The following is a 72,089-nucleotide window of genomic DNA, read 5'->3' as shown; positions in this document are numbered from 1 at the left end:
TGGAGCAGAAAGGACTGATATTTTTACATTATTGAAATTATTTTTTTTATCTGCATCCTTTGCTACAAATAATCAAGCGTTCACTAAAGGAATAATATGTTGTTGCCTTTGAGTCAATAAATATTAGAATCTGGTAATTTTGTGGTAGAAAATAGGATTTCTCAACATGTGATTTTCTGCTCACTTATCAGAGCGAATCAGATAAATTCTGATTTGTCTGATTGGTGCATCTCTAATTAAATTCTCCTTTTCCCTCTGGATTATTTTTACTGACCTGCGTTGTAGGAAGCTGAAAACCTCCAGCCCTGTTTGCAGTAACCATCCTCCCTGTCACTTCGTCTGACAAAGCTCATATGAAGCTCCTTACACAGGTCCTGCCCATGCCAAATCCTCGGCCGCTCACCCCTGAATCCAGAACTCAAGCCTCAAATGAATTCAAGCTGAAGAAGCGAGGTTATGTGCAGGTTAGACTGTATGCAGGAATTTGGGGAATAATTCCCTTTATATTGGATTTGGAAGGCAGTCTGGATTTGACCAACAAGGCCTCACAAGTTCAACACTGAGACTAAAATAATAGTGTTAGAATAATGATATGCAGCCATTTTTTCTGGGTTAGAAGCACATTTCTGTGTTAGCATATGAAGGTTGTGACCACAGTAACTCGGAAGCAGCTAATTTCTTCGGCTCCGTGTCAGTTTGACTCTTTCTGACTGTGTTTATATTTCAGGAGTTTTGCCTTTTTTTAAATAAAAATAGCAGATAGACGGCACCAAACTTTTTCACTAAGGTAACTGCTCCTTCCTAAATCCTCCTCTCTAAATCCTTTCTCTTCTTCATCTCAGCCCACAGGTTTGAACAGGATTTATATCTGAGGTCTTAAAGTTGATTTTGTGGTCGGTGAGCATTTTCTCTGTTGGTTTGGTCAGATGTTTTGGATCATCATCCTGACCCATTTTCAGTTTTCTGGCAGAGCCCAACAGTTTTTTATGTAAAACATCCTGATAGCCATATATGAGTATAATAGGGACAGGAGGCAGGCTTATTTATGAAAAAGTGGGAGTCTCGTCTCTGTTGCTAGGAGTTTAGATGTCTGTTTGCAATGTGAAGATATTTGTGTTGTATGAAAGAAAAAAATTATGAAAAAATATGAAACGTAGTCCCTGCAGTGAGTCCTGGTTTCTTTAAAGCCTAAAGTAGATGATGAAGTCTGTAGATCCTCCTTTGGTTTCAAAACAAGCCTGCATCTCCACCAAGCATCGTTTCATCTGTTCAAAACGTATTGGTTTGACTTTAGTATCGGACCTGTAGCTACAGAACGACCCAAAAGATCAGCACACAGCTACCGTACTTTAACGGCATGTTCTCTGGTCTTTCCCATTTTAATTAATGGTTGTGTCATATTTATATGTAAGGACAGTTCAGTGCACTGCTAACTACAAAGTTAGTTGCAGCTAACCTTAAAGCACCAATTATAAACATTACTTACGCTAATGCTAAAGTGCTATATAAACACTGTAGTTAGCAGAAGCTAACTATAGTGCTACATAAACACAGTTGTTAGCAGAAGCTAATGCTAAAGCGCTATATAAACACAGTCGTTAGCAGAAGCTAATGCTAAAGCGCTATATAAATACTGTAGTTAGCAGAAGCTAATGCTTAAGCGCTATATAAACACAGTCATTAGCAGAAGTTAATGCTAAAGCACTATATAAACACTGTAGTTAGCAGAAGCTAATGCTGAAGCGCTATATAAACACAGTCGTTAGCAGAAGCTAATGCTAAAGCGCTATATAAACACTGTAGTTAGCAGAAGCTAATGCTAAAGCGCTATATAAACTCAGTATTTAATGGACGCCGATCCTAAGGCATTGCACCACCACAATATTTAGTGAAAGCTGAAACGATAAAGCGATAACTTCAATTGAAATTATATCAGGCCCTGAAAGACTACAATCTTTGAACACCAATTTAACTTGGACATTATAATTTACATGTTCTATAAAGATTAAATATTGTATTAATGTGTACATCTGGTTCTGTTGCTGTTTAAGTAAGTTATTTGGAAAAATGCAGAGAATGTGAAGAGAGGAAACTGAACCTCTGTGTGTTTATCCACTTCAAAATAAGAGCATCAATATAAATATTTAACTACTTGAAGAATTAAAACAGTCAATAACCAAACGTTCGGCACAGATGTCAAGCATTATTTAAATGAAAATTTACAAATCAGTTAAGTAAATTAGCGCTCTATAAATTTCCAGAAATATTAATTTAGGTTAAGCTAAGTGCACCACGTAATTTTGAAGTTAGCAAAAGTGCTAAATGAAAAGTTAGCTCTGCTATTAGCAAAGTTGTAGACTATTAAAAGTTCACAGATCAACCTTTGAAAGTTATAATTTATGAAATGTTTAAGTTAGATTTTATTTCTCCCGTTGAATAAGCTCCTAAATTAAATGTTTTTAAGTCTTACGTTGATTCTACTGTAGTAAATAATTACCCTCTGATGGGTTGCTAGTCCCAATCCAGAAATACCATTTGGAGTGGAGTCTGATTTAAGCACACAGTGGATGATGAAAAACATTTTTCTGTAAATCTGTTCCATTTAATGGATGAAAAAAATAAGGATTTAAGTTTATTTAGTCTCACAAGCAGAAGTTTGGATTCTGTCTTTACTCACCATCTCAAAATGTTTTAAATAAAACGATGAGTGAATTGTTTCGTCCTGAACGATGAACTCCATGCAGTCGCCCCTGATGTGTGTGAGAGTCGCCTGGGTGACATCTGATTGGGAGTTTTTGTGCTGTGCTGCGCAGGGCCGATGCAGGAAGTGAAATGATCCGTTTAACATACATGGTCAGGTCCAGAAGCTCCCAGCGAATCTCAGGAGGGGCTTTATCAGCTAAGCTACACACACACAGAGCATACGAGCGCCACCTTCTTACCCGTTTCCCTCTCAAAGCCCGCGATAAGACCGACTTCAAAGCCGACCTGGCAGCTTTATCAGAGATGCCGGTTTGATTCCCTGAGCTTCGTCTCTTCCCATGGCCCCTCCCACCTCACTCTGACACACACTAAACTTCCTTCTCCTCTGAGGAAAGATACTTCATAACATCCTGAAGTGCGGAAGAAACTCCTTTCATTATTCTTCCTCATGCTACACGATTAGCAGAACCACATCAAGGTTGGATGGGGCCCAAAGTGGAATTAATTTCTGGGCCCAAAATCCACCACAGCTCTGCTGACTTCCTGTTTACACTGTTGGTGTCACTTAGTAGGAAAGTCGCCATTTCTACATGCACATTTCCTCCCTTTATGAGTTCATTTCATACCAATATACATGAAGTTATTTTTTTCATTATAGTTAACTGTTGTCATAAATGTGGAGATGAAAGTTACTAATAATACTTTTAATAGTGCAGGGCATTCTGGGTAAATACAACCAACATAAACACACTGGGCTAATGCTAGCAGGAGAAATGGTTCATGGAAAGGCAGAAGAGAAATCCTACAACCACTAAACTCTGATGCCACTCCGTTTTTGTTGGTGCAGCACCCCCACAGGCGAGGAGGGGAACAGGTTTTTTAGCACAGTGTAGCGTGAAAATATAACAAAAGTTGCAACTTTGGTCCGAGTCCACCAGAGGATAGGGAGGAAGTAAGTAGATTTTAGTTTTGCGTTACACTGCCATATTTAAAACGACGTTCAGTGGCGAATATGTGCAGGTTTGTGTCCGATGTTTTTTTTTTTTTTTTAAACATGGCGGGGATGGTTTTTTTTTTTTTTAAGACTGGGCTATGTGTTTACAAGGCCTAAATGCGCTTTGTGATGTTTTTGTGTAGAAGTTGCAAACTTCATTTTTACTTTGGGTTGGCTTTAACTATACCAAAAGAGAATAGTCTGACAATATTAAGAAGTTCAGGGTAGTAATAATGGTTTCTTTCCATAATTGTCCCAGAAAGTCCCATCTTCCAAACTGAAAGCAGGGATCCAGCAGCATGTTATCTGGGTTTTTCTGTACCTTAGCTGGGCTCTGTCCTCTTGTTATAATTACCTCCTCAAACTGAATCCCCTCTCTCTGTCAGCGTCCCCTGCTCCATGTATCCCTCTCATAAGTTATAATATCCTGTCTTTCCTGCGCTGGGAGGAGGAAATAGCTTCTGAATGCTGAAGCAGCTCGGCGGGGGGCTGCAGAGGGCGGCTTGTTGTTGTTGCGGGAAATTGAATTTTACTTCAAGGTCAGCGACACTAATGACGGTGTGGGAAGGTGTTGATCTTGGGCAGCTCTGGTTTGTCCAGCGGCTTCCTACGGTATCGATCCGGACCACAGATTCTAGTCCGGCATCGATTGTCGTGCTGAATAGTTGAAGAGAGCCGTGGAAATTACTGGTGTGGTCACCCAGGACTGCTGGCACTGTCTGAGAAACAAATACATAATTAAAGGTTTCAGATTCAGCACTCCATAAAAGTCGACAGATCATTTATGAATCCATCTGCTCCCTTCGTTATCCCTAAAAAACAAGGAGTCCCTCCGGTTTCCACGTCTCTAGCTGCGTTTCCATTACAAATGTGCTGAAATCTTTGTCTACATTCAGCTGGTGTTGAAACAAAGTTTTGCAATTGCAGTGCTTCAATTAAATAAGAAATTCAATTGTTTAAATGATAAGTCATTAAAAAACACTTCGCGCCATCATACTCCAACTACTTCCTCTCATCGTCTTCTTTGTCATTTCCACCAGTAGTAACATCCAGTTGTTGTGACTGCTGTGAAGATAAAGAAGTCACAGTTCTTCCAACTAAACCAATTTCGATGACGTAGCAGAAAACTAGTTTTTCTCAAAAAACTTGAGTGCTTTTGAAAATGACGTTTTTCCACTGAGTGAATTTATTTTAGGAATTTCAATTTGTGTAATTTTATGGCCAGTGGAAACCCAGCTAGTGACGAAGTGGCTCGCTGCGCTGCTGCCCTATGGTCTGAGCGAGTGTGTGTCACTTCCCACACAAATGGAAACATTTAGACACCGAAGTGTGTCCTGAGGTGAGAGCTGCAGAAGCTCTCACTCATAAAGTAGCGGGGAGGCAGCCTGTGGAGGAAATGAGCTCTGCAAACTGGAGGAGGGAGAGGAGCGCGACACACACGGAAAGACCTCACACACAGGCGAAACACACACACACACACGCATGGTGAGTCCGGTGGTTATGCTCTGCACCGCGACTATTGTCGTCTCGTTTCGCAGCGACGGCCCCAGCTGTGTTTGACTTCCTGATGCTGCGGCGGCTGGTTAAAGGAAGGGAGAACGGACACCGCTCGCTCTGTGCAGCGGCGGCTAACGGCTGACCTGACCCCATCGTGACCCCACAGCAGCGCTGAGGCACCTGCAGAAATAATGGAGCCTTTTCAGATCCCAGCGCCTGGCAAAAGGGTTTTTTCGTCACATTTTAACCACAAACTTCAGAGTGTTTTATTTTAATTAAATCATAAGTTGTTGAAAACAGGTGGATTTAGAGCTGGATGTGACTTTCTTGGATACAAATACAGATGTAAAAGTACAGACATGTGATCAGAATCAATATTTAATAATTTCACTGAACTCGATCCAGAACCACACAGCATCTGGTAGGCAGAGAAAATACTTTAGCTGCTCAACTTCTCACAGCTAGCTAGGCTAGCTTGGTGCAATCGACTAACTCACTCTTTGGTTGCCTAGCAACAGCCTGCTGGGCAACTTTGTAAATAGAGCCCAGAAGTGGCACAACGTTTTGTACCACCCAGAGAAAACATCTGTACTTTATTTATCCAAAGGGAAATTAAAGTTTGTCGTAACTCATATCATCCCAGTATCTGAGGGGAGGAAGGCTCTCTGGTAGCAGTCAGTCTCGCTGTGAGTCTGTAAAGCCTCTGACTGAGGATCGTTTATGTATGTTTCACTCAGTTGTTGACAAGCTCTGCTAATCCACCTCCTTTGCTTTTGCCATTCCGCTTTAAATTTTAAGTTTCTGTAATTGTTGATGCCACTTATATATGAAAAGCAGTTTGGATGTTGGTTTGTCTGAAGTGCTTTAAAAATAAAGGTGGCATAGTATATTTACTATCCTCACAGTGAAGCAAGGTGGTGGCAGCATCATTGAGGGTTTGCTTCTCCAGCATAAACTAAAATCCACATGCTGCTTTTATGTCAATTTTCTGAACTTTTCCATGTTTTTCTGTTAGTTTGTGGCTTTAATGTGAGAAATTTCAGAAGGTTTTCAGACGTTTTCAACCATGCCAGCCCGAAAGTGGCTTTAAAAATGTGATGACATGTCATGGAGGTGCAAAATAAAAAAACACAAATAAAAAAGGCTGCTCAGTTCGCTGTGAAGGAAGGAGGAAACTTCAGCATTACCACATAGGTCAGCCAGTTTAAAACAGTAATTAGCATTAGCATCCAATTCAGGCTTAAAGAATCTCTTTTTTGTTTATTTATCTGTTTTTATCCTCAGCTGTGTCAATATACAATCAGTGCATTAAGTGGTGAGCAAATAGGATCAATTCGTCCAGTTTTACGCAGATGAGCGCAGAAAACGAGGCGTGAAGCAGCCGCTCTCTGTGTTTGGAGTGGCTAATTAGGAGCTCATTACAAAGCTCCTCAGCATGGTGCTATTCTGATTGTTTATTTGAATTTCACTAAGGTGAAGGGGCTGAGCGTGATGCAGGCGGAGGGGAGGGAAAGGGGACTAATAGTTGTATTAAATGGATACCTAACAGGGAGAGACACACATGTGCAGCGCTGGTGAGTGCCAGCCTGCGGGCTGCCTACAAAACGACTCTTGTAAAAAGTAAAGGAAAGAAAAAAACTCCAGTGCAGCGCACATGCTTGGCTCTCCGTCCTCTTAAAGAGCGTCTTATTAAATGTGTAAGTGGCTGAGTGTTGGACCACCAAGTGAGCTGTGCTGTCACTGGCACACAGACAGGATATGATACACTGTCCCCAGAAACGATGCCTCAAAGCTGCATTGGTTCCCAGCAGCCACTGCGCAGCCTGGCAGCAGCTGCTTCTTTCTCTGATCCTGGAGGATCAGAGCATCAGCGTTTGGTCTTTACCTAAAAGAGGTTTCACCATCTGGAGGGTTTTCATCATCTACAAACAGACTAAAGGACAGAGATGTTGACCATAAGAACATCATTCATTATGTGTAAAAGGACTTAATGGACCAAATACACTGGTAAAGGTGTAAAAAGGTTCAGTTTGAGCAATGATGCATCTTCAACATGGTTAGGAAACAAACTTTCTTTGACAGCCACAAAGCAACAACAGTAGCTAGAACATAATTTATGCTAAAAAAACAAGTTATGACTTTAAGCTAAACTGGAATTAATGCTAAAATAAAGTTTGGCATAATTTCCATTGTGGCTTTTAGTTTAGTTTTTGTTTGTGTAGTTAGTTGACCCTTCTGGGCCACCGTAAGAAGCATCTTTGGTGCATCAGACTGCTGCTAATTCTGAACCTTTGAACAAACAGCAGCCATTAATAATGAGATGTTTGCATTTATACTTTGTTTTTAGGGGTTATAATCATTCATGTTTCTAAATATAAAACAGTTTAAATTATGTGAGATTTTAGCATTTTCATCACATTTAACATAATTCATCAAAAATAGTTTGTTAGCAAGACAAACTGAATTGGCTGAGTGCAACAATTGACAATGATGGCCAAGAAACATCAAGTCATAAAACTTTGTTTTATTGCCATTAGTCGTATTACACTCTTGACATTTAATATAAAATCTTTTCAGGCATCTTTTCAACAAATACACAATTTAATTTTATTAAATTTTGAGGCCACTTGCTGTTTTTTTGATATTTGTATAGTTTCGCTTACAATAATCAACAAAAACAAGAGGTTGTAGAGAGCAGACATTTAAACATAAGCACCCTCCTCCTGATGGATTCCAGTTTCCTCCAGTGTGTGTGTGTGTGTGTGTGTGTGTAGCCACAAACAAACTCCCTCATCTTCAGGATCTGAGGCCCATTGCCAGCTGCTCCTCTGGTGCCAGGCATCGCCTTATCGCCTCCCCAGCACACGCACACTCAGAGTTGCATTCTTACTTCCATGCACACTTTAAACAACCAGCCGGTGCGCCGCCACCGCCGCTCGCGCGCACGCGTTAACACGACGATCTGCCCTCCGCGTAAACAGAGATAAGAGCAGGAACGCTGCAGAGCGAGGCCCCAAGAGGCACACAGCTATTACTGGGAGACCAAAGTCGCGTGGCATTCGGTCGGGTTTGTGTTCAGAGCCAGCTGGACCGCAGCAACAACAGCTCCCAGCTCTGGGTTTGGCTGCTGGTTGCTTCACAATGGCAGCTCGAGGTGTTAACTTCCTGTCAGTGTCTCCGCCGCTGACGCTCTGACTCTGTGATCTGACACGAAAATCACAGCAAGGCTCCGAACAATGTGCCGAAGGGCCCTGACAATCCGACAAAGTCTCTGTCAGAGCCACTGCCTGGCGTTAGGAATTCACTCACACCTTCGGCGAGCGGCGAGGCCTGCTTCGGTATGGGGCATGTGTCTGCTGCCTGATCCCCGACAGAAATCCAGCCTGTTCAGGTGACACAGTACAAAGCGGTTTCTTACTCTGCCAAGCTGACACATCTAATTAGGGAGGTAAAGTTCCCGGGATCAGTCCTAGATCAAGACTCCTTAGCACCAGGAGCTGAACAGCCCGGATCCCTCAGGGAACAAGCATCTGCAGATTCCACAGATTTTCCAAATTCCCGGGCTTGAACAGCGAACAGGTGTCACTGAAACTCCCATCGTTTCTTCCAGATGAGTAGAAAATGGATGCCATGGCGTGGGACAGAACCTGGCAAAGGGTGAAAATGTTTGTTGCTCATTCTGTTATGTTGGAACCACATTTAGTGTGTATTTGTATTCAAACGCTTACCAAGTATTTTTAGTCTAGTTTCTTATGCAAAAAGCTTAGTACATTTGAAACGAGACTAACTCATACGTAGCCTTTCAGCAAGATGCAGCAACTTGTTTTAAGTCAATAATTTCTTAATAATTATAAAAAAGTTCTGGTTCCATTGGCAGATTTCACTTATAACAAAGGAATAATGTCTTATTAGCTCAATAATCTGCAAGAGGAACCAGTACTTTTTATGAATATTAGGGAAGTATTTACCTAAAACCAGCTCCTGTCTTTCTTAAAAGCTTCTTTTAAAAGCTACGAATGATAAAAATCATTTTGCAAGGTTTGGAGAGATTCTAGGTGAAACATTTCTATGTTTTTTTGGCAATGATGTGCCATCTGTGACCATCTGTTAGAATTGCCTTTGCTGCCTTTGTTTACATTTTCATTTTAACTGAAACTCCTATTTTTTTTAAGTCATGTCAATTTCTTAAAGGAGACGTATTGTGCAAAATGTACTTTTTGCACATCTTATAATGCACAAATGCTTAAAAACAAAACCAGCCAGTAGTTTTTTGGCAATAAGTTCATGGGTTTTGGAGTTTTGTTGTTGACTTTCCATCCAGAACCACTTGCTGCATTCTTGTTGGTTATACAGGAGGCTCCACTTCTGCTTTTCTAAGTTGTGCGGTTGTATAATTGCGCATCTGTTTGCAGCCATTTTCATGTAAGGCTGTAAACCTAGAGTTGGGGGCATGGCCAGCAGCAGCTGTCATTTAAAGTGACAGGAGGCGCTAAATCAGCTCAACATGCAGAACTGAAATCTCTTCATGTGAAGAAGGTTTTGTGCAAAAATGTTATGAACTTGTTTTGCAAAGACCTATTATAACCTGTTCAAGGAAGTGTAATAGGTCACCTTTAAAAAAGAACATCCAGCTCAAAACCTTCTTGTTTTAAACATGACTTGATAGCTAAAAATAGGCAGTTTTAGGAGCTTTTCTCCAGCTTCTCTCCAGTGTGCAAACCTGGAATGAATTCCTCAGCATTACGACCACATCAGTTGTTTCAGCTCTTTGAAACAAATGCAGTCTCTCGTTCTCTCTCTTCCTCTCTCTCTTTTTTTCTTTTTCCGCCGTTATCAGAATGTCAGCCCAGCCACCTTCTCCCTTTATGGGCATGTTTTTTGCTAATCTTGCTACTGGCCTGTTGCGTTTTTTAAGTCAAAACAGGTGTTGCACGTAGGACGTAATCTTCTATTAGCGCGAGCATTTGGACTCGCGGTCCTCCAGGGTCGTGTTTTCTTTATGGATGCCTTTCTCCGCCACGGGGCCCACACTTTGTTTCATCTGAGGGTGAGACTTAAAGAAGGAAAACAATGAAGCTATTTTTGTGGGGGTGACATTTTGCAGAGTGACTTGCTGCAGGGTGAAGGGTGATCTCGTTACACGTCCTGCTGAAGCCGTCCAAACTGAATCCCTGCTCAGTGACTCAACTCATCCACCCTGAGCGCGTTAGCCTTGAAATAAAACGGATACAAGGTAAAAATAAAGCTGGCGTATGAGCCGAAAACAGTTTCTTGTTTAGCTACTTCAGCTGGTACTGTGCAAAAGTTTTAAGCCACCTTTTATTTCTTTATTCCAAGCAGCTGGAGTTGGTTCTAATGCATGCAGTCTTGGTCATTAGTTCTCCACACTTTGTGAACTCGTTCCATTTTTTTGTTTTTGGACTTCAGCAAACAATCATCAGCAGAGGGATTTGGTCTAAAAGTCATTTAAATGAAAAAATAATGCTCCAGCAGCTCCTTTTTACATTTTATAATGCACAATTTAATCTTCAGCTAAATCCAAGATGCCACATGTGTAGTGAAAAAATTAAACCATCTGAGTTTTTCCAGATGCATTTCCACCAACGCTATGGAAATGTCACTACAGTGACATTAAACAGGCGGCATTATGCATTTTCTAGGCATATAGCGCCATTTTCAAGCACAGTAACTATTTTACCTTCATTTGTTGTAAAAATGCTATAAATATCAAACATGATGGTAACACTTTATTTGAAAGGCTGTGCATAAGAATGACACGGCACTGTCCTAAATATGACAAATGTCACGAACATGGAGGAGTCTTCAAGAATGTTTGACTGTTATCATGAAGTATTATTCAGTAAATAATGACATTTTGACTATAAAGTTGGATTAAAATGTCATTATTTACCATGTTTAATATGAATGTTGATGACAACAGTCATCAACATTCATGGAGACTCCTTCATGTTTATGACAGTGTCATGCCAGTCACCCCTTCACATAAAGTGTTACCAACATGGCTTAAAAGACGCCTGACTTTACAGTTAAAAGACCTTGAAATTGGGCCTCTGTCTCTTTAAGAAGCTCCTGTTCTGTCCAACACTCCACCTTCAGCACGTCATCACAACATTGCTCCTCTTTATGCCGCTTACAACCATTCTTAAGAGCTTTGGACTGAGGAAACCTCAGACTTGCGGTTCGGCCTGGTGTTTGCTAACTGCTGCTGCCACTAGTCTAGAGGAGCAGAGAGGGGGAGGCGCGGCTTGAGGGCTGCTTTATGAGGCGGAAGCTCGGCTTTGAAACTGAAGCGCTGAGGAGGATCTTTGGGTAAATCGGATGAACGAGTGCTTCGGTGTCCCTGAATGGTTGCCACGGAGATTCAAGCATCCCTCAAACCTGCTTGAATAAATCAAAGCAACATTCCAGGTATGTTTTTAACTGGGGAATAATAACATTATAACATGATGTAAAGCTCAAAAAAGTCGATAAGAAAAGAAAAACCCTCAAAAACAATTCGCCTCGGCAACTTTCCTGAATCCTCAGAAGTAAAACATAAAGGAGAGAGAATTTGGTCAGGACTTCTCTGCATGTTTGAGGACAGAGAGATTAAAGGCAGGACTGAAGAATGACCATCAGTCAAAGAAGAGCGCTGTCCTGTTCTCTGTCTTTCAGTCTCGGGTTGAGCAAACCTCCGTGCAGATCCAACATGTGGATCATCAAACACGCTAAAGGAGTGCTCCTCCGGGACGCCGGCCCATCCATTCATATCGCCCCACGCTGATTCCAACGCAGGAGAAAACCATATTTCAAAACCTGAGAAATGGATAAATAAAAGTAAAAGTCCGACTACTTTTGGCTCGATGTCCACAGCCGAGCTTTCCAAGTATGCATCTGGGGAGGGGATCTGGTGGGACGGAGTCGGAGTCGGCTTGGAAGCGGTAGAAACGGACGTCACGATGGATGGAAATTTATATGGTGTGGTTCAGGGAGCAGCGGCTGTAAATTGACAAGTAATGCTTGTGAGCAGCGCTGCCCGTCTGTTTCCCTTCCCCTAATCTTTTATCTTTTTCCACTCATCTTTTCTTCCTCTGCCGTTGCTTTGCGCCCCGATAGGTGGGAACGGATGGCTCTGCTCACACGGGAGGGAAACCGACTTGTATTCCCAGCGGCGAAAGAACGATAGCGTGAAGTACATCTGAAGGCAGTATCGTAACAAAAACAATGTTTTATTTGGATCTATTCGACCCTGGAGAGTGCTGGCGTTGCAGAGTGTGAAATGAAGGTGAACTCTTAACATGATTCAACCAAAATAAAAAGTAAAAATTACAAAAAGTACTCGTTGTTTTATCTAATTAATAAAGCCAAGCCTTAAATCAGTCAATCACGTTTATTTGTGTTGCACATTTCAGTAGTTTAAAGTGCTTTACATCATAAAAACACACAAATAAAAAATCTTAGAAACATCTTAATCAACAATTTGAGAAACCAGAAACAAACGTTACATTTTGTCAAGTTCCATCGTCAAAATCATCAATACACAGTTCTCATGTGATGTCACACTTCTGTGAACTTTGTAACTGACAGCCATCTTGGTAGGCAGTTGCTATGACAACAGTAAACAAACCAAAGCTTAGAATTATACCTCACCTTGTTCCGATGTAACTTCTAAACAATGTTCAGAGTACATCACAACTATTACTCAATCACAAGTTTTGAGTATTCTGCCCACCTAACACTAAGATAAATATCAGTGATATTAATTGTAGTACTTGATGCTGAACTAGTAAAATTAGATTAGCTAATGTAGCTTTTATGCGCTAGCTAAAGCGGCCATGTAGCCTACGTGTTTATTACTACATCTACTTGCCAGTCGGAAGAACCTTTTTATTCCTACGAAGAGTTCTTCCATCCTTTACAAATCCATTTAAATATTGATTGTTTGCGTCAGGCCGTGAAGCTCCTCCATGTTGTTCACTCTGTAATTAACTACATCGTAGTATGAGATCATCTGACATATTTTCCTTCTCCGGCTCAGCAGCCATTCTGTTCATGTATCTTTCCCTTGTACTTTGGTTAAATGTGTTCACATATTTTTTTTTGTTGGTCTCGAAGCCATGGGTCCGCTTTGCTTTGTGCTACGCTTGCCTACCAAGATGGCGCTGATCACTTCCGGTTCAGACCAGTGAGAACTATGTGTACACATCAAATATGTCGGTTAATGTTCCAGTTATTATGGCTCAAAATCAACTCTAAACCGGTGGAGATTTGAGCACTGATTCACAGGAACTCGGTGTCTCGGCTGTTTTGCAGTTTTCTGAAAATTTGCTCCAGATTTGTGGTGCATAGAAGCTGAATGCTGCTTCTCCGTGTTTGGTTCTGGACCAGAACCAGAAGACCTGAGGGGTCTGGAAGGTTGATGCAACAACAGCAGGTCTTATTTTAGCCTTACTGGTATGATGCTGAGTGTAAGTGTGGACATATCTGTGCCTCCGGCTGATTGAGTCATTCATTTGTATGAATCTCTCTAATGGCGGTAGTCTTCTTTAATAATGCAGAACCTTCTTTATCTGCCCCGCTGCCTTGTCGCATCGTGTTTGAAGTCATGGTTACATGAGCCACATTCACACACAGAGAAGGAGAAACCTGGACCAAAAGCTAAAGATTAAAAACAAACCCAGATAAACATTCAGAGCGCAAATCCATATCATGATTGGAAACAGTCAGATATTGTCAAAGTCGAGCAGAAGTTCTTTATAAAGGCCTTACAATAATAATAATAATACATTTTATATGAAGGCACAACTCAAGGATAATGTATAAAAATACACAAATCCATTAAAAAAACAATAAATTAAATGAAATCACAACAGATAAAATAAATGGGGGAATGAATTGCTGCTTCTGTAAAAATGGAAAAATGAATGAATCTTCTTCAGCGCAGACTGAGTGTCGGCATGGCGTAGAATGAGATTAACCCTCTAAATCCTGTGTTGTCAAATTACAATTTATCTATTTCAAGCAAAAAAAAAGACAAATGTTGATTTGTTACTACTGCCAAAATCCATGAAGACAAAAACAGGAAGTGACTGGAGTGGTTTGCCTATAACAGTTCAGAAAACTCCAATCATCTCTGTTCAGAAATATTATCCCGGACTAACCCCCAATTATGCTATGTCTATGGAAACTGACGCTTCAACGTTGATTAGCATTTAGGTATTTTTTCTAATAATCTGCCAGTGAAACTTGTAGTTTTTTTTTATCAATATTAAGGAATTGTTGACTTAGATCAAGCTCATAAATATTGCTAGAAAGTTACTATTGCCAGTTAGTTTTGTCAAGTGTACTAAGACATTTGCACCAGAAATACTTGGCCAGATTTGTTATTTTTGCAGTGTTGGTGTGATCTCAACTTAATTTCTTATTTAATGGAAACACCTCAATCGTGAAATTGTTTTTCTTTTGTTTTACATTAGCAGAATATCAACAAAGATTTGTGCACGTTTGTAATGGAAACGTGGCTTGTTGTGTCTGGTTGTCCTGACCCGGTGTGATGGGAGAAAACAACCTGCTGGTCTGACGTGTCAGAGAAAACGATCAGCGGAGTCCCACCAGAGGATGAATCGCCAGGACATCTGCTCTCCTCCCACCGGCGCCGCCGCCGCTCTCCGATTGAGATCAGACAGATGCCGCGGCGCTGTGGCAGCTCTGTTTTGCTATGGGAAACATGCTGTCACATCTGGGTGCTTCACAGCCAAGGAGATGTGAGGGAGGAGATGATGCGAGCCAAAAGCGGGCGAAAGGATCACTGTGGCGCGCTTTCAACAGATGCTGGCATGCGCATGTCACAGACCCCCGAACATCAGGTGATGCCCCTTCAGGGTGACAGCGTGATAAGAGGGGAGAATTACACCGCAGCCACCTCCGCACCCCCCCTCATTAACCTCCAGTCTGATTGCCCCCAGGACTCCCTCGTGCTAATTAGAGGGGGAAATATGTCTACGATGCATGCCCTCATGCTCACACGCGCGCACGACTTTTCCGCGGCTGACAGAAACGCTATCTGAAGGTGTGAGAATGAAAGGCCTGTCTGTTATTGTGTTGCCCCAGCAGGTTGATTCCCGTTCACACAGACAGCCTTCATCGCGCTTTTTGATTTCACCGCGTTGAATCAAGAGGTGAGCTTTTTGTCTCAGCGTGACGCAGACTGCGAACACGTCTCTCTTCCACTTGTCAGCCACTTAATTTGATGAGTTTCGCTATTGTGCAAAATAGTAACAGTAGAAATATATCAAATTAGGAAATTTAATTAGCGATTTTATTAATGCAAGCTTGCATTAATAAAAACTCGTACACACACAGAGCCTGCTATACAAAATCTTACCAAGTACTTTTGGTTTAATTTCTAGTGCAAATAAGATCAAAATAACTTACAAGTATCTTTTCAACAAGAAACAGAAGCTTGTTTAAGTCAATAATTCCTTAATATTGATTAAAAAGTAATAGTTCCATTTACAAACTATTTCACTTCTAATATAGGATACATGTCATAAGTTAAACAATCTGCCGGTGGAACTAGTAAAATTAATATTAATGAATTATTGACTTAAACAAGATTTTAAATCTTGCTGAACAGTTACTTCTAAGTTCGTTTTGTCTTTTTTCAGATGAACTAAAATACTTGCACTAGAAACTAGACTAACTGAGCTCTGGTGTCTCTAATGGCAGTCTCTTTGTCTGCACACTGAGGGCACATTTTCCTCTTTAGTTTTACACGATGTCAGGGACAGATGCAGACGTGTCCAGGGACTGGTACAGCAAAGAGGCATTTGTACCTGGACTGGACCTGGGGGCGTCCAGGAGCCAGAGGAGAGGCGAGGGGAGCTAAAGGTGGGAGAGTATTTAAGAGCACTTGAGTGCCGGCATAGATGTAGTCGCCTCTCCCAGCGGGTCGGGCCGGGCCCCTCGGCACCGTGGCATGAGTTTTCACTTTAGCAGGCAGCACTCAGCGCTGCGTCTTCTGTCCACCCACTTTTTTCTGCTCCTCTCAGTCACTGTGTGCTTCACTGAACCCATCATTCGCTCTCATTCACTCTGGACACACACACACAAGGTTTGACCCATTTGCCCCTTCACCATGAGTGGTAAATAATTCCATTGTGAGAGCCATTAACAGGTAGCTAAAGGGTTAAGAGGGAAACGAGACAGGCAGTCAGACGGGCGATTAGACAATAAGAAGATAAATCACTAATCTTACCTAAGAGCAAGTCAAACTGTATTATTTTTTTATGATTATATTTGTATCCTAATTCTTGTGTTGCCTTGCAAAAATATTTACAGTATATCCCTGATATTCTCCTGAAATCCTTAAAGGGGCAGTATCATTCTAAATCTACTTTTTAAACATTTCACATCATGTTAAAATGTTTTCCATCATCTAAGACACCTGGCTTGTTGCTCTGATTCTGTCATGCATGTTTGAGAATTCCTTTTATCGCCATGGCAACCATTCAGCTGTTCAAAATGCCTGGGTGGACCTAGCTCCGCCTTTGAGGACGAAGCTCCTCCCACACTGAGATCCTTCAGACTAGCCAGCAGCAATTAGCAAACACCTGGTGGAGCTTTAAATCTGCTCAGCTCATTAGAGGAGCTGCTTCTCAGTGAAACGCTGGTAGAAACGTTAAAGGGTTAATGGAGCAGCCATGTTGTGATGACTCCCTGAAGAGCAGGAGCTCTTAAAGAGACAGAGGCCCAATTTCAAGACGTTAAATCAGGAAGTAAAATTTCTTTTAAGACATATTGATATATGTAGCATTTCAGCTGAAGGTAACATAGTTACACTGCAAAAACTCATATTGATGAAAACGTATTGGTTCCATTTTCAATTAAATTCACTTATAACAGGAAATCTTTTCTATAAGTGAAATAATCTGCCATTGGAAGTTTTTATCAATATGAAGGAATTAGTTATGTTAAACAAGCTCCTATATTTTGCTGAAAAATTACTTGTATGTTAGTTTTGTCTTATTTCAAGTGTACTAAGACATTTGCTTTAGAACTAGAGTAAAAATACTTGGTAAGATGTTTTTTTTTGCAGTGCACTTTATTTTGCCGCTTTACAATGCTCCTCTAAATAACTTTCAGCTGCTAAATACTAATAATGTAAAGGAAGAAAACCTGTAAAGCTGTAAAGGTTTGAGTCTGTCCAAAATCTGACCGAAGCTCGTAGATGCAGCAATTAGCAGTCAGAAAACAAATGGTCCCAATATTCCATTGTATGTTTGTAAAAAACATGAAAAATTTTAATTATTTTCATTCTGCTTCATAATTACTACTCCTTTCTTTGTTTTATTGCAATGAAATCCATTAATTTTTCTTTTAGTAAAGAAAAATATGTGAAAGTTAAGAAGCATGAACCCTTTTGTTGCGTTTTGTCCATATTTTAAGGCTGTAAATGAGGAACAGATCTGGTTCCCATCACTGTTTAGGGAATCTGGGATGCAATTTGGCAAAGTTTGGAGAGCCAAAACTCCTCATCTGTCTCCTCTGCACCGTACATGGTCCAACCGCCGTCCTGCAGGCGACTCAGCCTGCTAACAATCTGTGTCACCAAGCCAGAAACCTCACAAGAGAGACTAATTCTGATTAAAATGCATCACAGTCGTGTGTAGGATGTGTTTCCTAGCAGAGTGGCCCGTCTGCAGACAAACTGGTCCTCTGAGCCTTCAGCTGGGCCACTGTAAGAGGGATGCTTGTATTTTTCCACAGTCATGTCAGAGGATTACACAATCCCTCTGCTGTTTCAGTGACACGCGCACACACACACACACACACACACACACACACACACAGAGAGAGTCAGAAACACATCAAAGCGGCTCGGCATAGTGGCCTGCACTGAGCTGAGGGCACACTTACTCAGCAGGCTGCTGGCACCAACTCTGAGCTGGTCTGCAGAGTTTGCAGTGACAAGTACAGCCTGTGTGTGTGTGTGTGTGTGTGCGTGCGTGTGCGTGTGTGTGTTTACGAGTCAGAGGCAGTGTTTACTCGGTTCATGTAAGTTGAGAGAGTTCTGACAGGGTACATTTTGGAAATACATAAAAAAATTCAACAGTTTCAGCAAAAACATATCAGATTTATGGCAGCTTTTTTTGGTTTATTTTTAATATGTAATTACAAAGACGTGACTCTCTAACATGTAATTCTCACATATCCAAACAATGAAGCTTAATAGTCATTCAGTCATTATGGGTACAACAAACTTCCAAGTCAAGTTTGATGTAATAAACATATCCAACTTGTAACACCGGATAAAAATATTTGTTTATTTTCACACTGAAAAACACAAAACCTTACCAAGTAGTTTTGGTTTCTAGTGATAATTTCTTATTATGCTTGAAATAAAACTAACTTCGAAGTTACATTTCAACAAGAAACTCGAGCTGGGTTCAAGTAAATAATTCCTTAAAATTCATGAAGTATTCCACTTATCACAAAACCTTTTCCATGTTATAATACTAAAAACTATCTACCTAACACAAGCTGCCATATTTTACTGATTTGTTACTTATACGTTTGTTTTCTTATTTCTAATGTAGTAAGATGTTTGCACTGGAAACTTGACCAGAATTACTTGGTGAGATTTTGTTTTTGCAGTGCGTTTGAGGGGTGTGAATACTTCAGTAGTTTAACCATTCATGCCCAAACAGCCGACTTGAATGCAGAAGCTGATATAGTGTTTGCGATCTATTGCGCATCAATTATTAAAGCACCTGGGTTTTCTGGCTGAAGGGAAGATATAGGGTGTATAAATTATCCCTTATCTATATATGGAGTTTAGTGCTAACATGGTTTCTAATTATGCCCCGATCTGACCACAGGCCGACCTCTTCTCCCTGGTTTTCTGAGCTCTACTCAAACAGGTGAGGAGCTGCAGAACCGGTTTGCACATTAAGGCGCAGCAGCAGCTGCAGGATCTGCAACCCAAACACCTCCAGGTTGATCAATACTCTGAAGAAAAGCATTAACAGCCCATCACATTCTCTCCATCCTTCTCATTAAACACTAATCATTTTTTCAATGCTACCCCCATCACCCACCCCCCCTCCACTCTGCGGCGGAGAGGAAAGTTTATTTCCCAGCAGCCCAGAGATTTCCCAGCAGCCCCTGCTCCAGCCTTCGCTCCGAGCCGCAGCCAGACGCCGGTTAGAGGCTGTTACACTCGTTCACCGATTCCCTCCATCCCTACGGGTCACAGGCAGAGCCCAACATCGGATGGATGGATGGATGACGGATGGATGGATGAATGACGGACGGATGGATGAATGACGGACGGACTTCACTCTGCTGTTTAGAGGCCAGTTCTTTTCCCAGCAGCCCCTGCGCTCCAGCCTTTGCTCCGAGCCAGACGCTGGTTAGTCCACTGCACTCGTTCAACACCTCCCTCCCTCCCTCCGTCCGTCCGTCCGTCCCAGCAGGACGCAGACAGAACCCGGCCTCAGCCGATCCATACTTATCGTATCTGGGTTCCTCTTACAGCCTTGTAATTCTCATGGAGAGACATATTAGCGCGACACATTAGGCCGGCGCGGCGCGGCGAGGTGAGAGGCTGCGCTGACACCAAATCGACTTAGCCGAGGCCCGGCGGGACGCCACAGGGCACCGCCGCTCGCTGACGGCCAGAACCCCCGGCCGGGCCGGATCGGGTTTCAGCGACGGCTGTTGGGCTTGTAGTCCTACACGGGGCGGAGCGGGAGATGGAAGACGCTTCTGCTCATTGCATTTACTGACAGGAACCCAGCAGACCACAAGGCCGAGGGATCAATAGCATCGCTGCGCACCGCAGTGCCAGACCGGGCCGACCCAAACAAGGGCAGATTGCATTACACAGAGCTTTAAATCAGGATGCGACTGCACTGCTAGCATCACAACACAAACATGTTCGCTTTGCTCTCGAATTACAAGAACTATCTGGTGCTTTCTTCATAGAGGCACTTGGACAGTGGCACAAACAGGAAGTCACGACCCGACCCAACATCTGACAGAACCAAACACTGGTGGTACGCATCGTCCACTTTGTTCCAGATGTTTCCTGGTTAAAAGTTTAGAGCTTTCTGCTGTTTCTGTGGCGGCAGTGGATTCAGTCAACAGGCAGGAAGAACCGAAGACCTGCGGCAAATGGTTCAGGGGCGGAACCGGGCAGAACCGGACCGGAGGGATGGATGGGTGGGTGGATGGGTGGGTGGACGGATGGATGTCTGCCACAGGTCAACGTTTTCCTTATCTTTTGGCTTTCAGCCAATCAGGAATAAGAAAAAATAATCCCGCTCCTGGATTGGCTGCTCTGCTGAATCCAGCCAATCGTGTGTCAGTAGCGTGTCACTTCCTGTACCTGTTTCCCAGCTGCATCTCCAGCCAAATATTTCACCTTTACTCAGTGAGAAAGTCCAGTAACAAGCAGGTTTTCAGTGGATATTTGGTGTTGGATCTGCTGCAGTTGTTCACGTTTATGGCCACCAGATCTTTCCACCGCGGGATGATCAGACGATGGTCGTTTGTTTCTGGACCCGAGCCTCTGATCAGACAGCACGCCGGTCCAGACATTGTTTGTCCCGCCCGGCCAGTCGGGGATCTGCCGTGGGGACGGCGTTTATAAAAGGAAGCGGCGCGGGGAGCAGACGGCGCTCTCGTCACGTTGCGGTCCAGAACCCAGTTAACACCCCCGTCTCGGTTCCCAACAATAACAGAAACGACAACTTTTTCTGTCGCTATTTTGGCCTCCGCAGGTTTATGGATGGGGAAACAGATCAACTTCACATCAGTTCAAAAGGCTAATAGATTAAAAATACGAAAACGAAGGATTTCATATCTTCACTTCTTAGTTTTATAAACGTACGATGCTGCTCCAGTTGTAGTTTTTCCCCATTAATTACTGTTTTTAATCATTTCAGTTAATGGAAATGTTTTCTCAGTTTCAGTTTTTGTAAATTTTTTAGTTTTATTTAAATAATATAACCTTGCTCTGATTGTGTTTGCACAGCTCTTTATAAATCTAAACATATCTGCTGCATGCAGCACATAAGAGGAGCGACTTTACTGACGTGATGAGTAACGATAATGATGAATGGATTTTTCTCTCTGGAAGGAGAGGCGTAGACTTTAGTGGACCGTGAGGAACAATGAAAATCCAAAGAGAAGCTGAGTGAAACAGATTCAGTGTGTGGAGGGCCAGATGTTCTGGGTTTGGATCAAACATCTGCTGGCCCTGCAGGACCTCGGCGACCCCGAATGACCCCGTCTGCTCACCTTTTTCTCCAGACGTAGCTCCTCTCTTCCTCCGCAGGTCTCTGATCTTTGGGAAAACGTGAAACGCGATCCCACGTTCAGAACATGTCGAACTTTTCCAGGTTGGTTTTAGGCTCGTCTTGTCTGCATGGAGAGGCAGCAGATGTTTATTTTTCTGAAAGTTATCACCACTGTGGAAAACGTGACAGGATTCAGACCCGGCGACCCGGAACCGTGACCCATGATGGCCCAGGAGACCCGGCGTGCATACAGCAGGCTATTACAGCTAACTAAAGCTAACACAGCAACGACAACTGAAACCGAGAAAACATTTTCCTTCACTGAAATAAATAAAAACGCAGAATTAATCGGGAAAAACAAAAACTAACTGGAAACATATTGTACCCTTAGAAAACTAACTAACACACTAAAATTATAGATATAATATCCTTCACTTTTGTTTTTATTAATCTGTTTGTTGAAAAGTTTATCTTCTGTTCAGTATTCATGACCCAATCCAAGCATAGTCACAAAACTTTCATTTTCTTGAATCCTGCACCTAAAAATTAATCAAAAAAATCTATTACAACTAATAAAGACTAGAACTGAACAATGTATAACTAATAATGACTAATCAAAACTTGGAAAACCACTGTAAAAACTAATTCAAACTTATTGAATGAGACAAATAAAATGAAGCGAAATGCAGCAGCAGCGACCGGCCCGGTGATGGATGTGGAAACCTTTAGTGATTTTACTGCATCCACCTGCAGCTCTTCTGGAGAAGCCATTTGTAAAATGTTTATGAAAACAGATGAAGTTCTAGAGTTGTTCTGTGGTTTTCTGCAGCGCAAACCTTCGGTGTGTTGATTCACGCATCCTTACGTCACATGGGCAGCGGTACAAAGTGGCTCGTTATGAAGACGCTCCGGGTTCTGGTGCTGTGGGAAAACCGCCGGGATGAATCACAGACCTCTGGTTTACAGAGTTTAAATAACTTTCATCTCATAATTGGCCAAATTTCTGGAATCAAGTTTCCAAGGTTTCACTCCAAGTTTGACAGTAAAAATAAAAAAACTAAAATCATGGCCTGATTTTATGACATATATTTCTGCAGATAAAAGGATTTATACTGTATAGAACCGATGGATGGATGGATGGATGGATGGATGATGGATGGATGGATGGATGGATGGATGTAAAGTTTTGATTTAAAACTCGTTTCTCAGACGTTTTCATCCCGTTTTGTTCCAGTCTGAAGCTTAAACTGGTTCTGAGTTGGAACCAGTTTGGCAGTGAAACATTGTAGGGAAAGGACTGGAGGAAAGGTAGCAGATAGCAGCACACACACTCTCTCACACACACACACACACCCAGACTTGAGTTAATGGTCCTGCGTCTTCCTGGCAGCCTGTCAATAATGGCTCTGATCACATTAAATAAAGAGTCCATTAGCTTATTCTTTCTCTTCCTGCGCTGCTAATGCGGCGCGTTGCAGCTTACACACACCTCTGCTGCTGCGGCACCAACGCAGCACAGCTTTCCAAACGCTTCCCTCCGCTTCCTGGAGGTGGAAGTTTCGATAGAGGAACGCCAGGAACCGAACTTTAATGTGGCTAAAGGAGCAAACTGTGAGCATATGCTGCTCTGTGCGGCTCGCCTGCCAACATTGTAATCAAGACAAAGGAGACGTGATGTAAGCGGGAGAGGGGAGTGTTTCTCCGCTCCTCCGCCGCCTCACTGCTCTCCGTTGGCCCTGGAGCGAACGTAGAGGCCCCTGCTGCAGCCTGCAGCCGCTGCGGTTAACGGGAAGCATCAGACAGTCGCGTTCTCCGAGGCGTTCCCTCTGGCTCCGTGCTGGATCTGCTGAGCTTTCACCTCGGTTATGGTGCTTCAGCACTCAGAATCAGGGTTATAACAGATCTGGGTTTTTCATTTGTCTCATTCAGTTGGTTTTTAGAGTGCGTTTGCTGCTTTTACTAGTTATTAGACCTGTCACTATTTGCACCAGAAACTAGAGCTAAGGTCTAATTAAGCTCTGTATCAGATTCTGCATGTTTCAATGCTTCACACTGAAAAATAACAAAATCTTGCCAAGTAATTTTGGTTTACTTTGTAGTGCAAATATCTCAGTTCACTTAAAATAAGACAAAACTTACATCAGTATTGATGAAAAATGCTAGTTTCACTTTGTTTCACTGTATAATATAAAAATGTCATAAGTGAAATAATTTGATGTGAAACTTTTTCATCAATATTAAGGAGTTAATGCCGTGAAACAAGCTCCTGTTTCCTGCTGAAAAGTTACTTGTAAGTTAGTTTTGTGTTATTTGGGCCTGTCATGATAACTAATGCTGTTGGACGATAAATTGTCCCAGAAATGATAAATTAACGATAATATTGTCATTTTGAGACCGTTTTTGATCTATTATAATAATAGGTACGCTTTTCAAAGACAAAAAAAACTTTAAAGGACGTTTAACTCTGGAACTGGAACATATTAAATTATCCAAAAGAATAAACAAGAAAAAAAAAATGCTGAATTCAACATCCAGTAGAACTTAGTTAGTTTGCACGACCTGCCACTTTCGCCTGTTTTCCCTGTCAAAGCAGAACGATTATCTGTTTCTGTTGTTTTGTTTATTTTGGATATTTAAAATGTATTCCAGTTCCAGTATTAAATGTTAACTAGAATTGAAAGTTTATTCATCTTTGAGAATGTGTTCTTGGATTATTATGGCATCATAAAATTATCGTTTTATCACGATAACTTCTGGGACAATTTATTGTCCAGCAAAATGTATCGTGACACACTTCAGTTCAAAAGGATAATAAAAAGATCCATTAGCACGAAAACATTACTAAATCTATGATTTCAGGATGTTTTAGTTAAGTTTGTAAGCGTGCCTTGTAGTTCCAGTTAGTTTGTTTTCCCCCATTAGTTACAGTTTTTATATATTTCAGCTAACAAACGTGTTTTATCCATCTCAGCTGATTCTGTTGGTTTTAGTTTGCTGTAAACGCTGCCGGACCTGGGAGAGCACGCCGGGCCTGAAATGGCTTCCATGTGCTGCACCTTTCGCCGGGCGGGGGGCCAAACGACCGTCCCGTCCTCTTTCTGAAGGAGCCGGGGGACATCTTTTCGACATTAAGCGCCGATGACGACGGCGGTTTGAAGTCGGGAGAGTCGGATGAATCAGAGCAGAGGAGACGTAAAATGACAGCTTTGTTTTCAAAAACAGATAATAAAAGACAAGACAGTGGAAAAAGAGATGGAAACGGTTTAGGAAAGGCCACCTGGAACCCGGCGTGTGCCAGGTTCTGACTCACCCGTCTGTACGGCAGGCCGTTTTACCACAAAATCTGATTCAGCAAACTCTGCTTTATGACCAGACATGTTACTGCAGATATCTGCAATTACATCCTGGCCAGAGTAAATTACATTTAAGATTTCAAATATTAAGAATTAAATTATGATTCGTCATAAAGTAATATTTTTTAATGTTTTGACTAGTCATTTCCAATTAAAGATATCTCAATTAGCATTAATACTAAGTGTAAATCTGAGTAGTCAAGAGTCTCTAAATCAGTTCGGTGTCTTGAGCAAAGAAACTAGACCAAAATTGTTTGGTAAGATTTTGTGTTTTTGCAGCGTAGAATGCAATTAGTCAGACTGAACTGATTTTATGTTAAGCTGGCCTGCCGTACCGTCTTCTGCAGCATAATGACCCCTGACCCCCTCCCTTTCCATCTAGTGCAGCAACTGCACTATAAATCTCACTCCAGTCGATTAGCGTGCCCTTAGCAACAGCTAACACACGGTCATGAATTTTTAACCGAAGCCATGACTCAAATCAGGCGGAGAGGTGAAGCCGGGTGTCCTGTGGCCTGTTGGCTGCGTCTGCTGCAGCACAAGTGAATGGCCTCCTCACATCCACTTATCCTGCAGCCGCCTGTCCTCTGTGATGAAGTCGGCCCTTTCCGATGGTTCCTGATTAGATAAGAGCCGCCTCCGAATGGCGACTCATCAGCTGCCGCTTATTCAATCATCTCCGTTTCCACATCGCTTCTGTTTTCACGAGGAAACCAGAATTTGAGCAAAAAGTTTACAGAAGATATTATGTAACCTTTCAGTTCCTGAGGATCTCGTTTCCCACCAAAGCGTTACTCGTTGAGGCCGAGAAGACCTTGAAGCTTATTTGTGGAGAGGCGTCGTGTCTGCCCGCTGAAACTCATGCCACCGTTTCTCTGAATTCTTCACGTTTTTGGAGAAACAAATGATTGAACTCTGCGAAAGATTTAAACAACCACTTTTATCTTGTTACATTTTCCAAGGAAACCGACTACGACTGGCTTTAACTTGAACATCAACTATAATAAACTAAATAACTCACTTCAAAACATGGAATTAATTTAGAGAGTCGTTTCTCAGAGTGTTTATTTTTGATGGCTTACAACTAACAAACCTAAAACTGAGTTTCTGCTATTATGTTATGAGCAAGCTTAGAGTTTGTTGATGCTAATTTGACTTTGACAAAGAAGTGGGCTGCTCACATAGTGCTTTATGTAGGGGTACCACTGGGAAATTGAGTGGAAGGAAAAAATCCATTTGTTGTAGCTGCTTTATATTTTGTACTTTCCATTTATTTTCATCTATAAATATTGTCTAATTACATAATTTAAAATGAGTTGTGCACAAATATCTGCTAACCAACGTTGGTTCAGGGGCTTTGGACACATTACAACAAATTAGAAAATAAAAATAAAGCAGTGTCTAAAGAAAACTGGCTCAAAACTCTGCCCATTTCCACCAAGCTCATATTTCTCTTAAGTTGTTTTTGATCCATATGGTATTTTCATAACAACTGAAGCTAACATATTTTCTTAATTGTGCTGTAACATGGCACTATGACTCTGTAAGATACATACCGGCCCTTTAAGAGATGTTTGGAAAACCTGAGAACTGATGACCAAAGCAAACTTTGACTTTTACATCAAATCTGGCTGATTGGGGGGAAAATATAGACAAAACTCGAAGTGCAAGTTATGTTTGCTAAAAATCTGTCCGTCCGTCCGTTGTTATGTAAAGCTTTTGATCAATGCAGATTAAGGTTAAAAAAGTGCCAATGAGGATGAAATTAATTGGCCTACAGCAGCTTGAACAAATGTTTATTTTCGGCTCCACTGCAGAATAATCTCTTCTGACGAACGGAGCTTAAAAGAGAAATAACCCGAGATCACAACGGGTAAATTTCAGCCTTTATGATTCCTCCGAATGTCGTCCGCCCACGTCCTCGTGTAGCTGGAGATTTTCCTGTGCGCCATCACAGGGGACGCAGCAGAGATGGTTGTTCACAGATGACCTTTGACCAGCCACTGGGGAGGCGAAGGGGGAGCCAGCTTGTGCCTTTGGAGCGGCTGGCCTCTGATGTGATGGCTCCAGGCAGTGGGCTTTGCGTGAACCGATCCCCGATGGGGCCCCCCTCGTCACTAGATCCTCTGCATTATTCATCGCGGTCCGCAGCGGAGCGGCGGAGGCAGGCGGAGAACGGAATAAAAAGCGTCAAGGTTCAGGACCTTCTCAGATCACAAGGAACTTCTGCTTAACCTCCCTTGAAGTGATAAACACAGGAATAGAGTATGTTTTCTTTTTTTTTAAGCAACTGGATCTGAGAGTAGGACTGGAGATCAATGGGGATTCCCTGGAGGCTTAGAGGAGATCACATTCACCGCGAGGTGATTGGTGGATCAATGCGGTTCCCATGGTTCACTTTGCCATTGTGAGAACGGATCCTCTTCATTCCAACCAGTCCAGAGATCTCCCAGTTTACTTTCTAGCTCACAAGGAAACATGCAACAAATTGCATAATCTGCTAATTGCATAATTGGTTGACATGTTGTAACCGGGAGCGCTAACCCAGCCCCGGGTTAGCGGGCTACGTTAAGACATTTTTGCACAACATCCAGCATTGGCGACGCAGCAGCGAGAAGACGGATAAACACGCTTGTGAGCCAGATTAATTCAGGGAGGCAGGCGGATGAAATAAACCAACATCTGAGGCTGTGGAGCAGATAAAGTGGGGGTACCCCGCCGTCTCTCTGCTGTAATTATTGGCTAATAGTCATTAACCTGGCAAACAAAAGGTTTAGCTGCATTGTTTAAAGGACTCTGGGATGCATAATGACAGACTAATATGTCATAGCACTAGGGGAGAGGGGGAGGGGCGGATTAATGAGATTTTACTGAAGGGAGCGTACAAGAAGAGGTGGGGCACGGCTGGAAAATAGAGAGGGAAGAGGGCCACATTAAGCTAATTGGAAGATGAGTGCCTACTTGTAAAAGTGCTTCTAATGGCGTATTTGTTTCTCTCACTGCAGCGCAGAGCTAATGCAGGGGAGTGCAGCTGCAAGACTTATAGTAGTAAAGATTATGAGCGTTTGTCTGCGAATGTGTGTCAACACGCCTTACATCAGGGGTGTCCAAACTTTTTGTCAAAAAGACTCCAAAGAAAAAAAAAAACATTTTCCTTCCTCCACAATAAACTGAGCTTGCACTGCTTCATTGAATAAATGGAGCACTCAGGTTTTTGTTGGGGAAAAAATATGTAAATTATTATAGATTTAAATCCTAAATTGAGTTTTGCTCATTAAAAGAAAGTTTGCAAATTTTCTAGGTATCGATTGGAAAAAAGTAGAACAAAATTTATTCAATTCTCAGCAATAAAATCAGGATTTGGCTCATTGTGTCTTTGAAAACAGTTGCTGTATTAAGCCAAGTTTAATGAGTTGATTGAAAGCAGATTTTTTGAGTAAAAGTCACCGGATCCTTGCAGCAATAACGAAGTTTCATCATTTAAAGATAAATAGTTAGAAATGTTTTCTGTTGTAAGGAGATTTAATTTGTCTGAGATCATTTATCCCCATTTAACAAAACAAACTCTCCATCTGCATCAAACAGGAAATTTAGATTATTCTGGAACTGAAATCAGGGGCCACACTCAGTCATCCCAGGGGCCTCAAACGGCCCCTGGACCTCCCTTTGGGCATCGCTGGACATTAGCGTCGTGTCTTCATCATCAGAAGCTCCTGCAGGACGGACAGCTCGTGTCTTCCTGCAGATAATTCTTTTATTTCTGAACTTCTGTTGACCTTTGGAGCGTTCATGATGTGGCTCCGTCTGGACCTCTGGCTGCTTCCCCAAAATCCAGCGACCGCTGAACAGTGGTTCTCTGCTTTCCGATTCACTCCAACGCCTCTGGACTCTTTGAAGACAAAATAAAATGTCTTTTTCCTGCCAGTTGGAAATAAATAGTTGGAAATGTTTGTCTTACGGACATCGTTTTAATCTGAACTAATCAACTCTCAACTCTTTTTGCATATTTTTATAATGCCTTGCCAAAGTATTTATAACCCCTGAAGTTTTTAAGTGCAGTCGCCTTCCACTCCACTGAAAAGTCTCATCCAGTCCATCAGACTGGATGGAGAGCATCTTGAAACTTATTCTAAGTCGGGCTTTGATTAGACCATTCTAACACATGATAATTTTTTGATTTCTCACTCTTCTGTCAAACATTGATCATGCAGCCACAGTCATATCAGCTGCACTTTATTTCATTTTGAGGCGTCAGAGTAAAGGCTGAGTTTTAAAACGTTGGTAAACGGCGCTCTTTGTTTTCAGAAAACGAAGAGCGCCTTCCAGTCGCAGCTTTAACTGTAAAACTAATGCATTTTGAAAATCTTTTAAGTTTTTCCTTCCACTTAGCTGCTGTGAGCTCCTTTATATACGTGTCGTCACATAAAATCCATGTAAAAGGAAAAAGTTTGCGGTTGTGTCGTGACAGTGTGAAAAAGTTTAATGGGTGTGAATACTTTCCCAAGACGACATCACTTAACATTCGTGACGTTGTTTTCATTTTTAAGGTGAAAATTTCCTCAATTTCATCTTAAAAATATATTAAATGTAAATAACCAGGCGACCTCTGCGTGTTTGAAAAGTGTAAAAAAAAAAGAGCCAGTTTTTGTTTCCCTGAAGTGTAAAACCCAGACTGCTGCTCTTCTTAGAATCCAGATTTCTTAAGAACAGTTTTCAGACAGTGGAACTATTCACAGATTCACTTTCTAATTTACTTTCATTATTTTGTTTCAATTAAATCAAATGGAAGTGCTAATGCCCGCATGGCCATGCAGTATGAAATAATAGTGTCCAGGCTAGAATTTAAAGTCGTACCTCCAGGCTAAAACTCCAGAGCGCACACAGAATGAAAGTGTAAAATGTTTTTTAATGTATATTTAACAACAAATACCCCAGTGACTATTGATGTTTCGTCTCAGAAGAATCTATTTCTCTGGTATATCTAAGGGCATGATATGAAACCACTCACACTTTTATTTCTTTTTCTCTGTTTTCTTCCTCTGTGTGTCTCCCGTAGTATTTCTCCCTCTCTCTTTCTTTTCCCCGCTGTCTCTCTTTAAACATTTATCTTCTGTTTTCTCCTTACAGGCCCTTTGTGCTTTTGTGATGTTGGTTTTTACAGCTTTCTGCGCACCACAGTCGCCATTTATCTTTTATAGATGCCAGCAGCAAGGAGCGCGTAAGAAATGCTACCATTTCAGCATGACTAATTGTCATCGCTTGGCGCTGCTCCCCTGATGTCACCCGCTGCTGCTCCCCTGAGGGCCTGCAGTGTGTGAGCCGCACTGTTTACACTGTACATTTCCATTTTGCTCACATAAATACTCCAACTCTGAATATTATCATCAGCTGCAGCGTGTTGTTCGGTTTGTGAACTCATTCGCCAGCAGCAATCTGAAACAGGTGGAAGATATGGGGCCCCAGAAGAGGAAAAACTATCAGAATAGTCTTTGCCTAAACTAAGTCTCATCATCATCTGTTTATGCTTGATGGTGAGCCCGTCTGCAGGGGCGCTACCTTTCTTTTTCAATCTGCTTATTGCAAAAAATCCAAGCTAAGTCAATGCTTTACTTGGATCATTACCCAAGTCTCAACAGTAGACATTTTAATATTGAGCATCAGTTAATCAAAACTTTATTTTTACTGTAGTTAAACAAGACATATTGTTATAAAAATGCTCAAATTTCATTTATAATAAAATGTACTTATTGAGTTTCACTAGACATGCACCGATTTATTGGCCAGCGGATTGATTGGCGGTGATTTCCTTAAGATCGGTGATTGGCCGATACTTACATGTGAAGCAGATCTGAAATGTTTGCGGATATATCTACAAAGTGTTATTTTTACCATCAAAACCATTATATTCTCAAATTATGAAAGCAATTAAATCTGAAGTCATCATGAAGTTAAAACCTTCCCTCAGCAGGTCCTTCCTAACAAACATTTCCTGGTTTATTGGTTTATGGTAATATTTCTGTTTTTGTTGTCTGGATTCAGGTGTTTCTCAGATAAACGACACGTTGAGCTGCATTTACCATTAAATACATCCTGTATTAACATGTACTGCGTTTTTTCTTCATGTGTTGTTCCTTGGTTTCAGACTTCTAGGCTGTTCTGTTGTACTCCCTCCTTTCTTCTTTCTCTCTTTTTTCTACCTTCCTCCCTTTTTTCCCATCTCGTAGTCCATTATATTTGGAAAAAAAAGTCCTGTTGCAACTCAGTTCTGTCCTCTTTGTGCAGTTTCTCCTGAATTCCTGATATTTTTAAAATCAGATTAAAAATGGTGGACCTTTGGATTCACTTTGCCAATCTGCAGGACTGATCAGCACAAGAATAAGAGAGATTGTTGAGGGGTAGACCTTTGATGAGGCGTATCAGGTGTCGCTCCAGGGGACCTCTGGGTATCATGAATGGAAAAACCCACGTTACCCCTTGCTCTGTATCTTTCTTTGACCAGACTAATTATTCGCAATCAATAACAGTCTGTATCTTCTCTCTTGTCTCTCTCGTCTCTTCTGGGACATTCAGGATGCTGCAGGCAAGGTTTTGGACCGCTGGACCATCATGTCCCGTGAAGAAGAGATCATCACCCTGCAGCAGTTTCTGCGCTTTGGTGAAACCAAGTCCATCGTGGAGCTGATGGCTATTCAGGAGAAAGAAGGTCAGGCGGTCACAGTTCCCTCGTCAAAGACAGACTCTGGGATTAGGACGTTCATCGAAAGTAATAACAGAACCCGCAGCCCGGGGCTCTTGACACATCTGGAGAACAGTAGCCCCTCCAGCATTCATCACTTTGAGAATATCCCCAACAGCTTAGCCTTCCTCTTACCGTTCCAGTATATCAACCCGGTCTCTGCCCCCATGCTCGGCTTGCCCCCTAATGGCCTCCCAATGGAGCAGTCTGCCCTTCGGCTTCGGGAGCCCAGCCTCCCAAACCAAGGAGAGCAGGTGGAGACCAGCGAGTCAGAGGTGTCCCTATCGCCCTTCCGCACAGGTCAGAGCCCAAGTCGCGGAGTACTGGGACCCATCAACAGCACTGAACCCAAGACAGAACCCAACAACTGTGCATCGCCCATCTCCCCGACCCCGTCCACCCAGCAAGCTCAGCAGCAGTCGTCCCTTCAGCAGCAGCAGCAGCAACCGCAGCAGGGCCAACAGCAGACCCAAAGCCAGTCTCAGCAACACAACAGTCTGGGCGACCATCAGGTGCATCACCACTTCATCAAGGATGAGCCTTCGAAGTCCATCAGCCATCCTTCGTTCTCCTCCAAGATGCATCGCATACGCCGCATGGGAGCCACCTCACGCAAGGGCCGTGTGTGCTGCAATGCATGTGGAAAGACCTTTTATGACAAAGGCACACTTAAGATACACTATAATGCCGTACACTTGAAGATTAAACACCGTTGCACCATCGAGGGATGCAACATGGTCTTCAGCTCCCTGCGCAGCCGCAACCGCCACAGTGCCAATCCCAACCCACGGTTGCACATGCCCATGCTGCGCAACAACCGCGACAAGGACCTTATCCGTGCCAATTCCACCACAGGTACACCTGTCATCTCGAGCAGCAAGAACGGCGGCTTCACGCTCACCAGCCCTGGAAGGCCACCACTGGGTTTTACGACTCCCCCAGTAGACCCGATGCTTCAGTCCCCGCTGCAGAGTCCCCTGGTGTTCCCTTCACTGAAATCAGTGCAGCCAGTCCAACCAGTGCCCCCATTCTACCGAACACTCGTGTCTCCAGCAGACCTCGTCAGCCCTCCAGTGTCACTGCCAACCAGCCCCATTATCCCGACCACTACCAACAGCACCACCCTGATGGACCAGCAGCAGCAGATCCTGGCTGCTGTTGTCTCGCACAACAATGTTCACGTGTCAGAGGCAAGTCCAATGTCCCACCGGCTGTCCACTGGTGGCAGTCAGGACCTCACCACAAGCAGTGACCCCACACCCAAAAAGAAACCTCGTAAATCGAGCATGCCAGTTAAGATTGAGAAGGAAGTGATTGATGTGGCAGACGACTTTGAGGACAAAGATGAGGACGACGACGACACAATCCAACATAATCACCAGGCAAGTCTTCTTCACAACAATATTAAAATCAACGGCAACTGCAACAACAATGGTGCAAGTGGCACTGGCCACCACAGCGGCGGCAGTGGCCAGCAGTCGCCCTCCCAGGACGAGATGAGTCCTGGCCTGGCCCTGAGGGGGATGATGAGGCAAAGTGAGGACGAATGTAGGGAAGGGACTGGCAGCGACAGCAGAGGCGGCGCTTCAGAGCTGCGCTGTATGGACAGCTTTACCTCAGAAGATCAGGACCACGAGAGAGACTTTGAAAACGAGTCTGAAACCTCAGACTCCAAGATGTTCTACCGCGATGACCTGATGGACGGAGAGGAACATCAAAAGCACGGCAGGGGAGGAAGAGGGCTGGACAAGGAGCACGAAAACGAGGCCCACGAGGACGAACACTTGAGAAAAGACATCGAGGGTAACGGTCATTCCTCACCGTCTCCTCATGGGCCTCCGATCAAGATCAAAGAAGAGCTCAACGATCCGACTTATGACATGTTTTGCATGAGTCAGTATGGCCTCTACAACGGGGGAATGGCGGCAGCAGCGGCCGCCGCCGCTAGCATGGCCGCTCTGCACGAGAGCTTCATTTCCTCCATGGGGTACGGCGCGAGTCCACCCAAATTCCCCACATCTCAGTCCCCCGAAGGAGACCCATGCTCCAGCCCTGACCCCAAGATCTGCTACGTCTGTAAGAAGAGCTTCAAGAGCTCCTATAGCATGAAACTGCACTACAAGAATGTGCACCTGAAAGAGATGCATGTGTGCACAGTGGCTGGCTGCAACGCTGCTTTCCCCTCCCGACGGAGCAGAGACAGGTGAGTGCAGCAGGACTCCAAATGACACCTAACTTTACTCTAATGTATTTGATTTAGGCTCGATTCAGAATGTGTTTTAGGTTTTCAGGTTCTACATTTTTCATCATGCTCCCTAATATTTTGCTTCCAAGCAGTCCAACTTTTCTTTTTGTGTCTTTTAAAGTTGTCTAGACCAACAGTTCTTCAGGCTTTCTAGAGGCATTTCAAGGTGTTTTACTTGCACACTGAATTTCCCCTTATTTTCACTAAAGTCTTTGTATTGTAATGCATTAAGGACTGGATTTGCTGTTTGTTAAGCCTCAACTCTGACCAATGAATCATTCAACTTAAAAAAAATAAAATCTCCCAAACCTCAGGGATAGACAGCCAGGTGTTGTGTCTACACTTAACCTGAAACTTACAGACGCAAAGAAGCATGTTTTAAATTTCGTCTCAGGGCAGGCTGTTGCAAAGACACATTTTGTTTTTTACGTGTTCAGCTCTGAAACGTGCCAAAGGTAACAAGTTTGAGGCATGAAATAATATTTTTGCATCAACAAGATGATTTCCAGTTAGCCATATGCCAAATGTTTTGGCATAACTGGGCTGCACGCGTACGCCGTGTCCTCATTAAATCGAGAAAATCCGAACAAGCAGGGAGGAAAAAGCCATGCAGACACAAAACTTGTTTTTTTTTTTCTCTTTATATTTGAACTTTTATGATTTACACAGTGCTGTCTGCACTTATTGGCGCCCGTTGTTGCCACTCTGGGGAGATTCATATCTCCCTAAATCTTCCTCACTGAGCACAGCGGCAAAATGAACTTCTCTCCTTTGTCCGAGTTAGTTGAACTCATCTGACTGGAGATGTGAGTAAGTTTAGATAAGTAGACATTTTATTGCACTGCTGCTAAATCCTCAGCAAGAAAAGTAGCTACTGGCTCCCCTAAAAGATGCAAGATGATGTCATCGCCTAATTTGCATATTTGCTAATGTGCGATCCAGACAGTAGATGAAAAGAATATCTACACTGGCAAGAGAAAAGGTGATTAAAACTATTAAAATGTGCTTAAATGGTCTTTATGAAATCATTTATAAATATTAATAGTTTGCTTTAAACAAAGGACACATTTGACAGTTTCTTCTCAGAATTGGTGTTAAATGAACTCTTTCAGATTTACTTAAGTGATGGAGTAATTTTAACAGTTGAAATAGTTAAACTGCTCGACATCTTGTTGAAGTAACTGAAAGAGTTAAATTAATCACCAAATCAGAAAAACAAAATAAAAAGATAAAAAAGATTTGTTGCCTTTTTATTGTCAACTGTATTTTCACACAATTAGTTCCTGATTTATACAGATCAACAAACTGCAATACATGGAATGGATGTTTTCTTGTCTTTCTCATCTTCAGGAGACCCCAGGATATTTTATAAATAAATAAACGTTCCCTTTTCAGTCTTTCTGGGAAATTGATAATAGTTGCACCACCGATTTTCTTATATTATATTTTTATGTTTTTACCTTCTGGATAAAAGTTTTTCAGAAGGCAATATACAAAAATCTCCTGATCTTTACCAGGAATGAAAAGCATTGTGTGTTTTTGTTAAATGACTTAAACAAAAAATGTCAAGAATAACAGAAATCTATAATCTCAGAGTCAAATTAAAACTTTGAAAACCTTCCAAAACCCTGGAGAACTATTGATTAGGATTACTTTAAAATATTATTGATTAGGATTACTTTAAAATATTATTGATTAGGATTACTTTAAAATATTATTGATTAGGATTACTTTAAAATATTATTTACTTTAAAATATTACACAGCAGAAGCAACAAAGTGGCAGTAAGTCAGTTTAACTCTCAGCTGCTTTCAAACTTTTTCTAACACTTAACATCTGTTAGTTAATAAGAAATTAAAAAGGTACTTGGGGACATCTGGCTGGTGTCAAGTTAAAGTTTAGAGACCAGAGAAACACACACACACACACACACATAAAAACACACCCCAGGCTTCCAGCTGCAGCGTGTTGTTTACCTGCCCTCGCCGCCTCACCTTTGCGCGGTGAAATCAGGCCGCATACATTAACGATGACGGCGGTTTGTCGAGCCGCTGCATTCATTAGCGCGTCAGGCGGTGAAGCGCCGCGCTCACCTGGGCTTGTTAGCACGTATCCATCCCGCCGCCCTGATCCGCCGCCCCCCGGCTGATGGCAGCTGCATGTCACAACACGCGCTGCTCAGGATGTCCAAAGGGTGGCGCCGGCGGCCGCTTGGGCGCTCTGGATCATTTTGTTCGGCCTCACAAACACAGGGAAGGATTTCTACAACTAAAATCTAATTAAACCGTTTTTGTTTTCAGATACGAGACTAAAGTATTTTCCTTCATCAACAACGTTTCTGCCCAACGTGAAAGAGAACAATGAACCCAAAACATGTTGGAGAATATTTAGCTGGCGTTTTAAACTGACCCTGCTTACATTTCTGTCAGCAATAATTCACAGATTAAAATATTGTCTATTTAGGAAATTATTCAAGAGATAAAAACAAACAAATGTCCTAAGAAATACATTTTACACAATATTGTGGCAATTGAGTTTTCTCAGCTCGACTGTTTCGACCCTTCACTGCAAAAACACAAAATCTTAACAAGTATTTTTGGTGCAAATTCTCAGTTCACTTGAAAAAAGATAAAACTAACTCACAAGTAACTTGATCAGCAACACATCGGAGCTTATTTTAAGTCAATAATTTCTTCATATTGATGAAAACACACTAGTTCCACTGGCAGATTATTTTACTTCTAACAAGGGAAATATGTCCTGCTTTAAGTGAAATAATCTGGAACTTTTTATCACTATTAATGAACTATTGACTTGAAACAAGCTCTTATTTCTTGCTGACAAACTACTTGTAAGTTAGTTTTGTCTTATTTCAAGTGAACTAAGATATTTCCACCAAAAACACTGTTTTTGTGTTTTTGGAGTGTAATGGCAGAACGTTTGGACACCCCGGCACTTTTCTCCTCTGCAAGAAAATCTGAAAACATGAAAAGTTTCCTGTCATTTTCTCCTTCGTCCATCTTTTTCCAGCTGAACTTCTTTGTTGTTTCTGAACGCGGCTGCTAACCGTGGCACGCACCGCCCCTCTGTGGCGCGTCGCGAATGCCTCGGGTACGACCAGCCTGCACAAACACGTCCACCACTTTCAAGTTAAAACACTTGTTTTTTTTGTTTCTTTTAATTCTTGAATTGTGAAATACTTTGCCTGCAACATCGCCATTAAAAGACTGGATGAAATCTATCATGAAAAGCTGCATTTTTCAGCTGAAAAATGACAAAATGCTGATGTCTTGTCAGTGCGACTGCACAGATCTCAATTTATTTATTAAAAACACATTTGTTAGAGCAACAGGACAGGAGTTTGAGCTTCAAACAGGAACCAAAACAAGGAAAATCAGAGCAAACAGCCAGGCGAGTCGATACTCCTCAGATCTGTCCCCAGATAATCCTTTAATGACATAATGTGTATCTGAGAGCAGTGGAAGCAATAAAACGGGAATATCATTTAGCTGTTTTCATCAGCGCATCGTCTCTGATAAGATTAAGAAACTGCGGATTTATTCAGCACAAACTGCTGCTTGAACGTTGATTGCTTGGAAATTTAATAAGTTCTACTAATTCCTTTTTCTTCTAATCAGATGTTTGTGTAGCAGGGGCAATTAATAAGCTGGATAAAACACTTCATTTCACTTTAATAGTATTTGAGAAAGAGATAAAATCCATTTTTTTGGATAATTTGATGTTTGCGTTTAGGTGTTTCATTAAATCAATTAAATATTGTCTCAATTTCCATTTGCATGATTTTTATCTTTCCTCTACAAAAAAACTAACAAAAGTCTTCAGTCTGGTGCTTTGTTTGCAGAGACTTCATTAATTTTAGTTTTGTGTTTTATTTTTGATATTTAAAGTCCAGCTGCAGTGTTAAATGTTCGTCAGAATTTAAAGTTTGAATGTTTTTTTGCATTATTACTTGAAAATATCCTCAAAACAGCAACATTATTGCTTATCGCGACAAAGTCTGGGGCAATTTGTCATCCAACAAAATTAGTTTTCCTGACAGGACTAATGATTACAGTTAAAACATAAAAATAAAATCATGACAGTTACACATAAAACCCCATGTATAATTAAAGCTGTCTAAAATATAATACTTGTAAAGAAAACTCAGATCCCACAGAAAAAGGGGGAGGAGCTTCTGCAACTTTCAGTTACTGGTTGCTATGGTAACCGCCAACTGCCAGGGCCGAGTCACACACCGTGAAAACGGTGTCACAACAACAGTATTATCGTTGAATTTGTCTTCGTGACAGGTCAACTCCTACGTTTGATCCACAATATTAACACAAAAAGCAACGAAACGGTAGATGACGCCATCTTTGGACCCGCTTTCCGCTCAGTCTGCACTGTTGATAAATAAACAGCAGATTTCACACTGTAAAACATCTGTGCTCGCTGTAATACACTCATTTAACGCGCCCTTGAGCAAGCCAGCTCTGGACGCGAGGGTTTTAAACGTGAGGCAGAACGAATGAAGGTTTTTTTAGGGGGCTTGGAGAACCCAGATCCGTTTTTACCCTTCCTTCACCTCCAAAGGCTGGACATGTTTCCGTGTCGCCGCGGTGAGCAGGTGTCCTCCGTCTTCCACGCTCCCGCGACGCAGCCGAGCGCAGCCCGCCGTCCCTGCATGCGCCGCTGCAAATGGAGAGAGTGAAGGTTAATTATGTTGGAAAAGTCTCTCCTTCCCGTCTTTTCCCCTCGGTCCCCTCACGGCATGTGGGCTCCGAGTTCGGGTCTTCCAAACAAAAAGGCAGAGAAAGAATACGTTAGCAAAAGCCACTCCAAATATCTGGTGAGTAAAAAGACATCACTGCTGATTAATTTTAAAGAGAATGCAGAATAAAATCCTCATTCTTAGATGAAAAACGTATAGAAAACCCACAACTTGTTTCATGCATTTTTAATGGACGATTTAATTTGAAGTCTATGCTGTTTGGAAAGTCTGAACTTTGCAATCAGTAGATGTAACAGCAGCAAAGGTTATTATGGCTAAATAAACCAAAGGTTAAAGTTTATTTCAGAACAAAACAATCAGCAGGAGAGACAACAAAGAAAATAAATTATTTAATATTCAAGACATCTCTGCCCTTTATTCATCAGCTTCATGCATGGATGTGAACATTTACTAAAACTAAACATATTATTTATAACTAGCACAAACACTGTAAAAACTAATTTAAACTAACTCATTTAATAACAAAATTAAACTAATGAAAAAAACAAAACTATTCTAACCCTGCAGAGCAACATTATTACAATTAACCAAAGCAAATAAAAACAGTAATTAATTGAGAAAAACTGGAACTAACTGGAACTATACTGTGCATTTATAAAGCTAACCAAAACATACTGAAATTATAGATATAATATCCTTTGTTTCCGTGTTTGAATCTATTTTTTAGTTTTTTGAGCTGATGAGAAATTTATATTTTCTTTTTCTTCCCCACATAAGCAGATTACTGTCAGCAAAGTACGTTGCTCCGTACTGCCCCTGGTGGCAAAATGGCGGCAGCACCAGCGTCAGCTGGTCGTATCTTCTGCTAAAGGTTCCTGTCAAACGATATCTCGACAAATGATGATATTGTTGTTTTGGGACCATTTCAAGTAATATAAGGAGGAACTAGAACATATTGTCAAAGATCATTAAACTTTAAATTCTAATAAACATTTAAAACTGGAACTGGATTTTAAATATCCAAAATAAACAAACAAAACCAATAAAATGAATTATGATGTCTCTTTGAGACCAAAGAACCAGACTGAAGACTTTAGTTTTCTCATTTTTGGTCAAAAGAGAGAAAATAGAGAAACGGTACATCATGGAAATTATTATTTAAATTTATGATACGATTAATTGACCTTTTAGAAGAAGTCTGAAAAAACTGAAACTACTACCATAAAAACTAGCAAAAACACTGTAAAAATAATTAAAACCAACAAAATAGAGGTAAAGTCTGCTGAGAAACCCGGAGCTATTATGGCGGTGCGGCAGAGTGATGAATGTGGGTAAAATCCACGTCCTCCCACTCACCTAAGAGCTCATAACGAACGACAGCGAAGACAAAGGACCGGCAGCGTCAGTTCGACACCTCGCCGCTCTCCATCTCATTTACACATTACGAGCCATTTAGACAACATGAGCACATTTAGGAACGAATCCGCGCACGTTCGCTCCGACACGGAGACCAGGGGCAAGGGCCATCAGATGAGCCTAAAGATGATTAACGGTGGCTGGGACAGAAAGGCTGCCTCCTCTGCACGGCTCCCTGCGGAGGCCTCCCCCGTCTGCGGGGCGAAGATGAGACCGCCGAATTGGTTTGCCAGCCGCATTACCGGCCAGCAGGGAGGCGCTGGGGAGGCAGCGGGGGGAGGAAGATGAAGCGTACTGAAGAGGAGTGATGGAGGAACGGAGGGGAGCGGCCGATCTAAATCTGATAAATGAAGAGAAGAGGGCATAATGTGGACGCAGTTCACTTCTCCTGACAACACAAGTTAAATCGAGTTCATTAAAATGACCACAAGCTGCTTTTTTTTTTTTAGTTTTGTAAATAATTACAGCAAAATCTTGTTGAATTTTACTTACAAGTTCTTGTGAAGAAGCAAACTGGTAATTTAATATTTTTATTCCTTTAAATAATGTGATTTTCACCACAGAGTATTAGGGCCAGACTAAGAGGTTTTTGTTTTTTAATTATGAGAATAAAGTCATTAGTAAAGACGCAGTAAAAATTAAAAGAGAAAACCGTTTTAAAGGTCAAAGGTCGATAGACACAATCGGATAACGATTTAATGCTGATGTGTAAAAATATTTATTCACCTGTTAAACTGTTTACACATTCATAACTTCACAGCAAGCAAAATATTAGTTTAGTTGTTTTAGTAATTTACATGTAGGAGTTATAAAATTACTACTTTATCCTCCTGATATTAAGGCTTTATATTAGCAATATTATGGGTTCATTGTCGTAATGTTACAAGAAAAAAACTTTTTTTTTTCCATTTTAATACGATTTCAGTCTAGTGATATTTTGAGTTTATTCTTGTATTATTTTGGATTTATTGTTCCAAGATAACAATAAAGTCGTAATAATACGAGAAAAAAGTCTGACGACTTTATTCTCATAATGTTTCACATCATCATGATTTTATTCTTGTGTTATTTCGGCTTTATTGTTAATCACAATAACGTCACAATAGTACGAGAAATATTTCATACAACTTTATTCTCGTAATACAAGTTTGTTTTCTTTTTATTCTGGTATTTTACATTTCATAATTTCACGTTTATTCTCATAACAGCATGACTTAATTCCTGTAAGACTTTTTCTCACAATATTAGGACTTTATTCTTGTAATATTAGTAATTTATTTTTATAACACTATGACTTTATTCCTGTATTTGTCTTTCTTAGCCTGGCCCTTACGCTCCATCGTAGACACCAGGTTTGCATTTCTATTGTCTGGAAAGGATTTTAAGCTTTACTGCCTGAGCTTTAGCCTGTTAACAGATTAATTTAGAGCTTATTAGCAGTGTGAAGGTGTTTTTATGGAGATGTTGTTGCAAAGGGCCTGCCTACCTGAGCATCATTACCAGCACCCAAACAAAAGCCTGTGGCTCCCTCTCAACACTCACAGCAAACACAGAAAACACTGATGATGATCCGTCGCCACACGGCTCTCCGGCCAACATTACACTCAGAAAGAAAACCACATGAGGGGAAAATATTGTCAGTTTTCCACTGAGACACAGGAAGGTTTGAACATCGTGCAGCGACAGCCACGGCCGATCAATTCGCCACGCTCCCCTCACCCCATTCACAATGCTGACGATGCTCGAGTGGACGGGCTCCTGGTTGCTTGGCTCACAGAAAAGAAAAGGGTCCCTGAAATGAATGTATGTTTACCTCTTGCAGGACAATGTCGGATAGGGAAGTAAATAATTAAAGGAAAGGGACCCTTTTTGACTGCATCAACCCTGCCACTGCTGGTAAGCTCTACAATCCATTGTGACTCCATGTTTTGCCCATCCTGCCCAGGATGATCTTTTATTCTTTTCTTTTGTTTTGTTGTTTTACACACATGTGCCCTCCCTGCATGGAAACCCTTCACATTAAAGGCGCAGAGTGTGTGAGAGGAGCAGGCCTTTTATATACTGACTGCTTAAGTTTCCTTTCTGTGTTTTTATGCCGTTTTTATTGTAACGTGGGCATTTCTCTCCTCTTTTTAAAGTTTTCTTAGCAGCTGTGAAATTGGAGTTAAAAAATAAATTAGGCCTGTTGTCATGATAACAAATTTTTCTGGATGATAAATTGTCCCAGAACTTATTGCGATAAATTACGATATTGTTGTTGTTTTGAGGCTGTTTCCAGGTAATCTAATGGTAATGGCACAATAATGCAAGAACAACTTATCAAAGGTCAATAAACTTTAACTTCTAACGAACATTTATCTCTGGAACATGCTAAATAGATAAAACAACAGCAACAACAAATAAAATGAACTATAAAGTCTTTGTAAATAAAATTATCCTTCAAAGAAATGTTTATTGGAGACAAAATACCAGACTGGAAACTTTTACCATCCAGTTTTTGGTAGAAAACCAGTAAATCATCCGATAGATTTTACTAATTGATTAATTATTGCGACAGGCCTACTCCCTGCACTGTTAGCATGGCTTTGTGTGTTAGCTCCGGTGTTGCTAACTGTGTCCCGGCTTCAGCATGGTTTGTTGCTGCGTTTCTCTGATCAGCTACGTTGTGTTTGAACAGAGGGATTTGAAAAAAACCTCTTAATTAATTCCATCTTAACGCGAAGACGTCTTCATCCAGGTGCTCGATTAAGCCGCCTCTAATGCTCAACCAACGCTGTCAGGGCCTCGTGCTAATATGCTATCCGGTTCCCCTCGATTATCACATTACCTCTGCTCAAATCAATTGATAAACTCCCATTCAATATGGTGGACTATTTAATTGAGTCAGAGTCTAATGGATTTGGGGGCTGAGCGGAGCAGAGATGCTGACAGTGGTAAACAGTAGCAGGACGCTCCGTCTCAACTTTCTGTTTTTATTAATCAAAGCAATAGCTATAATGTGGAATAATGTTCTGATTTGTTAAGTTTATTAATTTTACTTCAAACTTTGTTCAAATGTTCAAACTTTCTTGTAATATGTTTCAGTTTTAAAGTGCTCAGTTGCAACCTTTCTTTGTTTCTAACAAACCCCAGGTCTGTAACCTGCTAAAACGATAGAGCTAACTGTGATTAAATTTAATTTTGTTGATTTCCACAATAAAATCACTCTAAAAGTGCAGCTACTATTTTTCTACATCTATTTTTCTTTTTTAAAATATCCATAAATAACAACCTCCCATTGCCTTTTTGCAAGGCTTTTATGTTTTTTTATTTTTATTTAAAACTCAATAGAAATAGAATGATGGTTCTTTAAAAATCTTAAGACTTTTTCTGTAGATAAATCATAAGATATCTTTTTTCTAAAGGTCGTGTCACATTAGCGGCTCTAAACGGCTTTTCTTTAGCAAAAACTAGAGTAAAAATGGCTCTTGGGATTGTGAACGACCTTTGACCTACATAATTCCAACCTATCATTCATAAAAAAGTTACAACCAGTTTAAAATTGGATCTGCATGTTAGTTGAAATTAGAGATATTTTATCTCTATTTATCAATAAGGACTCCAATTTAAAATTTTACATGTATATTATTTCTACTTATATTTATATGATATTGTCATATGAAAAGGCTACAGGACGTCACATAATGCAGTAAAACATGATCTTACTGATTTAATAGAAAAAAACCAAGAAATAGCTGTGTATACTCACATTATTATTAGCGATTAGCGCTGTTAGCATTGTTTCTGTTCGTTAGCATTCGTTTGTTTCCACCCAGAAGCTAAAGCTGCTTGGGGACCTCGCTAGACGAACTGGACTCCAATCACAAGCATCCAAAGATGATTAATGTGACATAAAATATATTTATAGTAACAAACCTACTAATAAACCAAATATGTAAATGTATTTTGAAAAAATGCCGATGAGTGAACACTTCCTATGGGCTCCAGAGCTTCTTGTTCCTGCAGCAGTAATTACTGAAGAGTGTTGCGGTTAGCGCAACCTTTTGGCACCTAAACTGAAAAACAATAATAGACTTCATGTCAGTGAAAGTGAAAGTTGTGTGAATCCGATGTCTCCGTGCATCTCTAGTGGCTTCTCCACCGCAGACCTTCAGGGTAATACAGGCGGTTCCCGGTGAGCCGACAGCTGGTAGCAAAGGGCAGACGATGAACTGAAGGATGACGCATCGCTCAGGTGTTTCCTGGATGCTAAAAGGAATTACTTGCACATATTGTTCATTTTACAAAGAGCAAACGATTTGAAAGGCCTTTTGAGAATCTCTGATCAAGACAACTTTAAAAGAAAAAAACCCCTGAAAATGTCAAACTTTGCACAGTGCCATATTTTAAGGGACGGTATCATGTAAAATCATTTTTTAGCTTTACATCATGTGTAAAGCCAGCTATGTTTTTGATGTTATTCCCTCATCAAAAACATACCTGTGGTGTCGCTTTGATTATTTTGTACATGTTTGAGAAATTAATCTCCATGGCAACCATTAAGCTGAGCAAAACGCCTGAGTGGACCTAGCCCCGCCTCCAAGACGTAGCTCCACCTCTGAGCTGCAGTTTCCAAGCTAACAAACTTCCCCCATTCAAATTCAATTCAAATTCAAAAATACTTTATTGACCCCAAAGGGAAATTAAATGTTGTTGTAGCTCATATTAATACAAAGTTTCTTCAGTTATTCATCTCCTTCAGACTAGCCAGCAGGAATTAGCAAACAACTGAAACTACACATTTACAGATGTCATACTTCTCAGATAAAAACATTGGTAAAGGGTAGAGGAGCCATGTTGTGATGACTTCCTGTATTCGGAGTTTCAGAAAGAGCAGGAGCTTCTTAAAGAGACAGAGACCCAATTTCCAAGCATCATGTAATGAAGTAAAATTTTATATAATTTTTATAATGACTGGCTGCTGGTTGACTGAATGCCGGCCCTTTAAGACTGACTGTTTTTGTCTGGGTTAGATTTCTAACCGCCTCTCTCTTTGCGCCAGGCACAGCTCGAACATCAACCTGCACCGCAAACTGCTGACCAAAGAGCTGGACGACATTGTCCTCGACCCTCAACTCACGCCACTGCCCAAGGACCTGCGAGCCGAGTTTCTGGCCAAGCTCTACGCCGGGCACCACATGGGTTTGGACCCGATGGCCAGGATGGGCTTCCGGGGCGCCGCCCTCGGCCTCCCTGGCCTGACCCATAACCCCCTCTCCCACATGAGCAACGAATACCCCCGTCATCCCTTCAACCACGACCTTAGAAACCACCACACCAACGGCCTGTTCCGGGGCCAGCCGGACGACTACATGGTGCTGGACCTGAGCACCACCTCCAGTGTTCAGTCCAGCAGCAGCATCCACTCCTCACACGAGTCCGAAGACGGCAGCGACGAAGGCATCCTCCTGGATGACCTGGAAGAGGATGAGGAGGAGGGCAACAGCGAGGGAGAGGACCTCTCCCGGCGGGCGGAAGGCGGACATCAGGATGAGACCGGAGAACTCAAAGGAGGACAAGATGAGGTGCTGGACTCTTCCTCGTCGCCATTCCTTCTTTCGTCCACAGGGGGCAGTAATGGCAGCAGCGGTGGGATCCTCTGTAACATCTGCCACAAGGTATACAGCAACAAAGGGACCCTGCGCGTGCACTACAAGACTGTGCACCTGCGCGAGATGCACAAGTGCAAAATCCCCGGCTGCAACATGGTGTTCAGCTCCGTACGCAGCCGCAACCGACACTCTCAGAACCCGAACCTCCATAAAAACATGCCCTTCTCTACGATTCTAGACTAAACAACGACTCTGTCTCCTTCATTCCTCCTCCATCAAGTACAAGCTGTAAGCCCCGTCCTTTGTAAGTCACTGCAAGACATTACTCTCTCCATGTATAAAATGATTGACTCTAGATGAAGTTTATCATTGTGTCCTTTGACTTTTCCTTCTTTGGAAGAACAGGATGACGCCAATCGGCACGGAGTTTACTTTATAGCAAAGCTCCAGGTGATTTTACTCGTCAGCCCCTCCATCGTTTTTTGTTTCGATCTTCTACTCTTTGTGTTTACGTCCACGTCCAAAGAATCTGTTCAAACTCTTTATTTGTGACTTTGCCTGCGGAAACAATAGTACTGAGAAAAAAAGAGAAAAACTTCTTGTTGTATTTGTGTATCGATAACTTTTAAATGGACCCCTTACAAAAGCATGACAGCTCCATTTGTAAATAACGTCCCAAGAGGCTTTTTTGGTGTAAGAGTTGTGTTGATGGTTGTTTGCTTCCTTTTCCTCTCTTTTATTGGATTTATGTTACAGTACAGTACGATACTTCCACCTATAGGCAAGAAAGAGGTAGCATCCTTAAAGTTCGACTCATTTACGTTGGTTTGAATCTGATTCATGGGGGAAAAAGCCAAAATCATGTGAATTGTTTTAACTGCTTGTTAGATATTCAGAGGTTGCGGCATGCTTCTTTTAGGCTCTTACACTGATATCATTCTCTGTATTTTCTGTTTTTTAATTTCTTTTCTGTTTTTGCACTTTGTATCTATAAAGGGGGAATGTGTAATAATTAATGAGGATTTCTGCAATGGTGAATTAAAGTGGGGGTCCACGGTGGCTTTGTTGCTGATCGAAGCAATAGTACCTTCAAACGCTTTCTTTCTGCATGCGCTCAGTTTCAAAGCCTCTGAAAAAAACCTGAAATGTTTCCCAACTCCTTTTTGACCTAGTCGAAGTAAACCCAGATTAAGGCCTAGTCCACACGTACTTCAGGGAAAACAAATTACCTTTCATCCACACAAAAACTCTGTTCTATCATCACTAAAAATTATTTATGTAAACTCCAACCAAACTGGAGCTTTGAGAAAACTCTGTATTTATGTTTGCATGTTTTTGTTTACTGAAGCGAATCACCGAATTCTGCAGCACATCTAACTGTTAAGGTTGTCAAAGTCAAGCTAGCATAGCTGACCTCTCTAACCTTTGCTAACCTGTGAAATGTGATACACCTGGACCTTGTCTAGTTGTCTTAGTGTTGGCAATTAGTAGAAAAAACTGCGTCCCTTTTTCTCTTCTATATCAGTTGTATGTTTAAGGTTTAGCGCGTTGTTTTGACAACTTGACAGCTAAATCCAATGACAGTCATATGGCTGCATGTATCGTCCACCAAACAAACCTCCAGGCGCCATGTTTGACTCCTAACAGGAAGTCATAGTTGTTTTGCAGCGATCTGAATGGCTGATGTAGTTTGAGCTTGGTGCTGCACTGCCCCCTATGGGCCTGGCGTGTTTAAATCAACAACCAGGGACGGATTTGTTTGGGTTCATGTGGATGAAAACTTTTCTGAAAACGATCCCATGTGTACAATATTTGTTTTTATATATACCCAGCTACGTGTATACAAGGCCTAAATCTATATTATAAACAAAAAAAGGTTAATAGGATAAGTTTGTATTTTAAGAAATAATTGGTGTTTTTACAAACATCCGCAGATTTGAATGAAAGAGAAATCTTCCAATGTGACCAAAATGCATGAGTTTGCTTAAGAAAAAGCTCTTTCAGCAAGACATTGTCTTTAAAATCACGCAGCATTTAACCAATATGATGCACTTGAGTCTTAAAACGTTAACTGTGATTTTCTTTGTTTTGTTTGTTCCACCGCTGAGCCCCACCTTCACATATATTCTGCAAATGTTGTTTTCCTTCCTTTGGTTGCAAAGAGTCCCTCACGGTACACACATTTTAATTAATTGGAAAAAGCAGCCAAAGGAAAGGTGTTTATTGGTGGGTGATGTATGTTGTCCAGTGAAAGGTTTCGGGTTTTTTTGTAAAAAAATCACATCTGTTACTCTGTAAGGAGATCTTCTCTTACTCGACTGGTGCTAACACAGCGGTGGGAAACGAGCGTTGTGCTGTACAGTTTTAACACCGCCTTACATCCACGGCAGTGTTGACTTCCACTTCTTTCAGTCATCCTGCTGCGGACGTCGTGACCCGCTCGGCTGAAACCTCTCATGCGTTTTTTAAGACTCCACCTACTGGAGGCACCCGGTCCTCCTGCGCCTCCTGTCTCCGAGATAAAGAGGAGCTGAGGTTGATGGAAAGGTTGCGGAGGTGGAAGGCTGACTAGGGAGGAAAGGATGACAGCAGCGATCATTAAAAATGTGCTGCTTCCCTGTTACCTGGAGGCATCCCGCCATTCCAGCTTCTTCTGTCTAATAACTCACTTGTCACTTTGTTACACTGCCAGACGTCAAGGTTGCTGACAAGACTGTGACACTGACAGAGGGAGAAAAGCCAGGGATGAGAGTGCGCTCCAAACAATTTAATTTGACTCACTCAATTAAGCTGAATTCACTTCATCTCTTCATTTTCTGTGCTTATTCTCCTTCAGGGTTGGTAGTAATTTATTTCAGTACTTTTTCTCTTTTTTCATCCTTCCTCTTTGTCTGTCAGAGCAGTCATTTACCCATTCCTTCATCCTGCTGCTCACTTACCACCTCCACACGCCGCAACGTAGATCCTACAGGGACATGCGCTAATAGTGTATGCTTAAGTTCACCGGACGGCCATGGCATAGCAAAAAGGGATGGGTAATTGCCTGTTTATCCCAAGTGAAGGGAAAATTGAGTACAGGAACCCCTGCCTTCTCCCTGGAGTGAGCTTCAGCGAGGCGCTCGCTGCCTCTTCGCTCATCGAATCGCTCCAGCAGAAATAAAAAAAGTGCTTCAGCAGGAACCCCGCTGAAGGCTGTCTCTCCAGCACAGAAACATCCAAAGTGGCACAGATGCTGGAGAGCGGCCGTCCCAAGATGATACGCTAACCTGTAGTTAGAGGAAAGACAAATGTTCTGTTCGTTTCTTTTAGTAGCAACGTCAGAAACCAGAAAGGAATCATACATCTTACTTTAATACTAGATACTTGTAATAAATTGTAACATCTGAATGCATTTTTCCTAAGGAGAAGAATCCATTTTGAAAAGCAAAATAACTTTAAAAGTCAGGTTGTATTTCAAAGAAAAAGAGTAAAAATATGTCTTGAAGAAGATAATATCTGTGTAGAGTTTTCCACTTCAGGTCTAACTAATTATTTTACATTTTCATCTAGCGAGGATCAAATGTGTACTCCTAGCTTCTTTGGAAATCCCCTCTGGCTAATTGTTAGCAGCTAACCGTTAGCCACCGTTAGCAGCTGGCAGTGGCTAACGGTTAGCTGCTAACACCTGCTAACATTTACCTTGACTCAGTATTCTGATAGTGCTTCCAAATCGTTCCAACTCCTGTCCCTCATATCTTCTTCTGTTTCCTAAAACTCAAAATCCCGCCTCACAAACTGTTTAAAAGTAATAATTTACAGATTTATAAGACAACATTTTGTCAGATGAAAAAGAGTTGAGTTAAGGTTTAAGGTGCTTTAACCTTTTGGTAGAACCATGACTAAACAAATCCTCAACATTCAGCTGATTTAATAGTTTCCTTTTGTCACTATGATTTTCTGTTAGAATGACACTTATGAGTCTAAAGCAGAAAACAAGACGTCACAGGGATGAGATGGTGCAGCTTAAAGCTACAAGCAGCCAGAAACATCTGGGAAAACGTGACTGGAGACATTTTGAGAGAAAACAGTATAGATGGTGTTTTAGAGATGTCATCGGCCACAGGAGACGGAGCGCTACCAGGTGGAGGTAGGAGCACCTCCACCTGTTTCTTCTTCATGCTGCCAGATTCCCTTTCCTTTGAGGTTTTTGTTTGCTAACTTGACACGTTCTGCTAGCCGGTGACCGTCCGTTTCACTGAGCGCGCTTTGTCGGCCCAAACCGCCGGAGAGAACCTTAAATATGTGATCAGCCATTATGCCACAGTTCCTCACGGCACACGCAGAGAGCTGGGGACAAAATGGCCGACCTGTCCATTTTCTTCATGTCGCGGATTGAGTGAGAACAATAACAGAGGAGAGGATGATGGGTGCAGCCAATGTAGCTCAAGGTGAAATGTTTGGGACGTCATTATGCAGATAAAAGAAGAAACACATGTTGGTTTGTACAGATCAGAATCCCCTCATCAACTCCAACTGGAACCTGTGAGAATAAAATACTGTAAATTAATAAAATGTTTTGCATTCGATTTTCACTTTTTTTTTGCAGTCTTAAAGTAGAAATAGTTCAAAGAGCTGGTGAAATTAGATTTTTTTATGTTCGTTCACTCGTGTTTCTGAGTATCCGATGCATTAGTGTCTGTGTTTAAAAAAAGGCCTGTGTTACAGCACTCGACAGCGTTGCATGGCTTCATAGTCGCACTGCAAAAAACTAACAGAAAAAGAAAAAAAAGAGAGCAAAGGATCTCGCATCACTTTGCTGTTAAAAAGGTGACTTTGGAAGCTTCATTGATACTGTATGTTACCTGCAGAGGTGTTCCCATGTGCAGACAGAAGGACAAAAATGATCCTTTTTAAGAGACTTTTTCTTTCTTTATTTTTAGCCTTTCTTGTATTTGTTTCTGTATCATAACTGTCTGTTTTTTGCATAAAATGCATAAGGGTTTTGGGATGTAAATGGAATTTTATTCATATTTTGTCCAAATACCTCTTGTAATTTGTATCAGAATTCTTGTACAATTTTTATATTAAAGATTTATCAGTCACTGGCATTTTGTCATGTTTGTGTGTGAAATCCAGCTACGTTTAATCAGACACTGTGATTTCAGGGCTCTCAATAATCCACAGGGAAAAGGCTATCTTGACCAATTAGTGGATGATTAGATTAATGGAGTTATTAAAAGATGTTGGGGCATGAGACGCCGGTGCTGCGGTTAGTGAATTCGTACCTGACGGAGGTAAAATCCCTTTGTCTGATTATGGGCTGAAAGCAAATTAAAAAGGAACTGAAGTCAGGATACAGCAGCGATAAAAAGAAATGTGCATTAATAGTAACAGCAAATATTTATCGTCATTTCTTTGGACCAACACGGATAAAATCTTTTAAATTCAAATTCCATTAACAGAAATCTATAATCTTAATTAAAATGCTGCAATTTACAAACTAAAAGTAGTTCCAACATAAGCGCCCCGTTCACGCAGGTATCCAGAAATCAGGTCTGTTTCACCCAATCTGAGGAAGTGGGTCGAAGTTTATTGGTCTTAAGTTAGACACAGATTACAATCCAATCCTCTCAGCTAGAAACAAAAATCTGTCATTTCTAACTGGTTTTTGTCAGTTAACCTGTTGGTCTCAGGTTGTCATTCACAATGACAGGGGTGTCAAACTCCAGTCCTCAAGGGCCGCTGTCCTGCAGTGTTTAGATGTGCCACAGGTAAAAAACAGTGGAATGAAATGGCTTAATTACCTCCTCCCTGTGTAGATCGGTTCTCCTTAGCCTTGCTAATGACCTAATTATTCTTTTCAGGTGTGGTGCAGCAGAGGCACATCTAAAAGTTGCAGGACAGCGGCCCTTGAGGACTGAAGTTTGACACCCCTGTCACGAGAGGACCCAAATTTGGGTCCTCTCGTGACAGACAGGTTAACAAAAATCTGTGAATTAAAGTAATAAGTCCATTTTAATTATTGCTTTAATTTCTATGTATTTTCTTGATTCTCTGTTTAGATTTCTGGCAACACCAGAGGGGCGATTTGAGGTGTAATGGCACCAATGTGGCCTTGAAGCTTTGCAACTTTTATTTAAATATGCTGGTTTCATCAGCTGTTAAAGTCGAAAAGGCACAATTATATAATTCTGGTTTTCTATTAGATAAGAAATGCAGTTAAAATCACAATGAATAAGCATGTTTAAAACTCATGGGTGTTGGAGCAACAAGCCACTTGAAGAGGCAATGTATGGACCGACGTGTTTTCCTAAACTGGTGTTTTCGTCGAACAAATTTATTAATTCCATGGTAAGTGGAAATGGATCTATTGTCTGTTCTATACGGAGCCAAACCTTTAAAGGTGCATTCACACCAACCATGCTTAAACCTCTTTAATCCAACTTCGTTTCCCTATAAGGTCCAGTGAGCCGTTGGATCAAACAAGCGAACTCTGGTCCTTCTACAAACCTCGGTCTCTGGTTCTGGTACGGTTTGAATCTGTATGTGAATGCCAAGTGAACTAGAGACCGCTCCAAAAGCAGGAAGTGGACTACAGCGCAGGGCATTCTGGGTAAATACAACCAAACATGCGAGTCTAACGCTAGCAGGAGAAATGGTTTGTGGGCCTTGATTAAAGTCAAAAGTTAAATCCTCCAGCCGCTAAAATCTGACGCCACTCCATTTCTGATGACATTTTGTGAAGAAGGAAGTTGCGCTCAGTGTCTTCAGAGGTTTTCATGTTGTTTCCTTCAGTAGTTCTTGGTGCAGCGCCACCACAGGCGAGGAGGGGAACAGGTTTTTCAGTTGGTTTGGTTCGTTTGACAGAGCAGTGTGAAAGCAAAACACCAGCTAAAATTTAACAAATGTTGCAATTTTGGTCCCCGATCAAAGTGAATCTACTGAACTATCACCTCAGGAAACGCCCTTTAATTTCTGTCTCAAATCTGTTGTGAAATGAACCCAGCAGAAAACCAAATGATCCCGGCTTTCCCAAATTAAATATCTGGTTTCAGCTGATCATACTCCTCTAACATCAATGCAAGAGTAAAAGCAGAAATCAATTTTCTTTCAAGACCAATTGATTGAATAGGTAAACCTTAATCAGAGATAAATTGTTAGAATTTGTGAAGGAAAAACATTAGATTTTACATGTCACTGCAAGGATGCAGAGTTTGCTATAACTATATTATTCTGAGGAACATTAGTCTTTCATTAATTTTTCTTAGGAAGTGATGGCGAGCAGAAACACTCATCTTTTATTGACCAACTGGGGAAATACAGCAATAAAGAGAATAAATTAGGCAGCGACTCCTGGATTCTTATAAAAACTCATCTTTGGTAACATGAGGATCGGCTGAAATGGCCTGTGAGCACCTCTAAGACTTTTTACTGGGCCCTATTGATTCGGTTCTACACCAGTGAGGCCTGCAATGCTGGCTAATGCTATTGACGAGCCATCAGTCTTGTCCAGAAGTGTGGAGGCATGCAGCTCTTTTTCCAAGACCAACCAAGAGAGGAGAGAGGATGAGGAGCGAAGAAAGAGAGAGGGAAAACATCAATGGACAGTGATGGAGAGCAGGGAGGAGGGCAAAGATGCAAGCGCAGCAGACACACTCAGACTCCTGAGTGTGATTTGGGAACACTAAATTAGAAAGAAGACAAAAGGGGTGAAAGAGGGAGAAACTGTAAACAGCCGCATCGATCCAACTAGAGTTGGGCAAATCAAACCATTACGGCCGGATTCTTATGCCCCTCGGTTCAGAGAGAGTCTGAATATCTAAACGCTTCCCTGGAAAAGACAAAACTTTACACAAGCTGGATCCTTTTACAGGGATCAACAATTAGGTAGTAACAATAGACACTGGATGTTTTAGTTTGTATAAATTTAAATAAAATATTGTCACATGGGTCACCACGTTGTAGAAAGTACACAAGAAAAAGAAGGGAAAGGAAAAGACAGCATGCATTTAATCACTATAGTTAACAAACAGGAACCGCATTATATAAAGTGTTTAATGACACAGTTTGGTGAGAGAATTTAATTAAATTTATTTTTTAATCAAATAACAGTATGTCAAGATAAATCTGTGGATTACAACCTCAGTGTGGTTGATGGTGATAATCCATAAGATTATAAACTGCCAATAAACTCTACAGAAGAACAAGCTGCCATGTTGTTTACATTGCAATGCATCTTGGGTAGACGGCGTGTGCTAGGTGTCGCTGCACAATCTGTACCATCAGCCAATTTACACATGTGCTAAAAGAAATACTTAATTCTTTTTATAAGTAGTTTTAATCATAAAAATAGAGAATAACAAGAAATAAAGAAAAAAAATGGTTTAACCACCTTTTGGGACGATGCTTTGAAAAAACAGTAAATGTATGAGACCTACAATAATCAAACATGAGGACAGAAAACATAATAAACTGGTGTTTCCCATGAACACATGGTACAGCCCAATAACACTTTTAGTTAATCTAAAAAAAGTGATTATTATAAAAATAAAGGTCTTTTTTGTCCTTGATGAGTCCACCAGAGGGCGCACTGACAGCAGCTACTAGCTAACAGTTATTCATTAGGAGAATTATAACATTGTCTAGGAAAATAGACAATATTTTAACAAGTAGTATTTAATTCATGTGAATAAATACATTACTTTTTTTTAATGTACGTTTTAAGAGTAATCTGGAAGTGTTTCTCTCACTCTGTGCAGATGAGCCAGAGTGACGGATAGCAGGTGTGTTAGCTTAGGAATGATAGAGCATGTTGGTGTTGTGGGCCCCAAATGAAAATCTGCTTAGGGCCCCGAAAAGGCTTGGGCCGGCCCTGTCTGTAGGTGAAACATACAGTAAAGAATATACCGCTCTGAAGTAAGTAGGAGTTTTTATGCATCACAAACAACTTTTAGGTTAATGGGAAAATCACAATGCACTGAGGCCAACAGATTGAACGAGTCCTGTATCCATTTAAGAGCCGCTGGATACAAAAAAAGGGATACAGTGCAGCCTGGCTAGGAAGGGGTTAAGTGAAGAGAAAGGATGGAGGAAAAAAGCCTTCTGGCAACCTGGGGACAGAGGGAACGCTGAACTCATCACAAACCCCTCTCCCGGCGTCCGCCAGCACATAATGACCCCAACAAGATGGGAATCCCTTTTAATTAAAGTGAAGGGAGATCAGTTAAGCTGATGGTTGCCAACAAATATTAGGGGAAATAGAATGTTTAATGGTCTGTGCACTTATCGTAGGCTATTTTCCACACCCAGGCCCCGGACTGATAAACAGGACAGGACCTTGTTAATCAACCTTACAACCTTTAAAGCCCCAGATAAGAGAATAATTCAGGATCTTTGTAAATTAGCTTGAGATGTGGCGAAGACTGCGGCCCCCCGAGCGCTGGGGGCCAGACTGTTGAGGAGGGAGAGGAATTTCTATCAGTGTAATAGCCTTGAAGAAGTTTAGGGGGGAAACTACTTTCTTTCTTTATTATTTTCTTACAGTGAATAATCATATTTTTGGTTATTTTTCCTCAGTTTTTATTCCCCTTGGGTTTGACCCTCCGCTGCAGTCTTATCTGTGACACAGGAGAGTCACCTGCTTTCTACAGAATAATCTAAACGGAGAGGCGGGGAGCGGGCGGGCTGACAGGTTAACAGGTCCTTGACCCCTAAATCACAGCCAGGCAGGGCAGCGTGTTTATTTAGCAGATAAAAAACGCTGTTGAGGCCACAGGCTGGTATTTATGTTATTAAATACTTTAAAATGTTCTAAAATATTAGACTTTTAAGTAAACTGTTGAATTTCTGGAGGTAGACGGCATCGGTGGACATTTTGAGTTTCTTCCTGGGGGATTTTATTCACAGAGATTTTAATTTCTGCAAATTCTGCTAACAATTAAAGGGAGTGTTATGTAAAACTGATCTTTTTTTAGCTTTAGATTATGTTATAAAGTTATTCCCTCATCAAAAACATACTTGGAGTGTTGGTTGATTTTTTTTATGCTTGACTGAGAAATCCTTGAATTTCCATGGCAACCGTTCAGCTGTGTAAAACACCTGGTTGGACCAAGCTCCGCCTTCAAGGTGCAACTCCTCCTCCCCAGAGCTGCAGTTTCTGAGCTTCTGCCTCACAGAACAGCCCTCCCCCACTCAGCTCCTTCAGACTAGCCAGCAGCAATTAGCAAACACCTGGTGGAACGGAGCATCATTAAAGGAGCCACATCTCAGAGCCACGCTGGTAAAAACGTTAAAAAGTTCACAGAGGAGCCATGTTTTGATGACTTCCTGAAGATGGAGTTTCAGAAAGAGCAGGAGTTTCTTAAAGAGACAGAAGCCCAATTTCAAGGCTCTGGGACTTTAAAAAGATTATTTTTTTAAACATCCCATTTTATAGCACAATCAAGTAATTATGTTAACTTCAGTTGTTATTTATCAAATATGAGTAAAGAGTAAAGAGAAATTAGATTTTATAATAAAACGCCCTGAAAGTGAGGCAGAAGCTGGTTAGCTTGGAAACTGCAGCTCTGAGGAGGAGCTGCGACTTTAAGGCGGAGCTAAGTCCACCCAGACTTTTCACACCGCTGAGTGGTTGCCATGGAGATTAAAGGATTTCACAAACATGCATGTAAGAATCAAGGCAACATTCCAGGTATGTTATATAGAATAATCAATATCAATAACATGATGTAAAGCTCAAAAAAGTTGATTTTACACAGACTGCCATTTTATCAGAACTACATGATCTACATCAGCATTTTGAATGTTCAAAGTGTTTCTCAACAAGTAAAGGAATTCTGAATGCTGACAATTTTTACCACTTGTGGATATTTTGACTTACCCCTTTTCTTCTTATACAAAGCAAACTTAAAGTTAACTAAGCTGCTTTATTTTAAACTGTTTTTCTGCAGGAGTTTATTGGCTCTGTTGTTTTCTTCCTGGCGTCTTGGAAAAGGGACCCGGGATAAAAGGTAATTACACAGAGAAATGCAGACATTTATCAGTGCTTGTGGTTTGGGACCTTTAAATGTTCCTGCTGACAATTTCCCTTATAGCAGGCCACTGTGGAGCTGGCAGGTTCTGTTCGGAGCCCCAGCGCCCCACTTGAACACTCAGAGTGCTGCCATATGTCGGACCTCAGCGGTGCCAGCAGCAAATATGCTGAACAATGCGACTCAATGCATGAACTCGGTGCCTCGCTGCAGGGTGTGTGCATGCAGCGCTCGCATTCGAGGTTGTGGAGGTTTGCTTAGTGTGACATCATGTCTACCGTTACGTTTGTCACCACCAGGAACGCTTCGCTGATTCGTTCGACATTCATACGAGTCTGGAAAGCCATCCCAGACAGCCACGGGTCGCACCTGGTTATGCTTCTTCCCAGTCTTCCCTCTCCCTCGACTCCCCGGTTCCCACACCGGAGGCATCTGGAACCTATTGGCAGCAGAGTCACACCGAGCCATAAAGCCCTCAAAAGCTCACAAACAGACGAGGGGTAGAGCGTTAAACAATGTTGGCCCAACAAGCTGCCAACAGACACAATGCATCTTGAACCTGAACAAACCCCACTGCTCATTTTTTATCCTCGCTGTCTCTCGGTGCGTCTCTCTAAACTATTCCTCTCTTTCTCTCTCCTGCAGACACCACCTGGGAATTTAGTTTTTACCCCTAAATGGAAATGGTGCCGATGCTGAGGGAGCTAAATAAGGTTCAAATGACCAAGACCATGGAGAGGTAGACACTGATGAGGCAAGAACCCAGCTGCCCAAATAGATTGTTGCACTTTCGCATAGTCACCTTTTACAGACAGGATTTATCTTTGAGTTTGTTGTTTGCATCTCAAGGCAGTTAAATTGATTTCTGTGTTCAAAATAAAAATATGCAAACAGTAGCTGCGTTTGTTACAAATGTGCACAGAACCTATTAATGTCGAATTTTTTTTTTTTTTTTTGCAGTTTCACTGTTTTCATTAAATAAGAAATGCAATTAAAATCCCATGTGAATGTGTTTATTCACACGACAAAGTCCTACAAAACATACCATGCCATCATCGTTCTACGATTTCTTGTCATCTTCTTCATCGTTTCCGGCAGTAGTAATATCTGGTTGTTGGTCATGTGACTCATGATACAAAAAAAGTGCATCCGTTGCAGTTTTACAAACAAAAAACAAACACCGCCCCACCCCCCAAAACCGTCATCTCTTCATCACTGTCTGAGACAGTCAGTTTTGTTGCCAATCTCTAAAATGTTGGTTGCATTCTCTGCTAAAAAGCTCAGCATTGCAGGGTGTAAGGCTGTAGAGAGCCAAACCATGAGAAGCACAAAACTGCTGCCATCTAGCAACGTATGAGATGGAAAAAAACCTGGTTTGGATCGGCGATAAATTAGTGTCCATCTATTTCCTATGGAACCTGTATGGTGAGGCGACAACAGCTAGCCGTCCTGGAGCCAAGCGACTGATGCACACGGCTCTGCGACACAAGAAAATTCAGAAATGTGAAAAATATTCGTTTGTCGCTGTTTTGTCTGGTGTGTTGAGTTTCACTCCAAGAGGCGATGACTTTCGCTTGTCGTTCGTCGCTCCCCATGTGTCATGATCATCACCCATGACAGGGTGAGACCCAAAAAAGCTAGCTAGCTAATCTAGTAAATGTAGATTAGCAGCTAGCTCCAGCAGCCTCAAGTCAAAAAATGCAACTCAAACTTTGGCCTGACAGGAAAGTAAAAAAAAAAAACTACATAGACGAGATTAAACAGTTTCTTAATGAAAGAAAATTGCAGCCCTGAATAATGTATTAACTTAGATTTTTTTAAAATTAATTTAAGGCTTTTTAAGGATGCGCAGACACCCCGATAAAGGGAACTACAGCTGAAAAGGACGAGAGAAGGAGCAGAGCATAGAACCAAGAGAGAAGAGCCACAGATGCAGCTATGATGACAAATAGGGAAAAAGATGAAAATTGTGCTGTCCAAACACAGCCAGTAAAGAACTAATAAAATGTCTCCACTCAAGTCTTGCTTTTCTTCGCTGAATATATTTTATGAATAGATTTTTGTAAAAAGACGAGGTGCAAAGCGAATGAAGAACATCCATCGTGTTCATGAGCCGTTTGCTTTCTCCTGCCAGAATTCTTGTTGACATGGTTACCAGAGAAACGCACGTCAAAGATAGTTTGCTGGTAAGAGCGCTCACTCTGTTATGTTCCTATGACCAAGACCGTTTGTAACAGAAAACTATATACCTATTCTTAGAATGAATTTAGCCATTCAATTTCCTAGCTACGAACTTAGCTACCAGCTTATTGATGTAGCTTATTTCCACTATAAACTAATTTAACCATATTTCACCGAATGGCATCACAAAATGAAATGAGTGAAAGATTTAGAAAGTTAAAGTTTTTAACTTTCTATGCAATATGTGCAATTTTTTGTACATTTCGGTTGTGACACAGGTCGACCTGTCAGGATAAAAAATTTTATCATAATTTTTATCACAATTATAACGATAAATATGTTCTTCCATTACTATATTCACTTTGTTACTGAAAATGGTAAAAAAAATAAGTTTTAATTGTTTATCGCAAAAATTTCTGGGACAATTTATCATCCAGCAATATGTATCGTGACAGGCCTAGTGATAAACAATAATATTGTTATTTTGACACCATTCTCTAATGTTATATTAATAAAGCTCACCCAACGACTAAAACACTTTAATTTTGAAAGGAACACTTCACACTGAAATTGAAAGATATTTTAGATATCCAAAATAAAACACAACCAAAACTGTAAATATAGTTTTATCAAAATTAATTATCAGAAATTTCTCATGCGATAATTTCTCATGCGATAAATTGATTAATTGCTTATGGCGACAGGCTTAAGTTTCGCTCATAGTAGATTTTTTTTAAAAGTCTTAAATTTCGATTTAAAGGGATTTATTTATGTTCTGGCTAATTTTTTTGCCTTTTAAAAATGCCTTTGATGGTCACCACAGAGCGACCAAAGGGTTAACGATGACCCGGCAGATAATGTGATCTGTTCTGGACTGGATCTCATGAGAGTGAGTGAGATCCATTGTCACCCTTTTAGACACGAGACGCGGTGGGTTGGGGGTCGGGGTCGTTCTGTCACAGCCTTGTAATGCACTTATCGATTCTCCATATCTGTTACTGAGCCTTGGAAGCATGTCCCAAATTTGATATGCCGCTTCACAGAGGCCAAGTTCTTGAAAGGACACGGCGCGGATCAAAATGTTGCAGCTGAACAATTAAATCAAACCTAAACTCGGTTAGGTGCAGTTTCCCCTGAGCTGTTTCTCTCCTTCTTGATATCTGTGACATAAAAAAAGAAATGTTGGACTGTGTCTCAGCAGAAAAATGTGCACTGGAGCCATTTCAAACCAGCTTTTTATTGTTAACAAATGGTGCCTTTGATATGGGCTGAAATGGGCGATACGTTTCTGTTTGTTTGTGCTGGAGGTGAAAATGAGTTGCTAACATTTGAAAGGCGAGGCTTGTGAAATGTAACACACTCGCACACGTATTCCCACACACACACACACACACACACACACGTATAAAAAATGGCAGACTTTAATGTCGTGCAGGCGAAATGTTTTTCCACTCATTAGAGGGACTTTGAAGTTCGTGTTTGAAACCTCAACTCTGGAAATCTGACAGAGACAAGATTTTGGTATCCGCTTTCCTCTCCAAGAACGCCGCGATTCAAGGTAACGTATCCACATCCTATTAGTGCGTGGTGAACGTACCAACTAGATGCAGACAGAGTGCGCAATTTAATCGCGTCTGCCTTTTTTTCTGTAATATAACAGGGTTGTTAAATATAATTCCAGCTCACATCATGTTTTATAGCAATATAGCCCAAAAAATTATTTACACCCTGGCAGATTTAGATTTAAATCTACTTTATTCAACCAGAAAGTTTCATTCTCACAAGAAAAGTGATATTTCAAGAGAGAATAAAACAATGTGTACTTTGAAAAACCATTCTCATTATTGACATTGCAGCAGTCAATCCTTCCTTACATTTGCTGACCACCATTTTGCCTTTTTCTACTCATAACTCAATGATTTATTTTTGGTGATGAAGTCCTTGAAGGCCTCCTCATCTCCAGATTTAGGATTTGGGCTCCATTCACACAGCAGGTCTTGATGCTCAAATTCCAATTTTTTATTTATTTTTTTGCTCAGTTACAATTTATTTTCTTTGTCGTTCATACTAGTAAATAAATAAATACGACTTCAATCAGACGTTTGTGTGAATGGTTTACGACCCCAAAGAGACCCGCATGCACAGAAGAAGAACGTTGACATCACACAGAAGTGTTCCGTTTACTGAAATAATAATGGCCGCCGCTGTCTATGGCTCCAATTTAAGTTTATTCATTAATGGAAGCTGACCGTATCGTTGCAAAGTCATAAGATGAAGGAAGCTAATAAAAAGAAATCACAACTAATAGCAGCGACTTTTAGTAGAGGATTGACTGCAGCTTTGGTAGAGAAGTCTGTTTGGATGTGGAGTAAAACCAGCCAATCACACGTGCCGGTACTCTGCTGGGTTGCTAGGTAACAACGCAGTGCGACTCAAGAATCTGGAGGTTTTTTAAACGGCTCATTTTCCAGACACCAAAGAAACATTAACTTAAAGCCAAAAACGTGTTGTGTTTTTTTAGAGAAGCATCAGAAACCCAAATGGAAGTACAAAAACAAGCAAAATGCAAATTTTATAAAATATGTAAAAAATTTTCATGAAATTGTTGCTAACTGAGGTTGTTTTTTTTTTTTCATTTGTGCTTATTGTGACGTTGGTGCTGAATTTTATTTCAAGTTGCACTAAAAATGTCTTATTTGGCTTGCCTTAAGGTGTAGGAACATCATTTCTCAATATATGGCTCAAAAATGAATCAATATATTTTGAGCTACAAGCCTGAAAACATTTGAAAAGCAAAATTATGATGTATGCCATTTGAAAAACAAGAATAAGTGGATGAAACGCTGCAGAAGTGATTTGCTGGGCTTCAGTCCGACTGACTCCTGTGAGAGTTTCTGCAGTCTTCCCTGTCAGAGCCCGGGGTTCTGTCTAAATTAGCCGGGACGAGTGGCTTGCTAGCAGGATGACCCTTTCCCTTTTTACCCCGGTCTTCCTCCACATACACAGACAATCACTTTATCACACAGAGACACGGTGAACGTCAGCCGCTAAGCCTCCATAAATCTGATAAGCCACCCTGGTGGCTGCTGCACCCAGCCGACGTGGCCGGTACCAGGCAGCCTGCAAAGCCTCGTCAAGCGGGACTTCAAAGTGTTGAGGGGGCCGCGCCCGCACCCCCAAAAACCGGTCAGCCCTCCCTTACTCCACCCCCTGCCTCCGCCCCCAGCTGATGTCGTTATTGAAGTCTTTGGCGCTCCATCCGAGGAGTAAGTTACCATTGACAGGTTCAGGGCTTGGTTGGCTCACCCAAGAGGATTCATGACTTTGAAGCTACTGGCCTTAAGCTGCATGTTATTCTTTTCAGGCTTTCTATGCTCCATCAATACCCCAGACAGCGCCCCACTACTCTGCACCCACACTGTAAAACGCAATGAGTGGAGTTTACTTACATAACTTTTATAAAGAATATGTTTTTTTAAAGATTTATTGAAACCATGTCACCATTTTTGACTGTTTGAGACAAATAATCTCTGAAAACTTCAACTTCCTCCACCTTCTCTCTGATCCACTATTGTCTGAAGAAACGCTACGCTCCCAACCAAAAACAACCAATCAGAGCCAGGAGGGTGTTAGTGCTGTCAATCCTGAGTATGCTGTAATTACTAAAACACCCAAAAGCTTTTTTTCTTTACTAGAAACTAAAAGAAAACTACTTCACTGAAACAATTCCTGTTTTTCTCTGCTCTAACCTGAACAGAAAACAAAGAAATCAGTGATAATTTGCTCCTTTTTTTCAGCCAAACAGACACAATCATAAAAACCAACAAATGAAAATGGCACAACGTCCAGCCAATAAAAGCTGTTCTGCTCTGAAAGTGACTCAATCTTGAAGTTTTGGACTCCACCTCTTCAACTTAAACATCGTAAAACTCATTTTTGTAACAACAAAAAATGTGGTTTATTAGTTTTTGCTGCAGGTGGCACAATGCATTGTGGGATACCTTGTTGGCTAATCAAATACTTTACTGTTCTGCATGGCTCAACTTGAATAGATGAACTTATCAAGCAATTTTTGTCCAAAAGTTCACTTGTTCAAACTACAAACAACAAGTTGATGAAAATTAAGTCCACTTGAAATCTTTTACAGTGCACACAGTCCATATCGTGCAGAAACACACAGACACACTCAGAGGCAGAAAGAGAGCATATGCAAGCACACTCTCCCTGACTTATATATCTGCAAACACATGCTTTATTGAGCGGCCCGGCCGCCTCCCTGCACGGCAGCAGAGCGGTACCAGGCTCCAGCAGCACCGGCAAACATCCTTCCACGCAACCGCTCACTCCCTTCATCAGCACTTAGTGGACATCTGTGCAGTGCCAGCCCTCTCCGTATGCCGTGGCAGCCAGAAGACAAACGACCGTGTCAGAGCGGTGGCTCGCCTCCACGCCTGAGGCCGCGCAGGGCTTCCAGTGCCGGAGCGTTACGGGACTCAGAACCAGTCAGGAACGAACGAAGCTGCCGGCGAGGGGCAAAAAGTTCCTCAAACTGTAGACACAGGTGTTATCACAACATCCGCCAGGATAATGAGGCTCTCAGTTGTAAACTCACAGGAACATTTATGCTTCTTTGAAAACTCAGATTGTTTGGGATGCTGTGGTGGCGCAGGGTTTCAGCACAACCCACATATGGAGGCCTTAGTCCTCGACGCGGCTGTCGCAGGTTCGATTCCAGACCTAGTGACCTTTGCCGCATGTCTTCCGCTTCTCTCATTACCCTCTTTCCTGTCAATTAACTATCAAATAAAGGCCACTAGAGCCAATAAAACAAACAAAAAAACAGATTGTTTCACATTATTAAGATCAGAGCATATTTTCCTTTGTCTTGTTTCTATGAGTACTAGAGTTTCACAAGTCAAAAATTTTGAAGAAAAAAAAACACTGAAAATTTTAGATTATTTCTGAAATTTTTCAGAAAAACTTGGAAATTTTAGATCTTAAAAAGTCACACACAAAAAAATTCCAGAGGAAAAAGCACAGATATTTTCAGATTAGTCTCTGAAATCTTCTGGAAAAACTTTAAAATTTCTGACTTTGAAAAGTTGAAAATTTGCAAGAAAAAAAGTCAAATATTTTGAGTTCAATCTCAGAAAATCTCTATAAAAATCCTAGAAATTTCTGAGTGTCAAAAGTCTAAAATTTGAAACTTGAAACTCAAATTTCAAAGTTTTTTCAAAAGCAACATCAGTGAAATATAATAGAATTTATTAAAGATACAAACTAACATTTATACATTAATGCTGCAGCACAGTTGACTTTGTGGGAAGTTAGAACAGCAGAACATACAAAGTCAACAAAGCATCTCATATTGAATTAGTGAATAAGTTAAACTATTTTACTCCACTAGGTTACTCTCAACATCTGACTGGATGAGCAGCATCCGGTCCAGAGCTGACAAACGTTTTGACCACTCCAAAAAAAAAAAGTTCTTTCAAGTCTGCAGAAAACTGGTTCTGACAGATCCCAGAGCGACTGGATCTGCTTCAGGCTCAGCTAATGTAGCAAGGAGAATTATTGTCATTCCACGTTTCACGTCGTTCCACAACTGTGCACCAGCCGTTGGTGGACGGGCCAGCCCCGTCGACCACATATGACTACAATCAATATGCTTTGGCTTCTCCTTCTGGGAAACAGATTCATACCAGCAGCATCGTAAACATCTGGATGTCACAGTCGTTATTGAACCAGACAATTTATTTTTAAAAAAGAAATGGGGGCATGAATTGTTTTAAAAGGTCTGCTACTAAGCTTCTTGGAACATTCAGTTCATCTGGAAAACATTCGTGTTTGTTTTTTTCAGCATTGTTTTGTGTTACAGCCTATTTTATACACACATAAATAAATAACTAAAAATGACTTTTTACAAGAAAATGTTTCAAAAAGCATGTCAAACGACAAAAGCCTAACAACATAGCCGCTACCAGCTATTAGCTTTTGTACCAGCAGATTTTTAATGTGTAAATGAGCTAATCAACCTCCACTGTTCAATCACTTATTAATGATCGCAAAATAAACATGAAGCCTGAAGACATAAAACTGTGTCAAAGTGTGGGAAATGTTTGCATGTTTTTTAGTGTTGAATCCTGATACACTAGTGGGGCTGTTGCCAGTCGGTTGCTATAGCAACAGGCATATAGACATATTACTGTTTATATCCGGACGTTTCGCAAACCCAGGGGAAAAAGATTATTCTTTTACTTTGCATTCACAGCTGTTCTCTATATCGGCTATGCTGCACGTAGACTCGTTGTCATAGCAACTGACAACAGCAGGGTTACACGTGTCAGGATTCAACAAAAAAAAAACACGGCGCCATTTCCCACACAAAGAACAGAACATTCAGTTTCATGTTTTTAGGTTTGACGTTTATTGGTAAGTGGTTGCTGTACATTAGCTGTGCAGCTGATTAGCTAGCTTAAACACCTGCTCTACTGACGATCTGTCAGGTGTGAGGGTCGCCTTTTTGACCGATTCCACATCACATCTACATGTCAAGGTTGTCAAAGTCAAGTTAGCATCACTGACTTACTTCCCTCTCCTGTGCCGTTTTTTAAATTTAAGCTTCTTCCTGATCTAGTTATCGTGTTGACAAAACACTCGGTCTGTTTTTCTTTTACACCTACATTTAAGATTCGCCGCGTTATGTTGACAACTTCACAGCTAAAACCAATGCTAGTCATTGTTAGCTAGCAGTTTTTGCCCTCCACCAGTGTGATGCGTGAGTGACGTCACACTGCGATGGGTTTATAGCGTAGCCGACACCAAGAGCGATGAAAAAGAATACGTTTGGTATTTATTTATTCGTCAGCAGTTTTTCTGCGTTATTTTCTCCATTGTTGTGTTACACTGCATTAAATTAATAATACCAACTTCTCCAGGTTTTATTTGCTAACTGGATTTTTCTACCTCAGCAGTGCGGCTAAAGATGGCACGTAAAAATCGCCTTTCTGTCCTCTAAGCATGAAATTTCCAGATCTAACCAACATGAAATTTGTGTCTATTGCTTCTGCACTTTTAGATGAAACATTATATAGTTAAAAAAAGTTCTGAGGTGGTTTATGGTTAGCAATGTGATCAGCACGATTTTCCTCTGAATTACTCAAGTTGTCCGGATGATTTCATAGTGAGAACAACTGACTCTTTCCACTGTTTAGTAAACCCGATGAAAGTGGGATGACGGAAACACGGCTTCGATAGTTCGGGTTCACATGAGGTCAAAGTCGTCATATTAATACCTGTGGCTTTAGTTTGAGGTGTGACGCCGTGACTCACCCTCAAAAATCAGAGTCCAGGCTTAGCTGGGAGATGTGAGGAGGTTTGTGTGGAAAAGTAGGGGAGGAATAGCAGTATTCCCAGGATAACAGGCTCTGGCGAAGGAACTGAGAGGTGTTTTGGCTTGTGTTACATTTAGGGAGAGCGTAGCGTCTCCAAGAAGGAGGCTATAAAAAGACAAAAGAGGCAGGAGGCCATGTGGAGAAACTGTTTAAAGTGAGCAAACACCCACTCTGTAAACCGAACAATGCCACCATCACCACCACTGAGGAAGTGAAGGAAAAGCTCTGTGGGACTGAGATCACATAAACGCTACAATAAGCTGTTATCAAAACCAGATGCACACCTTCGCATTAATATGAGGACCAAATGGAAGGACTGGTTGAGCTCCGCCGGACACAGTGACCCTTCGTTTTCTGACTAAAGTGAAAGGGAATGACAGATGTCATCACCAATGCAAACTCATTCTGAGTTAAATAAAAAGAGAAGCAGCATAAAATGAAATAGTTTCCATATGTTAAATAGAACTTTATTTAAATGTGCACAACATAAAACACACCATCCATCCTGAGGTTGCAACTTTTACAGCTTCGGTTTCACTGATTATGAGACTGAGTTTTCATTTTTGGGAATTTATTTGGACTGTTTGATTATACAACATAAAACTGGAATGAATATTAGGATGTCCTGTTTAGTGCGCTTTAATCCAATTCCAGTTTGTTTGGGAAGGTGTGACCATGTAACCGAACTCTGGTCCGCCTACAAACTTCGGTCTGATTGAAGTGAACTCTGGTGGGATTCGAATGCATGTGAACGCCAAGGACCGCTCCAAAAGCAGGAAACGGACTGTAACTCAGGGCATTCTGGGTAAATACAACCAAAACAAACATGCTACATTTTAGCCAGAGGGAGAAATGGGTTGCGTTTGTTTACTAACCACAGAAGAGAAATCCTACAACCGTTAAAATCTGGTGCTATTCTTTTTTGTTTGCATTTTTCTTCCATTTTGAAGGACGTTACCCTCATTGTCTCCTTCTGAGGTGGCTACAGATGAGCTCTATGCTGCTTTATACCAACAGCTGTGTGATGCAAAACAATAGTTTCCATTTCATTTTTGTGAAACAAACCAAACTTGATGCAGCTGAAAAATTAATCCATCATAACACCTGGCAATTTTTTTTAAAATTGCCGTGTTTCCATTCAGCCAATTTGAGCAACTTCATGGTAAATGAAGAAGCATCTATTCTTGCTGATTGGTATAAATTTCACTTGAAAACATGTTTTCTCCATATTTTAGTTATTTCTAATTGTTCCTCTGTCTTCCTTTGATTGGGCATTTTATTGGTTAGCTGCTTTAACCACAGACATGTGAGTCATGAGATAAACCTGGCTCTCCTTCAACTGTCTTCCTTCCAACCATGTTCAGACTGCAGAAGCTATTTGGATGAGGCAAAACGTCTTCCAGAAACGAGACAAGTCCAGTTGCCTTTCACTGAACCACAGGCAGGAGCGCCTCGAAGTTCTTTAACTTCACTTCAAATCAACAACTAGATGGTTGAAACTTTGACACAGTTGTGTTTTCCAACTGGACAATGATCCAAATCTGTTTTTTTATGGAAAAGGCAGGAAAACATTAAACTTCTGGGACTTCCTTCCAATGTCACGACCTCAACCCGACTGACACTGACCCTAACAAGCAGTTTTCTAACACATATAACAGATGTGTTATATACTTACAAACAAAACATGTATGATTTTACTTTGTGTTTTATTCTCCTGCCTGGACGTTCTGAGTTTGTGTGTTTGGTTAGCCAATGCGACCAAAAGTAAGCCACTGTCACGTTTCCTTTAGTTACTAAAACTTTTTTTAAGGTTATTAGTTGTCATTTAAATATACACTAGATGTGCCGCTTTGTGTTGGTTAACATCCGACTCGTTTGGCGTACGTTTGGTAGACGGTTGAGTTCACTAGCTGACGTTTTTAGCCAGTTTTAATTAGTGGAGCTGAGAGGGATATAAATATATATTAATGTATGTCAATCACTCTTATGTCAGGCGACTTTAGCCACAGGGTGGCTAATGCGATTCAAAATCTAATGTCTTTTCCCACATACCTGACTTCTTCGTGGAAATCTCAGTGGCCCAATTCCAAATGATTCAATTTGCTCCACTTCAAGTGGTACCAAATCGGATATGTATCTGATGGTTTTCACAGCGTCCACAGTATGAAATCAAGTTTCAGCTAAAAAATCCGAGTTTAATTCTAATTCGGCCTGTTGCAATAAACAGTAAATCAATTAATCACATAATAATTTAAAACAAGTTAAATAATTTCCATTTGCTTGATTTATCGTTTCTCTCTTTACTAAAACCTGGATGATAAAAGTTTCAGTCTGGTGTTTTGGTCTCAACCAGCCTTTTTATGAACGACAATTTTGTTTACCAAGACTTCAAAATTCATTTTATTTTGTTTGTTAATTTTGCATATTTAAAATGTCTTCCAGGTTTAGTGTTAAATGTTCATTAGAGTTTAAGGTTTACTGATCTTGGAGGATGTGTTCTTGCATTATTATGCCAATACCATAATATTGGTATGGTATATACCAATGGCATATTATAACATTGGTATGGCATAATACCAATTATACCATACCAATGGTTTAATTGGTATTATGCCATTGATAATACAAATAGATGGCATTTTTGTTATTATGAAATATTACTTAAAAATGGTCTCAAAACAACAATATTATCATTTCATTCAATAACATCTTGGACAATTTATCATCTATGGTGACTAATTCCAATGAACATTTAACACTGGAACTGGAGACGTTTTAAATATCCAAAATAAATAAACACAATAAAGGAAATAACCAATAAAATGAATGATGAATTCTCTGTGAACATAATTGTCCTTCATAAAAAGGTTGGGACTGAAGCAGCAGACTGAAAACTTTTGGTAAAGAAAAGAGAAAACAATAAATCATGCAAATGGAAATTATTGGGTTCATTTTAATTTGCGATTAATTTATTGTGGCAGGCCTGGGTGTATGTATATATCTGACCCTGTGTGTATAAGCCAGACTGGTTATTGTGCACCTAATTCTCATTTCTAATTATTAATTGGAGTTGCATGTGGTGTAACTGCACCGCAGCAGGAGAACAGCAGTAATTAACCCAGCATTGGAGGCCGTGATGAGTGGATGTAAACTTCTCACCAGAACTGCAAACAAACATTAATAAACCAAATTAAACAGAACACATGATTGTTCCACAGAGGGGAGCGCTGAGCACGCTGATTTACCCGCAAATATCTGAGCCATGAGGTAAAGCTGGCTGCCCTCTCTGACCAGGAGGCATCAGAAATCTGCATCGCTGATGCAATTCAAATCAAAGTCCAACCACGCTTTGATTTTTTTAGGGGGTTTTTCTCGGCCATCATGGCTCAAACATAGGAGACTGATTTGAGAGAAGGGGATGAGAACCAGAAAGGAGAAAAGAGGGCAAAGAAAGAAAGGAGGGGGAATGTGCCATATCCAATTCTCAATATTTACGTGTAAAATGTGTTCTGCTGTTCTTTCCCCCAGCAGGTCCACAGGAATGTGGTCCACTGGCCGCTTGCCTGGCTAAATGTGTTCCCTATGTGTGGGCTTTCTAGCCGCATGTGTTGTCTTCGCTAAGAGGCAAGGTGGAGGAGAAAGGTGCATTTGGTTAAAAAAGCCTTTCTGCACTGCAAAAACACGAGACCTTACCGAGTAGGTTTGGTCTAGTTTCTACTCCAAATATCTTAGTACATCTGAAATCAGACAAAACTAAAATTACAAGCAAATTTTCAGGGAGCTTGTTTTAAGTCAGTAATTCCTTAATATTGATTTTAAAAAGCTGTAGTTCCACTGGCAGATTATTTCACTTATAACAAGACATTTTCCCCTCGTTATTAGTGAAATAATCTGCCATTGATTGCTTTTCATCAATATCAAAGACTTATTTACTTAAAAATTTATTTTATTTTTTACCAATATTAAGGAATTATTTACTCAAAGTAATCTCCCATTTCTTGCTGAAAAGTTACCTGTAAGTCAGCTTTACCTCACTTCAGGTGCATTTGGAGTAGAATTTAAATTAGTATGGTTCTGTGTTTTTGCAGTGCGACACATGGAAGCAGGAAAAAGTAAGGCAGAGATCAGGTGAGGCGAAAGAGAAAAGCTGTAGCTCCCTGGTTGAACCCGAGCGTGGGAGGTCCAGAAACCCCCACCTCCATTACAATTAAATCCCTTCCGAACATCCCGGCCGGCTCTTAAACCGAGCTGCAGAGAGGAACCTGTAGCTGCGGAGGAAACCAGGCATGCCCAGAAGGGGGGGATGTTGTGAATCGCTGGGCGACCTGGCACAGCTCTACCCCTCCAGCTCATTGTTCTGGCTCCAACAATGCTTTATAAGCCAATTACAGTGTGAATTTTACCAATCAAATTGGAACGTCTGATGCTAACAAATAGCTTGCGCTGGATTTTATGGCTGCTTCATCCCACATGGTGCAAGCCTCATGCTCCAATGCGGTCAAGGTGTTAGCCATTACGTTGACAGACGTGCACACGTTTCTACATCTGGCACTCGTCAGCACTAACACGCCAAGCCAATTACACGATGTTGTTCTTTTTGCCATATAATGCTTTTCATAATCATATAATTGCTCAACCTCTAAAATCCCCCTGAAGTTTTTTTTCTTCTTCTTTCTTCCCCTGCGCTGTGTGAGACTGCCAAACCGTTTCATCAAAAGTTAAAGGACTCTCTCCAAGCACCAAGAATCAATACTCAAGAGACGGAACAAAATTACGTGAAAACCAGAGATCAAAAATTTTTATTTCACCTTAAATAGCGTGCACATGTGCGGAGGAGACTTCCTGACACACATTCCCCTCGACAAGAACCTGTCAGCTAGCATGAGAAAACAACCACGAAGTCTGCCGAATGTGTCAAAGCCTTGACGAAGGGTGGAGATCCCATGATTGAGACATGCGGCTGCATATTATTCCTCAAATCAAGCCGCGCATGCCGAGCCTTCATATCTGGCCAGAACCGTCGAATCTGCACCACATCACATCCGCAACATTTTACCCAAAATACTTCACACCCTCTTAAGTGCATAAACGTTATTGTTGGAGGACGGACGCATTAAAAGTAATGTACTGGTTAGGGTGAAACCATGATCTGGGTTTAACAGCACACTGATATTTTGACTGCATGAAATATTAATGGTTGATTTTGAATAAAAAACCGCAGGAATCCGGTCTGCAGAGATTAAACGTTTCCCCAAACCTTTGTAAAGTCAGGGTCAGAGTTTTGTGAGATTTTTGCTGCAGTAACAGGAATATTTGCTACGTTTCTGATCTGCTGTTACAAAATCTGCCTTCCTGTTACAATCTCTTAGATTGTTTCCAGATAATCACATCTTGGTCTGCAGTTGCCACTAAATTCACCTTGTTTTTAAATGATTTTTATTTCTGTAACTTTTAACCTTTTCAAGATTTTACCCAAGCCAAAAAAATCAAGAAAAAACCAACAGAAGGTAGTAGGACTGTCACAATAAATTGTCCCAGAAATTACTGCGGTAAATGACAACACCACTGTTTTGAAACCATTTTTAACTGATGTAAAGTGCCATTACGCATGTTTGCCCTCTGAAAGAGTAATAACTGCCCGTTACCTAGCAACCCCAGCAGAGTTCCATCCATTACCTAGCAACCCCAGAAGAGTTCCATCCATTACCTAGCAACACAAGCTGAGCTCCAGTACGTTTGGTCAGCTGGTTGTACTGCTGTCTGCGCTGTACAATGGCTGCTGGAAAAGACAAGTGTTTTGTTGTTAATTCCCCATCCAGACACCACTTGCTGCATTCTTGATGGTTGTGCAGGAGGCTCCGTGTCTGCTTTTCAAAGATATACGGTGGTAACTTACCGTAACTCTCCACTTGTGAATGTTAATCAGTTGGGCTT

At 41.2% G+C, this 72,089-nt stretch overlaps 1 protein-coding gene across 1 annotated transcript; it reads left to right on the top strand.

Moving 5' to 3' along the window:
• Positions 1–31,367: 31,367 nt before the first annotated feature.
• Positions 31,368–50,652, top strand: bnc2 (basonuclin zinc finger protein 2; the record flags this gene model as incomplete). The annotated part of the gene is made up of 2 exons (XM_015057976.1): positions 31,368–33,790; positions 45,022–50,652. Coding segments are annotated over 2 exons (3,216 nt in total), but the record flags the coding sequence as incomplete, so codon positions are not given.
• Between the last annotated feature and the right edge of the window lie 21,437 nt (positions 50,653–72,089).

Source organism: Poecilia latipinna, unplaced genomic scaffold (genome assembly GCF_001443285.1).
Source record: "Poecilia latipinna isolate Pla-1442-1.1 unplaced genomic scaffold, P_latipinna-1.0 Scaffold1503, whole genome shotgun sequence".
Lineage (NCBI taxonomy): Eukaryota > Metazoa > Chordata > Actinopteri > Cyprinodontiformes > Poeciliidae > Poecilia > Poecilia latipinna.
Note: the sequence above shows the minus strand (reverse complement) of the source record. Positions and strands in the feature narration are given on the sequence as shown.